Genomic DNA, 72,089 nt, shown 5'->3' with positions numbered 1-72,089 from the left:
CCTCCTCCTGCTGCCTTGATATTATTCCAACAGGATTTTAAAAATATGTTTTTCATTGCATGGCCTCAGATCTACTTCATATAGTAAACAAGTCTCTTCACTCAGGTATTTTTCCACAGGCCCTGAAAACTGCAGTCATTAAACCGCTCTTAAAAAAGAATAATCTAGATGCCTCAGTAATGAACAATTACAGGCCCATATCAAACCTGCCATTTCTAGGTAAAATCATTGAAAAAGTTGTTTTTCAACAGTTGAGTAACTTCTTGCATTTAAATAACTGTTTTGATGTGTTCCAGTCAGGCTTTCGTCCAAACCACAGCACTGAGACTGCTCTTGTAAAGGTCTTCAATGACATCCACTTAAACACAGACAGTGGAAGAACTTCAGTGTTAGTATTATTAGATCTCAGTGCTGCGTTTGACACTGTTGACCACAACATATTACTAGACCGACTAGAAAACTGGGTGGGACTTTCGGAAACAGTTCTAAATTGGTTTGAATCCTACTTAAAGGACAGAAACAACTTTGTTTCTATAGGTAAATACAAATCTGAGTTGACAAATGTGACATGTGGGGTACCTCAAGGCTCCATCTTGGGGCCTCTTCTGTTTAACATCTACATGCTACCACTGGCTCAGATAATGAAAAACAACAAAATAAGTTACCATAGCTATGCGGATGACACACAAATTTACATAACCATTTCACCAGGAGACTATACTCCAATTAAAACACTGAGTAAGTGCATTGAACAAATCAATGACTGGATGTGACAAAACTTTCTCCAATTAAACAAAGATAAAACTGAGGTAATGGTTTTTGGAGCCAAGGCAGAACGTATAAAAGTTAGCGCTGAGCTTCAGTCTGCAATGTTCAAAACAACAGATAGAGCCAGAAATCTAGGTGAAGTCATGGACTCTGACCTGAGTTTCAACAGTCACATTAAAACAATGACTAAATCAGCCTATTATCACCTAAAGAATATTTCTAGGATTACAAGACTAATGTCACAGCAGGATTTGGAAAAACTTGTCCATGCTTTTATCTTCAGCAGACTCGACTACTGTAATGGTGTCTGGAGGAGCCATTTTATGGGTGTTGTTGGTGTCTCAGTTTACCTTATTTATATGTATAGTGCAATATTATTTTTAACACTTGGTGGCGGTGTTTAGCTGCACCGGGTGTATAAAGGGGTCACAGGTGACAGGAAATGACGAGGACACAGAAGGAAGAGAGCATACCGATTCCACCAGCCCGGCAGATGCTCACCACAACCATTAAACTATATAATTAAAACCTTGGTATGTAAAACGCTAAATAAACATCATTATAAACTGCACCAAAAGACCGGAAAGTCATCTGTTTGTGTCTGCGTCTGGATCACTCTCCAGCCCTCCTGTGAAGTAATGGTAAAGGATATAGGACATTGGAAGAATAAAATTGCCATTACAGTGTCTTTACAGGTCTCACTAAAAGATCTATTAGAAAGCTTCAGCTGATTCAGAACGCTGCTGCTCGAGTCCTCACAAACACTAAGAAAGTGGATCACATCACTCCTGTTTAGTCTTTACACTGGCTTCCTGTGTGTCAAAGAATAGATTGCAAAATACTGCTGCTGGTTTACAAAGTTTTGAATGGTTTAGGCCCAAAATACATTTCTGACCTACTGCTAAATTATGAACCATCCAGAACTCTCAGGTCTTCAGGGACTGGTCAGCTTTCTGTCTCCAGAGTCAGAACTTGATTGATTGATTGATTGATTGATTGAAAAGTTTATTAACAGCTTGTATATTGGGTACAGTACAGTACAGCTCAAAACATACAATTGTTAAGGGGATGCAGACCAGAGAAAGACTTTCGTCTTGTTTACATCAGGGTCCCCCATTTCCAATTCATCATATCATTTAAGACATATAAGACATATTTGACATACAGATGGCTTATTTACAATTTACATACAGGTGGTTTTTTACATACAGATGGCTTATTTACAATTTTCATTTTAGATTTCGTTCTAATACATCCTAACCGGACATTTAAGACATACCAAGTCTACAGATATACAGTTAGTAACAGAGTCTAAAATGCGAGTATATACATAGATGGGGGGGGGGAAGCTGTCCATTGTACGACAGGTTGAGATTTGTACCATTACCGGGGCCAGTTTTGCAATGCTTTCCCCCGAAGGTGCTCTTTAAGAGAGGTTTTGAAGGTAAGTATAGTTTTACTTTCCTTTACAGTTGTGGGAAGAGCGTTCCACCTTGATGTGGCATAATTGCGAAACGTGTATTCCCCTTTTTTTGTGCCAAATCTGGGTTTTACATGATTTGTGGAGCTCCCTCTGGTGTTATGATCATGGTATTCCTTGACCTTTGGGAAGAATTTTGACATGTACATGGGTACCATAGAGGTGTAGTGGATCTTGTAGACCAGGCCCATTGCAAGTAGCTGTACTCTGTCGTCTACTCTAAGCCATCCTAGGTTGTCAAAGTGGGCAGAGGTGAGGTGGGTTCTAGATGAAAGGTCAAGCAGTAGTCTGACCAGTTTATTTTGCGATGTTTGAAGTTTTATTTTTAGCGCCTTGGAGGTGCTATGGTACCATGACGTGCAAGCATAGTCATAGTACCCTTGAATGAGTGCTCCTGCCAGAGTTTTCAGGGTGTTTTTGTTTACCAGAGAGGAGATCCGGTATAGGAATCTAGTTCTTTGATTGACTTTTTTTATTACATTGGATGCCATTTTGTCACAGGAGAGGTTTGCCTCAAGAATAGATCCTAGGTATGTAATTTCCTTCTTACTTGTGACAATAATGTCACCCACTGCAACTGAGAAGTCGTCGGATTTGCTGAGATTATGTTTCGAACCGAAGAGAATGGACTCTGTTTTACCCAGGTGTAATGATAATTTATTATCGGCGAGCCAGGTGCAGATTCTGCCGAGCTCGGAGCTGAGGGTTTTTTCAACCTGCAATCTGCTCCTGTCAGAGACCAGCAGGGTCTAAACATGGTAAATCAGCGTTCAGTTATTATGCTCCAAATATCTGGAACAAACTCCCAGAAACCTGCAGGTCCGCTGCAACTCTTACTACTTTTAAATCCAGGCTGAAGACTTTTCTTTTTGTCGCTGCTTTTAATTGAAACTGAGCGGTTGTGTTTTGTTTTTGGTTAATAAACATTTGGGGCTAGTAACCCCAGGGTATCAGTGTCTGGGGACTTTGTCCTGGCTGGTTTTCTCTGTGTATGCTGCTCGGGACGTATGTGCCATACAAGTGTACACAGCTCATGTTCGGAGAAACCTTAAAGAAAGGACAGAGGGTGCTCATACTCATACTGATATTCTGAACAAACTGTGCTGTTGTATTTGCTGTAAAGTGTCTTTACTGTAGGGTATTTTTATTATATGTACAGCACTTTGGCAACAGAAGATGTTTTTCTTTAAATTGAAGTTAAATGCATCAATCTGGTGCACTTTGAGGGCAAAATTAAGAGATTTATGGATACAGCTCTCAACACTCATATGAAACAGAACTGTTATAATAATGATGAGAAACTATGAAATAAGAAATGAATCAAATTAATATGTAATTATCATATCATATATTATATAGTGTATTGTATTATTAAGTAATATCATGCATTAACCCCATTATAGCAGATGCCACATTGAATGGATGAACACATTTAAGCATCAATAATTACAACAGAGTATTTCTAAATACAAGTTGTAATCTAATCCTCTTATTTTACACAATTGACAGACAGTGTTATTTGTACGTCAATAGTCATATATTGTCATAACCTTTTTGTGTGAAATAATTAATATTATTATTATTTCCGCCCACTGTTTGGCGAGCTGCATGAGAAACTGACGGGCTGTCAGGAGAGAGAGAGAGGAAAATAGAGGATCCGTTTCTCCCGTGTTATTATCCAAAGTTAATGTAAACTTTTGAATAATGTACTTATTATTATAGTGATGAACATTAAAAACAAAGCACGTTGGCTGATTTTGGACCCCCTCACTATTTGTTTTCACTACTTTAATTAAATGTTTGATAAGTGCATGCAGATCACAGTACAGTATGCTCGTTCAGTAAAACACGTACATAGATAAATTATTTTGTATTCCAAATATCAGGAAGTAAAGTCCCCTGGTTTGTGACAAGATGTGAAGTCAACAGATAGTCACTCAGAGGGGGGCACTATTTCTTTTCAAATGCATATAGGCAATGCCATTCATTTACATGTAGGCAACACTGCCCTTCCAGTCAAGAATTTGAATTTGAATGGGATGGGGAGACGTGTGTGATTAAAAATGAGTGGCCAAACTAGGACTTAGTTTTTCAAAAGAGAAAATGCAGATATTACACTCAGAAAAAAAATGGTAGACATATCAGTACTCTTAGTGCCAAGTTGTCTCAGACAATCTGCATTTCCTAATGTGGGACAGTTCTGTGCAAAATGTGGGACACTGAAAAGTCTATGTTAAAAAGCCTCAGTCACCTTAATTCATGTAATGAAAACATCTCAGGTCAGTAACACTGAAAGCTAAATGTGCAATACCATGTTCAGCTATGTTACTATTTATAATGTTATTGTTGTTACAACAGAAGATGTTTTTCTTTATATTGAAGTTAAATGCATCAATCTGTTGCGGCTTTCACACCAGCGCTTTTCCCTTTCTAGCTCCTAGCTAGAGCTTTTCTGGTTCAGCTCCGGTTTCCCTTTTCAGCTCCCGCTCTGTTCACACCGCCCAGCTGCCGCTGCTGCGTCATGACGTCACCGTTTACATCGCTGATTTTCTCCCCAACGGAGCTCACAACAACAACAACGGGGGGGGGGACTGCGTCGGGTCGATGATCGTGTTGCTTTTAATCATACGAAGCCAGATTAAATTAAATAACGACTTCTCCAACCTTATACTTTTCTCCAGAGTGCCGTGGTTCATTGTTTATTAATGTGTTTCAGCGGCATTTACCGACCGCTGCAGTGCTGGCTGCTCTTCCACGGGAGTTTATTCTCCCGTTAGCTCCGGCTTAGCTCACACGGCTCTAAAGTATTCACTGTCTGACTGTCACACAAGCAGCTGATACATATCCCCAGTTCCCCTTAAGTGAATGTGTGTCAGTCTGAATTGACGCTGTTTGGCATCACAACGCTGTTATGAAAGTTTCTCAGGTATAACATGGGTGATGTTAGCATAGCAACCGAAGCTAAACTGACTACTTGCTAAGCCGTTTTCTACAGGCACATTTTACCGGCATATTTTTCATTATGATTCTACTTGTGATAGTCGGACATGACCACCTGTGCAGCCCATGTATTGATTCCATCCGATAGCTGCTATAATAACAAACAAAACGTCTGCCTGCTCTCCACAATGATCAATAACAGCGAACGGATGGTCAAAGTAAGGTACAAATAAACAGAATCACACGAAGCCTGGTTAGTGTTGCCTGACTTTATAAAGTGTGTTTTTTTTTTATAAGTGTGTGGTTGCCTTCTAGTCACTTTGCTCAGCGCTACTGCTTGTAGGCAGGCATGACGAGACTCTTCAGTCGACCCATGTTCAGGGGAGGTGGGTTTAGTTTCCTGCACGCCTCGACGTAAGAGAGACGTAAGCGACGCCGCGTCATAGCTCCGAAGCTCTTGCCTCTAGGCCGACAATTTTTTGGAGCTGGAAGTGAACCGCATTCCGGAGCTATGACGTGGCGCCGCTGCGGTGTGAACAGGAAAAACCGGCGCTTTTCCAGCTCCAGCTCCGAGCAGGAGCTGGAGCTGGAAAAGCGCCGGTGTGAAAGGGGCATGTGACACTTTTATTTTGTAAGATAGCAAGGGGGGGCATATTGTGATAACCAGGCCTGTCATAAAATGCACCCCACCCAAAAAGATGTTTGTATTAATCCCACCCTCAAGCATTTTTTAGGGTATAGTTGTAGGACTAGTACCAATGAATGGAGCAAGTTTCATGAATGTGACACTTTTATTATGTAAGATAGCAAGGGGTGCATAACGTGGCAAAAATATGCTGACAAAGACTATGTAAACATATATTTTGATTATTATATGACAAATATGTAGAATTAAACAATACATTTTAAAGCATGTGTATACAGACAGGACGTAACAATAATAACAAAAAAAAAAGATTAAAAAAAAAAAAAACTGAAAAGGAAGTGACGAATGAATTTCGACAGCACTACCATCAAATACGGAGCGAAAAGTTTAACCACAAGAATCAAGACTATATGAGCTACCACTAAACAACTCACAGTCTGAAAATTACCATTAATAAAAACCCTGAACGTTTACTTTTCGTTTTAAACATCGTTTTAAGGTGTAAACGTGTCATTTAGGAACTGCGACAGCATAAATATGCGAACACAAACCTACAGACTGCTGGAGAAGAGATATCATAGGGGGGGGGTTGGGACACACACATTCCGATGGCCAATTAGTTTTAAACAAAGAGTATACTCAACATAGGCCTACAGTAGGCAGGGGGTGGGGGCTGGTGAACGGTATGTAAACACTGTGACATTTTGACTTTATTTGATCATTTCAGTTAAAAACTAACGTTCATATTTCTCTTTTTGAGTAGAGCAATATGAATATGTTAGTGGCTGACCCAGCCCCATGGTCTGTCACAGTAGTGCGGGAAAGAGAAGTGCACTGTTTTGCCTGGCTGGACCTGTAATTTACAGGAAAGGAGTGCGTGCTACTAAAGAGCATATACTGTATATATAAAGAGACGCGCTACCATGGAAACCAAACAATGGTGTAGCTGTATTGAAGTCTGAGTGGAAACAGTAGCAGTTGGAGCGTTATGTTTGAATGAAACAGCCAGATCGTGACTCACACAAAAAAAGTGTTACTTCACTAACTGTAAGCTTGTCACTCAGGTGCCGTTTACACAAGGACAAAACGGCTTGTATCTTACGTATAGCCCTATTATTTACACGATATTCAATCGAGACATGCCAAGCATGTGACGTCATATGACGCGTCGCATCTGCGCACAGGGAGCAGGGAGGGAGACCCCGAGATCCGTATTCCCCGTATTTTTTAAATAAAGAGATTTTCAATCACGGGCGCGCATCAAACGTGTGACGTAATGTGGTATTAAAAGTATTAAAAGAGGTGAAAATCACTACAAGTCTGGGCATGTTGCGAGCTGTACATACACACACATTTCATAGTCTTATATTTCAACAGTTTTACGACAAAGTGTGACTTTTTTGACATGGAAATTATTATTTAAGATTGACAAACAGCATATGTGTAATTCGTGACACAATTCAAACGGGATCGAAAGATAATCTTTCTTTCTCCATTGACTTCAATGCATACTTTTTCCGAAATAAGATCCCATGGAGGAACCCGGAAGTTTGACGGACATTACCCACAATCCTCTGTAGCAACCATAGACTGTATAAAATAATATTAAATAAATATTAAAAATATTAAATAATACATTATTCCGAGTGTGCTTGCTTTTCTCTTTGAAAGTCATCACATAACGGCATTGTAATACACGTTTACAAGTGTATGAACTCTGTCTAAAGCCCCCCTTTCTCTTCACACATCATCTTTTATAGTCTCTTCCCTCCTCCCTCTCTGCATCAGGTGCTTTCCTCTTTTCTATCTTTGAGGGAGAAGGAGGTCACATATGTTCAACTGTTACTTAATGAACAACTCATTTTTCACGAAAAGCAGAACACATTGTCAATGTCATGTTTAGAATCAAGTTTTTTTCTTTAAACATTTAATTTCAAATATGCAAACTTTTTACTTTAATTTTGTTGTAGCAAAACACCTAGGTGGTGGCTGAAAGCCCCCCCCTCCGCTACGCGCCGTTCGTTAGATGAGTCTGATTCTATTTAATAAAGAAAGGAATTGAAAACACCGGAATTAAAGGTTATAACAATAATCTGATTTTACTGGTAAGAAACAAAACACGTATACAAGTTTTACAGAGTACTCCGGACTTCAGGTTCTACTGCTGTGCGATACAGGTATCGGGACCAGCCAGTCAGCAACAGGAAGCATTTTACATGCAAAAACAACAGTATTCATATTCATATTTTGGGGCGGAGATGTGTTGACTTCTTCCTTCCCATTTTACTCCGAAGCGAATCAGAGAGTCCGTGGGGAGGAGCTGTGTGAGCTGCTCACTCCCCCAGGTGTTTTTACTGGTTGGATTCACTTCTGGTCGGGTCCAATACAGCGAATCAGAGTTCTGAGAAAAAGTATGTTGTCTTCTGACCACAGCGTGAGATTCGGAAGTTTACAAGGGCAGAGTCAATCTTATCTCTGCACCTATAATCACTCCCTTACTTTCCCATGGAATATTTCACATAAACTATTCTTTCTGAGACAATTAAACATTGTGCACAGATATAATGATGCCCAGAAAGAACCTTGAAAAGAATATGTGTGTGTGTGCTGGTGGGAGAAGGTGTATGTGTGTGTAACAGGATCTCTGGGTCAGTGAGTTGTAAGTGAGAATACAATATCTATATATGTGATTACTTAAAACAGTTCAAACAATACATGTTCACTAAAATACAATTCAAAATAATACATGTTTACTTCAATACAGTTTAGAACCATATCTGTTTACTTCAATCCCTCTTTTGATCTCACCTCACAAGATCAACATATAGCATTTGAAACATAACCACTGTCATTCTTTTCTACTGTGTCTGTCCCAACATTTATATAAATCCATCAGAAGCTGGGATTTAGAGCACTTTAAACCTTTAGGAACAGTCCACCACAACAACTTCTTATGACAGTGGAGGGAGACTAAAATATGTTTAAAAAAGTTCGTCCTTGTCGGCTGAGTCATCGTACTCTTCCCCCTCCGACGCATAAGCCAACAAGGGCATTTGGTACGAAGGGGAAGGGGCAGCTTTTCCCTCAATGGTGGAACTGATGAGTCTAACACACAATGAGCGGATACAAGGCACACAACAACAACATGTCACTAAAATGGCAATAAAAGTAGCCACAGAAATTAGAAGAGACATTATTAAACTTTTCCATTTACCAAACATGTTTGTCATCCATTCCTCCATAGGATTGTTGATCCCTGATTGTTCATGCATGGTTTTGGATAGGGTACGTAGACCCTCTAAGGCTTTAGTCACGGAACCGTCAGGCGCCGTGTTGTTGGGAATAAATGTGCAGCACATATCACCGAACATTGCGCAAACACCCCCTTTCTCCGCCAGAAGCATATCCAACGCCATTCTATTTTGTACAGCCATAAGGGAGGTAGGCTCTAACTGTTCAGCTAGGCCTTCTACTGCGTCCGTAGTGAGGTTCGCCAAACGTAGGACATTGTAATGTACAAAGTTAATCCTGTCTACATTTTTGTTAGGGGTAATGGGAAGAAAAGCTGAAATGATAGGAATATTTTCGAACCCTGCCGCGATCTGGTCAGCTAATTTGTACTCATTAGGGACCCCCCGAGGGATTCCTATGGAGTCAATGTAAGTAGGGGAGTTACTGGAAAGGTCAAAGTTGACCTCTGCGTCCCTTTTGTTTAAAACGTGTCTTCGCCGTCGGTTAGCTAACTGACCGTTCGAGACGTGTTTCGCATCGAGGGGAATTAACCTGTCACCTAGTAATGTCAAAGGGGCATGGAGGCGGGTCATTGCACAAAGTCCTATTGATGCTTCCGGAATTCTGGTATACAACCGCCGGCCGCCACAATAATAGTAAAGCCCACCCCTGGCCCACTGACCTACCATATTACCTGCTAGAGTGCTGTTGCACCAGTCAGAGGAAACATTACCCAGATTAAATTTAGGGGAGGCACTGGTTAATTCGAAACAAGTGTATCCCCCTCTGCCTTCTCTTGGTGTAAAGGGTCCTGTTTTTGTGCCATTATCAATCGGTGGGAAAAGGCTGGCTAAGGTTGTACAGTTTGATGGGCTAGCCATTTGGGTAAGTTTTAACATGCAGTTGTAACCCCAGGTATCTGAAGGGAAGAGAGGAGCGGGGTCAGTTATCAAGTGGGGACGAGCGGTCGCACAAGCTAAACAATTACCTACCATTTGTTCGTGAGCAGTCCCAGCAACCCATTTTAACCATAGATTATCATCAGTAAAACCCGTGGCCTTTTGAATTATGTCTAGTGGTTCAATTTCACCAACTTCGCTAGTACATTTATCTCCGCAGATGATTTTGGACATATATTGTATCACGGCGTTAGTTGGGCGAGTTACTGCTGGTTTCGGAGTGACAACTATTTTAAACAGACCTTGGGGTGACTTTCTTCCTGCGTGTGCTGCCAAAATATATAGACCTGCATCGCCGATCTCAACCCCTCTTAGGATAATTAAGACAGGGTTGCATCTTCCTATAGCACAGAGAGAGATAGGGTTCTTTCTAATGACTTTCATTCTACGTTTTAGTGACGCAACAATCCTTGCTGATTTGAATTTAGGCGTATATCCCCAGTCTTTCAGACCAGAGTTAACTAGTACATAAGACCAGGATTCGCATTTACATCCTCGGGTGTGAGTATTGCATACTGTTGGGGTGAGGCAGACATATTTAGCGAAACCTGAGTATGATCTGTCATAGTTGGAACATGGGGCGATTGCGCACAGATCTATGTCCACTATTCCGTCGCTACCTTCTTGGAGAGTGAAGGTTCTTTTTGGGGACATAAGGCTCGCTACTCTAGTCCCTCTTTTGGTCCTTACTATCTCTTCCTCTGGGGCGAGAGTTGGAGAAAGAACATCATTAGTTTTACAGACAATGAAAATTATCGTTACCATAATGGTAAGTAGGAGGCCCAGGCCCGCTACCATTCTCCAGTGCCCGTACATAATTATGCTGTTAGCTCCCATTCTTCTGGTATCTTTAAACCGTATATTACCAATGGTCAATGCGATCGTACCTTGGTTCCCCAGAATACAAAACGTGCCCCCTGAGGGAGATTGAGACCCAGATATGCCAAAACCCTCTTTTGAGTACGAGGAGTATTTAAATAGACATCTACCCTCGTCCAGATGTTGAGTAATGATAAAAGGGCCTATTTGGAAAGTAAAACAGGAGTTACTCCCAACTTGGTTAGTGATTGATTTTAAGCGATAGGTTTTTAATGGTAAATGTGGGTCCCCACATATGTCAGTAGTCTGCCCCAAAAGAACCCTTCAATATTTCCTGGAACCTTTAACACATAGTTCTGTAGAATAAAAATAAACAAATCCCTTAAACAAATGGGCAAAAAATACAAATCCCTTAAACAAATGGGCAAAAAATACAAATCCCTTAAATTATGGGATATAAAAGTCCCCAAAACAATGGGCAAAAATATACCAATCCCTTAAACAAATGGGATATAAAAGTAAAGTTGAAAGTTCCTCAAAAAATGGATTATTAAACAAAGTTCCTTAAAAAATGGATTGTTAAAACAAAGTTCCACACCGGCTATATCAACCTGTTTCAGCGGGAAGTGGAGTTCCCTGTGCCGTCTTGGTTTGCCGTGTCTTTGTCCCCCCAGCCCGCTGACGGCGGCTTCTGGGCTGCCTGCTAGAGAGATGTCTTCTGGATTCTCCTCCTCCGGCCCGCTGATGGCGGCTTCCGGGTCGATGCTGGAGAGATGTCCCGATCCTCCTCCTCCGGCCTGCTGATGGCGGCTTCCGGGTCGATGCTGGAGAGATGTCTTCCCGATCCTCCTCCTCCGGTCCGCTGATGGCGCCTTCTGGGTCGACTGCTGGAGAGATGTCCTCCCGATCCTCCTCCTCCGGTCCGTTGATGACGCCTTCTGGGTCGACTGCCTTGACGAGGGCCAGATCTGTCCTGATGTCGTCTAGGGTCCTCGCAGGTGTTTTTCCCGACCGCACACTGGCTCCAGTGGTACCAGTTGTCTCCCTTTCCTTCTAGGCGGACGGCATGGGAGGTCCTTTGGGTCACTCGGTAGGGGCCGGAAAACCTGGGGTTGAGTCACTTAGGCCTGATGACTTTCAGCCAGACGAACTCTGCTGTGTTGGCCTCGTGTTTCTCGGGTCCCCCTTTGGTGTCAGCAACCTGTGTGGAGAAGTCTCATACCAAGCCCTTAAGTTGCTGGAAATATGGTTTTGAACTCATCTCTTCTACTTCTTTAGTGTTTATTGGCGGTTGGCAAACCAACTTGTAGGTGCATTACCGCCACCAACTAGACTGGAGTGTGGACAAGAGACTATGCAGAAAACAATAAACAAAAGAAATAAAACAAAACCGAACAAAAAAGAAACAAACAAACAAAAAAAAGAAAACAAAAAAAACTAGATTATTTTAAATGTATCAATTTCTCTTAAAAACGTAATAATCTCACATACATATTGCCTGATCTACATCCCCCCTTTTTCTGAAATAGAATGCCGTTAACGGTGTTCTCATTTTCAGAAATATCGAGCCTTATATATCAGTTATTTAAATATCAGTTATATATTATTATTACTTATATATCAGTCATTAAATGTCAGCCTTCTTCCGGTCCCCCAGTTTGATCCCACTAACGATCAATCTCTCTGTCTGCCCCCACTGTTCTAGTAGACTCCCTGGTACTGGGACACCTATTTGTTCTTCTCGTTCAAATTCTAAAAATAATATAATATACAATATGTCCAGCAGATGGAGCCAAACCTTAATTTATCATTAGTCTCTGTTTGTTTTGTGCCACACCCTATTGGCCACCAGATGGTAGCACCTGACCAGTTGCTCGCGGAAGCTTCCGGAAATTGGAACGCTTATATCATTTTTTCAAAATCTCCTTCCATGATTGACCTCGTTTATATTATCTGACTATGTTGATATGTGTTCGTTTGTATTTATTTAAATATACTGGACAATTTTTGTCAAATATTGTTACACACCCTGTTCGCCACCAGAGGGCAGCAGCTGACCACGAATGAGCTGCTCCTCTCTGTCTGTGCTCTGCAGACTTGCCTACACAACTCTCTTCTTGGCTTTTCTCTCAATTATTACACAGATTTGACTTAAAAAATCACACAGAGTTTATTCCCTTATACAGACTTTGTACTATCTGAATTCTATCTCCGTGTACTACTTCTTTTCTAAGTATGTACTGTGTACAGAGTGGTGGTCTTAAATTATGTTTGCAGTTTAACACACATTTTATCCCCATACAGTCAGGCAGATTTGTATTGTGCGATGTATATTTCAACAGATAGCGTGACTTCCTGAAGCAAGCTTCTACAACCCCCTTACGGCGATTGCGGCTTCAGGCAAGGAGTCGGAACCCAGTCAACAAAATCTCTTTATCGTCACGTTTAATGAGCCTGATTAACCCCACAGCAAGAGTTGTAATGAGATTCGGTCGTTCCAAATAGTTAGTTGGAGGTCGCGTCTCTCTCCTCTTGTATCACCCACAATATAACAATTCTAGCAATTTTATACATTTAAAGCACTACCAAGGCAACCGTATTAATCAATCTTTACTTGACTTACGGGGATTTTAACCCATCTGTTTTTTACGCCCTCGCAGTCTTCAATTAAAGCACTAACAAGCCAACCGTATTAATCAATCTTTACTTGACCTACGGGGATTTTAACCCATCTGTTTTTTACGTACTTGCAGTCTTTCTTTTTAGTGAGTTAAGGCACGGGACTTAGCTACCCGCCTCTTACAAACACTTTGTGCCTTAGGTACAGGAATGCTCTACCTGACTCTAAGCACTTTCCCAACTAGAATATGTATTGTATTTCCTACCGTGACTAAGAACACTGAGAACGCCGCTGACAACTCTAAACATTTTTTAGTATAATCAATCACAGATTTTTGATAGTCAAAACAGGTGTCTGCTCACATTTTGTATATGGCGCCTTGATTTAGTTGTCAACGGTATCTCGAGTGCGAGTGAGAGGTGCCTGTCATCTTCCCTTTACAAGCTTCAAAAATGTATTGTATGTATAAAAGTTTCATATTCTGAAAGCCAAGACTTTGTTTATTTAAAATCTAACTAAACACCCAAACCCCGAAAACATTATTTTTTTACGCAAATCCTTTGATATTGTAAACGTGGTGTTGTGCGTCTCTTTCCTGCAATATCGGATGTTGAAAGAGCTGGAGCTGCAGTTCATGTTCGCTGATGCAGCTGTTGTGTTCTATGATTGTATGCTACAGATTTGAATATATGGTCAAGGACCAAAAGAAAGAAAGAAGTTGTCCGCCGTGCTCTTTGAGAAACATACACAACGCAGACAGACACCGGTCACACGTGCGACAAAAGTATCAGATAGGCTTCAATTTACTTTTGATTGTCTATGATTAACTATAACAAATATCTGCGTTTTAACACTACATTTATATATGTACTTATTTTTACGGTTTGCATATGAGGTGGTCCGCGAAAATCCTTGATAATAAATAGTGGTCCGCATAAACAAAAAGTTTGAGAACCACTACTCCAGTGGTCTTCTATCCATAGCGGATACATTTCAGGTGGTTTTTAAAGAAGTGGAGCTGCAGCTTTGAGATTGTATCACTCTTTGCAGGTTGTCTGAACCTCATGTAGCCCTTCTGTTTAGGTCTTTTCTGATGTCCAATGGCCACATGGCCACATGTTGCCACCATCAAGGAGCCCAGGCCATCCATGAAGAACTCTAGAAGAAACGACAGACATTTGCCATTTAAAAAAGGCCAACTACAATCATGTAGAGCAAAAACTGAAAGAGTTTAGAACCACCTCCACTTTGACTACAAACCATCTAGACCTACCTGAGTGTGCTACCCTCTTGAGCTTAGGGTCGAATCTCACCCTCTGTACGGCATCTGTATGAGCCAGGAAGAAGTTGACCACCCCACTGACCAATGAGCATTGTGGGTAACCAAGAAGAGAGTGGAACTTCCCTCTGGACTTCCTGTACATGCAGCCACCTTCCATTTCGTCTCCTTCCTCATAGATGAGAGAGGAATAAAACTGGTCTTTTCCTACTTCACCGCCGAGCTGAAAGAAACAGAGAGACAAGAGAACTGCTTATAAACTGACTACCAGTTCATTGTGTACCTGCATTGTAAAGACGAAATAGTTGTTGGCAATTGGGCACCATCTCCAAAACTGGCCCTGGAACCTCTTTGATGGAAAAGGGGTATGAAAGTCTCACATGCTTCACAGCTCGTAGACACAACAAGTATTTAACACAAGCAGAGCCCTTTAGAAACGAGCCATTTGAGTCTTACCACGTCCAGTTCTGGGACCGCCTCAATCACCTTCACCATCTCTTCGATTTTCGTCCACTTGGTAAACAGGAAGTCATCGTCTACCCACAGGAAGTACTTGGTGGTGACCTGGGAAACTGCCAGATTCCTGCCAGCAAACCAGCCCTGATGGAGGAAACATAATTGGAATCTTTTTCAATGGTTTTGCTAGGTGAGAAGCACAATGCAATGGGTTGAAAGCTAATGGTTAATGTCGCGTCTCTTTGTTTTGTATTATGCTGGTTCTGCCTGTAGTGGAAACTCCACAATTAATCACATTCTGGTAAAAAATGAACAAACATAGAAGAAATGGTGACAGGCAACAAAGTAATTTACATTAGAGCCTACCAAATGGAAACAAAAGGTACATAAGACATGTTAACAATAACAGGTAACATCCGTATGATCATTTGCTTGACGAGGGTCCCAGTGGCACCCTTCTGTCTGTGGAATACAGAAGGAAACCAGATAGGTGTATTAAAAGGTGCACAAGCCTCTGATCACAACCATACAGACTAGTTGCTGCCCATAGAGTCCTGTTGTGAACCCGGACATGTTGAGTACCCCAACGTGCTATGTCAGAAATGTATAGTCACACCATTGCACAAATCTCTCTATTTCAGAGTGGTAATGTCATTATTTCACCAGCCTCCTGAGGGTTCCCGCCGCTGTCCTCAAGAGAGGTCCCACCGTATCGAGGCCTCCCTCCAGACTGTCCTCAAGAGAGGTCCCACCGTAACGAGGCGTCCCTCCAGACTGTCTTCAAGAGAGGTCCCACCATATCGAGGCCGCCCTCCAGACTGTCTTCAAGAAAGGGTCCCACCGCCTTCAAGGCGACCCTCAAGACTGTCCTCAAGAGAGGTCCCACCACCTTCGAGGCCTTCCTCCAGATTGTCCTCAAGAGAGGTTCCAACACATTCAATGCCGCCCCCTCCAGACTGTCCTCAAGAAAGGGTCCCACCGCCTTCAAGGCCACCCTCAAGACTGCCCTCGAGAGAGGTCCCACCACCTTCAAGGCCTTCCTCCAGATTGTCCTCAAGAGAGGTCCCACCGCCTTCGAGTCCGCCCTCCAGACTGTCCTCAAGAAAGGGTCCCGCTGCCTTCAAGGCCTCCCTCAAGACTGTCCTCTAGAGAGGTCCCACCGCATTTGATGCCGTCCTCCAGACTGTCCTCAAGAGAGGTCCCACCCCTTTCGATGCCGCCCTCCAGACTGTCTTCAAGAAAGGGTCCCACAGCCTTCAAGGCCGCCCTCCAGACTGTCCTCAAGAGAGGATCCTGCTGCCTTCGAGAACTCCCTCCAGACTGTCCTCAAGAGAGGTCCCAAAGCCTTCGAGGCTTCCCTCCAGACTGTCTTCAAGAAAGGTCCCGCTGCCTTCGAGGCTTCCCTCCAGACTGGCTTCAAGAGAGGTCCCAAAGCCTTCGAGGCCTCCGTCCAGACTGTCCTCAAGAAAGGTCTCGAGACCTTTGCTACCTTCCTGCCCGGCCCCCAGAGATTCCCCGCCCCCAGAGTTCCTCTCCCTTTTGCCCAACATTTCCTGCCAGTTCAGGTGTGGCCTGGTAAGTGAAGGCTAAGCCCCGCCTCCCACAAAACCAAATAGGCAGGAGGATATTGAACACTAACATTACAGTGTGTGGTTACCTTTCCTGGAGGCATGATGTAATGTTGGATGTGATCTCCAGTAATGTTCTCTGTTACAAAGCTGTCATCTGCGATGATGACTTCTATGTCTTTTTAAAACTGCCGGATGCTTTTCAACAACACCTTGAGTTGTGGGTAGCGCAGGAACGTCTTAGTGGTGATGGTGACTTGAGAGTTGATATCTGACATATAGAGAAGAAGAGTTATTTAAAGAAAAGACACATGAAGACATCATGAGATCCACTCTCCATGCTGTTAGCTCATGGCTGTTCTGTTTACGTTTTCAGACCTGAACCGATCTGTTCAATTTGTATCTTGAATTAGGAATGGATTAATTCAATGCTAACTGATTTGACTGATTTGACATACTTACACAACATTAACAGGATTGGTGAAGTAGTCCGGAATATACTGGACAGCATTTTAGCTTTTATATGAGATCACTGATTGATGGCTGAATGTATATCCCACAAAGAAGAGAAGCAGCTCCTTCCTGCCATGAATAAATGAGTGTGTTATCCCCACGCTGAGTGAACTCCTACCTGTTCCCATGTCGTACAGGACTGGAGGTTGAGGCTGTTTGATGGTAATGGGAAACACAGCTTCATGGTCCTCAAACTGGAAGGATGCTGAGTACAGAAGAGGAAAGCTAAGCTGTGTCTCTTTGATAAAACATTAGGTAATAAAAGCAATTACAAAAATAGTGGGCACACTAACACATTTCACAGACTCTAGATTAAACACACACAGAAACACACATTTACAAACAAACTTGTAAAACACATTGACAACTTTGCAATTATATTTGATTACATTTGCTCTAGTAGGGTTAGGGTGAGGGTTATCTTGTCCATCTCCTTGCTACAAAGACAGATTTTTTATATAAAGAGAAGTCTTTATGTCATACCGAGGTCTCCGGTGTGTATGTGATAAACAGTGCTGGTATAGGACACATTAGCCAGCAGCTCATTGAGGGTCTCCAGGCTGCTGGACTCCACCATCAGTCAGCTCTCACCATTACCTGTCATGGGGAGAACATATTATATGAGTTTATCTCCTCAACCTCAAAATGTGTATACTTTTTCATTTGTTTAACCAGTCACATTTAGTTAGAGCTCACCTTGGACCTTTGCTTGTGCAGCTGGAATAGTTGTACTCAGGACTCCTTTGGACACTTTCAAGGACACCTAGAGTCGACACAGCTCAGTAAATCTTCATCGTTTATTTTGCAAGATAAAAAAAACACATTGTTATCTAATCCAAAGATTAGGCAGCCCAGGAAAAGACGTCAAGGTGGAGAAATAGTTTAGTCTAGTTGCCAGAATAGTGTACCCCAAAGTGTTATGATAGAAATGTAGAGTAGGGTCCCCAGCACATAGAAGCTGCTGGATGCTAACCTGCTTATGTTTGCACAATTAGCACAAGTTGCGTTAATTCAAATGAAAGGCATTATAGCCTATGTAAACAATAGTTGAAAAATGACTTAGCTGATTTGGACAACTTTGGAGTGGTGTTGGGGGTAATTGGAGATACTGAATGCATTCCTGACATTTTCAGGATAAGAAATGGCAGTTTTAACCAGAAAGTGGCCATATTTGTACTTTCGGTTGACTGATTTTGACTACCATGAGCAGTGTTGAGATGATTGGATAAAGAGAGCACAAGATGAATATTATTATTGTTTTTCAAATAAATAAGCAATCTGTCCAATCCAAATGATCCAGAGTCCCCTAAATGTCCCAAAGTAAGCCACATTTAATCTAAAAAAGCCCACAGAGAGTTCATACAGTATAGCCATTTTTGAGACTGAAAATGTCAGAAATGGACTCCCCAACAACCCACAAAACCAAGCCATTTGTTTTAATATTGTCCACATAGTGTATAATTGTAATTAATGCTCATTAACCCAACATCATTGCCCAACATATGCAAGTTAGCAACCTGCAGAGGTAAAGCTGGGATGCACAGATAGCCCACACCTTTTTGCAGGAAAAAATGGTATTGGAATCGGAGGAAATCACAAAGTAAAGGCTAAAGTTAAGAAGGGGACCCAGGTTTCTCTGAAGGAGATCAGCTGTATCTGTGAGATCACACCAACCGTGTAGTTGCTTCTTTGTTCTGCATGCACTGCTAGACCTGAAATCAAAAGGAAGTGTGCTTTCATACTCTTCATTTACACAAGTACACTCATTCACCTCTGGCTTCGTTGACTCTGTACTAAACCTAGGTAATGCAAATATATCAGGTTGTGATCAAACCAAACATCACAATCCAGCTTCCTGTCTAACTAGTTCTCGAGCCATACAGCATTAGTTTTTAATTGTATTTTAAACACAGCCTTCTGTTGTGTCACAATGAGAGTAATGAAAGGACATACTGTACGGTGTAGCATACCTGGGATGAAGGTGGGGGTCATAGGTCGTACTTTGAAACCCTGGATAGGGTACTGCAGGGGAGAGTTAGACGGAGCATACAGCCGTGTGGATAACACAGACTCAGTCCTGTTGGGGAGATAGGATGTGATCCATAAAGAAATGAAAGTAGATTTAGTACCTTGGCAATTAAGTTATGCTGTAAAAAAAAAGAAAAATCACGTTTTTTTAGCACTTATTGTAAGTCGCTTTGGATAAAAGCGTCAGTTAATGATATGTAATGTAATGTAAATTATATACAGCGGGAGATTTGGATAAAACTGCAAATGCTGTGGAAATCTTAGAGGTTTTAATGTTTTTCCTAGAGAAACTTTTGATAAACATATAATGGACAGACAGGAGTTACAATGACGTAATGACATGTTCCTGTAATGATGTCATGATGTTATAATAAGCAGTGCAGAGGCAAACTTTGCCCAATTTAACCTCTTAAGCACGGCGGTCCCCCCATTGGACCCCTCCCACCGTTTTTTTTTCGCGATAATGTCTCAGGGCTTCTTAACATTTATGAAACTATTAATGTGTAGCACCAGATTAACGGGAAGAATCTCAGCTAACTGAAGATATGAACCATTTTTACCAAAACAAAACACAAGTCTCATAAGAAGCGTCTAAATGACCTCTGAGCGAAAAAACGCACTGCGGCACACAATTCAAGATAAAGATAGCCTTATTACTTATCGTAGCTGCACATACAATATATCCGATTAAAGCTGAGACTCCACTGATTATTTAGGTATAGTATCATCACTGAGCGATCCGAACTTGCGACAGGGGAAGCAAACACAGACATCACAACACGTACCTTTACGGAGCTTTTACGGCAGATCGTCACCGTAGCTGTCAATTAGGTCAAAAGACGTGTTCAATGGCATTAAAACGAAGAAAAAAAAAATGCTACAACTGTTGATCCATAGGTTGATAATGTACCTGTGCCTTTGAAGAAATTATTTATAATCCATAATTCCATTTTTTATGTAAAAATCGGAGCGGAAAAGTTAGCTGCTAATGGTAGCCACCAGAGTGTATGCAGCTTCCGTATTTGGTAACGCGTCACTCTCACTCCTTATTTGTTAACGTTTTGGTGTGTATATAACTTTCCCTCGATTCCATTGGCTCTAGCGGTTATAAAGAGATTTCATTCATCAAAATCGAGCAAGGGGGGCCAGAGATAGGTAAAATCCACCCAAATGACCCCAGAAGTGGGTTTTTGGCTAAATCTCTCTAAAAAGGTCAAATTTCACTTGTTTTGCATCAATCTTGATACAGGGTACTTATTATATGTTGTACTTTGGATTCCTAAAGCTTTTAGTCTACTAACCCATCATCCAAGGGTAGTTTGCACTATAAGTAAAAAAGAATCTTTGGACGGACACTATAATTTACAGTTTTTTACTATGTCAAATCTGAATTTTCTTTAAAATAAAAACATCTATATTGATTCTGACTTTTCTACATCCAACTCACAGGTTTATCATTACTTTGAGAATAAAGATTATTAATTTAACCCTTTTAGAAGGGAAGATATGGTCATTTGTTCTGGGAATGTCATTTTCGAGCCTGAGACCTGAAAAACAGGCTCAGGGCTTAAGAGGTTAAAGATGTAGTGAGAACTTTTTTCAGCACAAACCAGAGGATAATTATCAGGAAACACATGAAAAGTTGACAAAGGGACAGGGACTGTAAAATGTTAAATGCAGGACTTCACCTTGAGTAAATAGAATAACCAAAAAGAGGCCAATGGAAAGCAGCCCATCCCTACATTCATTGAGCGTTTCACACAAACAAATGTGTTACTTCACAGTTTTACGACACATTTTTTTTTTTTTACTTTCAAAATTATCTTTTAAATTGACAAACATCATATATGTAATTCGTGGCACAATTCAAACGGGATCGAAAGATAATCTTTCTCTCTCCATTGACTTCAATACATAATTTTTCCGAAATAATGTCCCATGGAGGTCCACCGGAAGGGGAGGGACTTCGCCACTCTATATAAAACAGGAAGTTACGTTTAGACATGTATACAATTGCAATGAAAGTAATAAAAACAATGCCATCTCCTTTTCAGGTTCAAAGAACACAAATTGGGTTATTTACATAAACTATTCATATTGCAAATACATACTTTTAACCAGGAAGGGAGGCGGACATGGATGTGACCCATGTGATTTGCAATGTCGCAATATACTGTGTCGCAATATTTAGCATATCGTAGAATCGCAATACTATCGTATCGTGGCTTAAGTATCGCGATAGTATCGTATCGTGGGGAGCCTGGTGATTCCCACCCTTAGGATTTAGCATAACCAACAACGAGGCCAATGGAAAGCAGCCGCTCCCTACCTGGCTTTGTGTTGTTGGAACTCCTTCTCTCTGCGTTTTATCAGCTCCACCGCCTGATTCTTAGGCACCAAGTTTTTGAGAAGCATTGAACCGTTGGCACAGGTGCATGGACCAGGGGAGGGAAGATGACTCGGTGGAAGAGGGGGTGGCAACCTGTGAAAGTGGGGGTTACATGGAAGTCCTGAAGTGAACATTCATTTGACTTCTTTGTCATATTAACAGTAAAGAACCCCAATGACCAACCACACGGCATCCTCCATTTCTGAGAAGTGAGGCTAATTCAGAAGCGCTTTAAACTGTTTTTCAGGTGGAGACCCCACAAAAACAAGTCCGATTGTATAGAAGTCTATGAAAAAATAACCCTTGTTTCATCGGGATTTATTAGATAAGATCAGATGTACTTTATTAATCCCAAATGTTTTCGTTGCAGCAGCATAAAACTAAAAAATGCATTGCACATAAGTACAAATAAAAGAGTAGAAATAAACAATATACAGATGACCGTGAAGATAACAAATCTATAAACTGTCTGACAAATGAAAACACCATTGAAGGGAATGCACCGTTAACATTTTCCTGATGAGTTAATGTTCTTGATCTCTAGTTTTAATTATTGTTCATTACAGCATGATGTCCATTGAGTAGATCATGGTCCCACTTAGAGTAAAATATACTAATATTAATATAAATATAAATATATAATATACATGTATAAATAAAAACATTTTTTTAATTCAATTTAATTTGTATTTTATTCTTTAAATGATTGTACAAAGTATATTATTATTAGCAGGCTCCAAGGACCTGTCAGCTCCGGACAGCGCAACATGCATATATGAAGCGCTACGTCATGAACGCAAGAAATCATACCCTCGTGGGGGCGCGCTCATGTGATTGGCTTAGAATGAAGCAGACATCTGATTGGCTATAGATAGAAAAAATTACAAGTACGAATCGGGTGACCGTCAGGGGAGTCTCAAAAAACCCACACACGAATCATGGTCCCACTTAGAGTAAAATATACTAATATTAATATAAATATATAATATACATGTATAAATAAAAATACATTTTTAATTCAATTTTATTTGTATTTTATTCTTTAAATTATTGTACAAAGTATATTACCATTGTATCCATTATTTGTACACACACACACACACACACACACACACACACACACACACACACACACACACACACACAAACACACACGGTAACTTTACCTCTTTGTTTTTGAAGGACGGTCTCTGTTAGGAACAATATGGCTCGAGAACTCAACAGAAAATGTGTAGTAATATATAAAAACGCAGGTCACGAACACGAGAGCAGCAAGAAGTGGTGCTCGTATAAAAACAGCCATCTGTAGAGAGACAAAAAGACAGACCATAGTCCAGTGTTCCTCTCCAGAAAAACTACCATTTTAAACACATTTGTTTGACATGTATTACTTTCAGAATGATGATAATCCATGTGATTACAAAGGTAACAGTTTCACCAAATAAAAGTGTTGTAATAGTATTTACCTGATACTCCAGGTGTGTGTGTGTTAGCGCGCTGCAGTGACACTCTGAGATATAATAAACCTGTCATTGAGTACATATTGAAGACTATAAAATCTATTCTAAAGGACAGCATGTGATTGGACGCTGCCGGACGGCACGCCCCCTCACTGCGTACCAGTCACTGATTGGACGCTGGATGTAATGCATGTTTACATCAGTGCAGTTTAACAGTGGAATGAAGACACAAAACTGAATAAACTCAAGTGAATCCCTCAGAAGTTTTATACTGTTTTTTTAAGCGTCCATTTCTCACATTCACAAACATTACGTTTATTTTCTTCACATCAGCTCACATTTAAAATATGTCTTCGTCTTCCTCTGTCCTGGTTTCACCTTTTTATTAAGAGTTTATGATTAAACCAGGACAAAGATGAACAATGCCCTGGCCGAGTTAATCTTGAATTCCTCACTTCTTCCTGTAATATGAACACGGTCTGAACACTATGGGCTCAGAACAGTCTCATAATACACACATGCACACAGAAGGATTCAAACTTGTATTTCAGGATCCACACTTGTGTTTTTCAATGCACACACAAATGTGTTCCGTTTCATATTCATGTAAATAAGATCCAAATACAGAAAAAAGTTTTACTCATGTATTTTTGATCCACACATATTTGTCTTCCGTTTAAATCCTCTGCACCTGCAAACACAAACCGCTTTCTGTGCATGGATCGCTATGCATTCATGTGTGGGTTTTTTGAGACTCCCCTGATGGTCACCGGATTCATACTTGTAATTTTTTCTATCTATAGCCAATCAGATGTCTCCTCCATTCTAAGCCAATCACATGAGCGCGCCCCCACGAGGGTATGATTTCTTGCATTCATGACGCCCTCCTTCATATACGCATTTTACGCTGTCCGGAACTGACAGGTCCATGGAGCCTGCAGGCGCTAATCTCAGGACCGAAGGACCATAGTATAGTCGTCTTTATTTTTACAGTATTATTATTCAAAGATAAATAAGGGAGTGTGTGTTAGATGAGAAGGCAGAGAGGCTTCAGCTCCCATTATTAAATCAAAGAGGTTTAATGTTTTCTATTATATTATTTCACTATAGCTATGTGGACGGTATCAAGGTCCAATGTTGACAAATTAATCAATAGCGGGTGTAACTAAAATACAAGATGTTTTTATTTATATATTATTATTAATAATAATAATAATAATAATAATATAAAATATTTTATTTGCGTGCATTACCTGTTCGGAAAGTGGCGCTGTACTGAGAGTGGCGATTTTATTTTGTAATTATATAATTATATAATACTTGTAATAATGGTGCGTTCACACCGGACGCGATGCGAATAATCGCTCGAGTTTCACGCCGGCTGTCAGCTGTGTTTACTCGCCTCATTCATCTGAGTCAGCTTTTCGAGCCGTATCTGGCCGTGCAACACTTATACTGTATGCCGAAGCAGTGGGGGACTGGCCATCGGTACCGGCAGGGGTGGACTGGCCATCTGAAGTTGCTTTGACAGGCGACAGAGGTCCACCGTTTCCCCGCAGCGAGGCTCCCCCCGTTGACAGTTCACTGTCTAGCACCCACGGAAAGTGGCGCTGTACCTTAATAATATAACAGTTTGTATTTGCGTGCATTTCCTGTTCGGAAAGTGGCAATGTACTGAGAGTGGAGGTGTCCTGAGATTAGCGCCTGCAGGCAGGCTCCATGGACCTGTCAACTCCAGACAGCGCAAAATGCGTACATGAAGCGCTACGTCATGAACGCAAGAAATCTACCCTCGTGGGGGCGCACTCATGTGATTGGCTTAGAATTGAGGACACATCTGATTGGCTATAGATAGAAAATATTATAAGTATGAATCGGGTGACCGTCAGGGGAGTCATGAATATGAAACGGAACACATTTGTGCGTGCATTGAAAAACACAAGTGTGAATCCTTTTGCGGATCATGAAATACAAGTGTGAATCCTTCTGTGTGCATGTGTGCACACTGTTCTGAGCCCATAGAACACGGCTTGTTGCAACTTTATCCTCCTAAGGTCTTCAACGCTCAAACTTACCTACCCTACCTTTAAGTGGCGATGGAGATTATTTGTTGACCCTGCTTTAAAGGATATTTTGCCTTTACAAATAGTGCGCTTTATCACTGCCTGGGTTTTGGTTGAAGTGCATCCAAATGCTGCTGCGTTTTTCCATCCGAAAAACACGTCGTCTACCTGTCCTGTACCACTTGTTATGACTTCTCTCTCTCGCGTATTCCATTAAGACCCACCCCATCTCACTCCTCATGCTGAAACCTACCAATCAGAGTAGGAGCGGGTCTTCACAGAATACGTTTGGGGAACAAAATCAAGCTTTTTAAAAGGCGAGTGGATTTTGGCAGGCAGTGAGTGCGGACCAACGATTGAACGATAATAATAATGGCTCTCACCAAGTACGACTCGGTTCCCCTTGTTCGTACCAAAGAGCCGTTCATAAGAATCGGCTCGTTCGTGACCGACACATCACTAAGTGATTTTTTCATATTTTATGACATACAATACTCACATTTATAAAAATAGTATACTCTGACTTATTTCATATTTTTCAAAGTACTATGCTCTGACTTAAGACGTACTATATTACATTACATTTTGACATAACAATTGATTTGGCTTACGCTTTTATTCAAAGCGACTTTTTAATATATACAGTATACCCTACATTTTTCATATTTTCGCACCACGAAAACCGCAAAACGGACGAAAACTTTCCACAACATTTAACGGGTCTTCAGTGTTCGGGGATGAAGGATAGACAGCAGAAAGCGACTTGTTTCATATTTTCAACATACTGTACAATTTATTTTTTCATATTTTATGACATACTATACTATGACTTTTTTCACATTCTTTGACATACTATAATTTGACCTTTTTAATATTATTAATCATACTACAATATGACTCTTTTCATATTATTATTTGTTATTTGTTTCATTTTATATACCCTTAATCGTCCCACAGAGGGGACATTTTACATTCTGCATTTGACCCATCCTAGTGTTAGGAGCAGTAGGCTGCCATTATGTACATACTATATTTAGACTATTTTCATATTTTTTGACATACTATACTTGGACTTTAAAAAAATAAATGTATCTCGTATACTATAACCTTGTTCATATTTTATCCCCATGAAAGGCACGAAAAAACGTTTGTTTAACAAAAAAAACAGTGTTAAAACAGTTTTATTTTATGGCACTGTTGGCCTTCCATATTGAACGGCAGGCGCACTTCGCCGGTCCTTCTCCCCGGTAAACCGACACCTGTCCGCCACATTTCCCTCCAGTTTTCGGGCATGAAGGACAGCCACAGGCAGCAGGAAGCGGCTCCGGAGCGACAGGACCCCTCGGGGGGAGGATTTGAGGTTTCCATCCAGCAGCTGAACGACCTGCTGACGGACAGCAGCGGATTCTACAGCTGGCCCACTAGACACTTCCATGAGGTTTACCCGAGGATCTACGTGGGAAATGCGTGAGTGCACGTTGTTTTGATCTTACATCTGCACATAGAGAGGTTATAAACTGTCATCAGGTCGCTTTCCAATTCCTATTCCCATTCCATTTCCAATAATAGTTCCAGCAGTCACGAAGCAAAAATGATCCCCATAAATTCTGGACAACAGTTGTTGGCTTCGAGTGCAAAAAGACAATACAATATTAATAATTTGCTAATTATCCAAATGCTTTCTACATTCTATTCTATGTAATTGGATGAAATTATGTGTCTGATTAGGGTTGTTATAATATACTAAACCACATATGAAAACAGATTAACATTCAGGATGCTAAGGGATCACTGTTGGGTTAATTGAAGGCACATTTTAAGTGACAAGGATACAAGACAAGAATTATCTAGTAAAATAAATGCTATGATTCATAAAAAATCCCTGCTGACTGATAATTAGATACTGTTTGATTTCTTAAAGGGAGGCAGTTTTATTTAAATTAAATAAGAAGCAGCCGATTCTGAATCACTTTTGGCTTCGAATGCAAATAAAACAACACATTCTCATTTTAAAAACCGCGAATTATCCTATAATATATCATTTAAATCACAAAATGATTTGATATTTGGCATGACAATAGACAAACTGGGTTCGAATAAGGTTATTGTATTATTTTATATCACAAGTAATATCTTAATCTGCAGTAAGTGATCAGTACCAACAATACCATGTGTTTTAGAAGAATAGAATCACCTAGCAAATGAATGCCATGATCTATAGTCATTAAAATCCCTGCTGTGTTATAATTACTGTTTGAGGCATTTTTATGTAGGTTAAACATAAATGTGTATATGTTTAATTTTCCCATTTGAGGCCACAGGCGTCAGAGAAACATCAGAAAGAAACTTGGTTAATATTTGATGAGGCTGACGAATGTTATGGAAGAAACGTAGACAGGATGGAGGATCCCTTTCTGTCTGTACTCTGCATTTAAATTAAAGTCTGCATTATATGTCTTTGTAAACACATTGCTACCAGTTTGGGAACATTTACGAAAAATACTTTATTACACGGCTTACTCAATTCTGACTGGTCAATGTTAATACTCGCTAACACACTGTTGCTAAGTAGAACAGACCGAACATGTGCCAACATATTCATCTGCAGAAAGAAGTCGGTGAATTAAACAACAGCTGTGCACAACAAACAACACGCTTTTTAAAAATATCTTTACTCTTCAACGACCATGAATAAATATACATTGACTTTGACTTTGACATACAATTAACTAAAAACATGACATAGATTCTATCACACTGACAATTACACAGTCAAATATAATTCCCAGCCATCAATTAGTGCAACTATAATATTCAAACTTATTTTACCTAAAAAATAAATGTATGTTAAGACTGGTGGTTTCCATTTGTTGCATCATGGGAGAAAATATGAAAGTCTTTGCAAGTTTGAAGCTCAGCTGGAAGATATGGCAATGTTTGATGGCCGTAAAGCATAGACTGTGCATATATAGACTATATATATAAAGTTATAGCACAGATCTTAAGGCTATTGAGAGTTCAGTACAGTAAATGCATGCTCTAAATGTTAGATGATCTAAAACAGAACATCTTAGAGGTCCTTCTCCCCATGCACAATGCATCCCAGCAGTGAATTTGTCCAGAGAAACCCTCTCTAGTGCCTCCTTTAATCCTCCTTCCTTCCTACAGGAGTGATAATCGCCAGGACAGAATCGTTAAACATTCAACACTGTGCCTGTTTTATTAGAACAACGCTCTAAATGCACCAAGAACTCTCAGTGGAGATATGTGTCTGCAGCTTCTCTGTGTTCATGTCCTGGTTCTGTATCGTCTGGAAGTCTGGCAGACAGTTTTTTTTTTTTTGTGGAGGCGTGACGTTGCAATCAGTTTGAGAACCAGTGTGCAGCGACTCTATTTTTAGCGTTCTACATTTCAAAAAGGCACGAGGTGCCAAGTAGTTGGCTACAGCATCTCAGAGACAGCTCAGAGACGTCTACATGTCCATGTCACTTTAAGGGGTTCAGACGGGGCTTGTTTTTAGGTAGATTTGGCTTCTTCATGATCATTGATAATGCTTTTGTTCAAAATGTACCATACACCATATTTAAGCAGTATGAGGGAAATAAAACGTTTTTTGAACATTAAAGCATGGAGACATGTCACAGTCGAGACACTAAACTGATATACACCTGAACATCAGCAGGAGAGGACTCTTTAAAGTAGAGACACTACATACTGAGTAGTAGTACAAATCCTGTTTCAATCACATTAGTATGCATAAAAAGTGACAGGTCACATCCCCCACTACTTATGCTAATGAGTCCCTTTGATATGCTAATGAGCCCCTTTGTTCGAGGTGTTATCGTGTGTAGGTGTGATATCACAGATAGGTGTGATATCCTTTGATGTGAGGGGGGTGAGGTGTTGTAACATGTAGGTGTGATATTCCCCATTGTAGTATATCCTTTGTTGTGTAATCTAATTAGCCTTTGATGTCTGACCCTTTGATGTCTATCCTTTGATGTGAGGGGTGAGGTGTTGTAACATGTAGGTGTGATATTCCCCCTTGTAGTAGATCCTTTGTTGTCTAATCTAATTAGCCTTTGATGTCTGCCCCTTTGTTGTCTAATCTAATTAGCCCTTTGATGTCTATCCTTTGATGTGAGGGGTGAGGTGTTGTGACATGTAGGTGTGATATTCCCCCTTGTAGTAGATCCTTTGTTGTCTAATCTAATTAGCCTTTGATGTCTGCCCCTTTGTTGTCTAATCTAATTAGCCCTTTGATATCTATCATTTTATGTGAGGGGTGAGGTGTTGTGACATGTAGGTGTGATATTCCCCCTTGTAGTAGATCCTTTGTTGTCTAATCTAATTAGCATTTGATGTCTGCCCTTTGTTGTCTAATCTAATTACCCTTTGATGTCTGTCCTTTGATGTAAGGGGGGTGAGGTGTTGTAACATGTAGGTGTGATATTCCCCATTGTAGTAGATCCTTTGTTGTCTAATCTAATTAGCCTTTGATGTCTGCCCCTTTGTTGTCCAATCTAATTACCCTTTGATGTCTATCCTTTGATGTGAGGGGTGAGGTGTTGTGACATGTAGGTGTGATATTCCCCCTTGTAGTAGATCCTTTGTTGTCTAATCTAATTAGCCTTTGATGTATGTCCTTTGATCAGTGTTTGTAACTAGTATTAAGACAGTCTCTTTGAAGTTTTGTGAGACTGTCTCGCACCCCGTCCTCCTCCCACCCCGTCCCCCTCTCACCTCTTCTGTCACCCCCCTTCCTTTTGCTGTGATGTCAGAAGATAGAGGTGGGGGTGGAGTTAGGTAAAAAAGAAATCCGTGCAAACTAGATAAAAAGCCAGTCATTTCCACTCACCAAGTCACCTAAACTTTCAAAAACGAAAATGGCAAAGAGACGCATCGATATGGGTTTAATCAGCGAGACGCCTGTGACAACTTACCGCCATCCGCCGGGAGCTCCAGTCAAGAAACGGATGCAGTATCTGTGCCGGGTTCAGACCCTCCGTCTGAGGCTCTTCATGAAAAATGAAGTCTGGATGTGTGAGACTGTCTCCCCTCCCTTAGTTTTTGTTACTAAGATACTTTTTAGATACACTTTTGAAGTGAGCAATACTTTACAACTGGTAGAAAGTTAAGTACTTTGTATGGAATTGGGTTTTCTTTTAGAGCTGTTTTCAGTGAGACAATGCAGTTTCTGATCATTTTAAGTTTTCAAGTTTCAAGGCTTTATGGCATATGCCCATTAGCTACAGTGTAGATATGTCAATGAAAAACATAGGTCACAGGCTCCTCCAACAGTGCAACAAATATATATATATCTATATATATATAGATATATATATATATATATATATATACATATAGAGCACATAAAACAGATAAAATACTGCAATAGAGTGTTTTGATATGACAGATTTGTGCGTAATTCTCTCACAAAGGAACTGTAAGATACACGTTTATGTATGGAAAACTTTATAACTTGGTAAAATATTCATTCATTTGTAATGAATTACTTGACTAACATTACTTTTTTTAAATATATGTTTTTAGATGCTTTACTTTTGATTTCTTTCATGTTATTTTAACACAACATTACTTTTTTCATATTTTTCAACATACTGTGATGTTTGTTTTTTCTCTCCTTTTTCCATTATATTTTTGAATATACAGTGATTTTTATCAAAATACAACATGCAACTATTACATTATACAATATTACGACTTTTTGCGATATTTTCAACACAATATACTTTTTTGTAGGGCTTCAGGATATTTGGCATGTCATGCATAAAACCGGTGTCATCTTTCCTGAAACTGACGTGCTGTCCGTTTTACAAACAAGTTATCTTTCTGCTTCTTCACCCTCTGAATTTTCCTCCCCCGTCCCTCTTCCTTCAGCCATCACAACAACAATCAAGTCAGATCTTTGAAATTAAACACCTCTTCCCAAAGCGTGACTTCCCTATTGAGGGAGTGGGGCAGTAGGGCCTAACCCGATTGGCCAAATATACTAACATGCAGAACGTATGGTATGTTTGAAAAAAGACTAACCATCTATCCAGTTCAAGCTGTCTTTAAGATGTGACATTGCGCTCTGACTTTTTCCCCGTAAAATCGTGACAAACTATTACTTATTCTTAAATTTGACCTCTTGCTGCTTGGTTGAAAAATGATAGATGAAAAATAACTTTTTAAAAAGAGTCAAACAGCGAGGGACATTATACGGGTGAAAGAAACTCTAATTTCTACAGATGACTCCCCCCCCCCCCCACTCAACGCAATAAGTCCCACCCCAATCAGCAAATCATCCAAAACTAAGGACCCCACTAAGACGACCGTTGAAAACTAGCCATGGATATGAGAAAAACCAAGTCTGATGTAGCCTACCCTTATTATCACCAGGATAACGGATATGGGCTTAATGACTGGATGTTACAAAGTAAGGGAGAGGATGTTCCCAAAGAAGAGCTTTCCTCTATATCATATCCATGTAAGGTCTTTAGGACAAAAGAGGACTATGATAAAATGACATATGAAGAATATCTTTCTTTAAAAGATGGTATTATAGATAACCTTTATAGAAACAATATATCTCATACAACTCGCCAAGATCGCAAACGACAATTAGCAGAAAAGAAAAGCAAAAGTAAAGAAAACCGAAGAAAAAGGAAAAGAAAAATGAAAAGGAGAAGAAAAATGAAAAGCAAACGCAGAATGCGAATGAAAAGAAAAGGGACAATAGGACGGAAAAAGACAAAAATAAGTAAGGTGAAAAGAAAAAGGAACAAAGTGAAAACATTTCAACTAACTATAGAGGATGCTGATAGTGTTGCAGAGCCCTTACCGGATCATAATAATCTTATAGATCATCTACCGCTAACCGACTGCTGCGAATGTGTTGAACAAATACCAAAAGCAATGGCAGAGCTTTGCTTCAATATAATGAGAGAAAAAGCACGATACTGTGGAATTGCCCAAATTGGTGACAGTGCCAGAACATGTATTAAAAGACTGTTGGAGGATCTCTATTCTAGTATCGGTTGTCATTACAGCGAAGGATATGCCAAAACGTGTGATGACATAGACAAAGCTTTTGAAGACAATTATATGGTACCCGTCCTTACAGCTAAACAAATCCTATGCCAGGTATTCAACAGACCACAAGAAGCACAAGAAGCCCCAGAAAGGATTACATTCAGAGCTAATAATGGTGAAACCGAAGAAGAAGCAAAGCAGATTATAATCGTTGCGGGTGAAAGGATAGAGAATTTGCAAGTGATGTTAATGCACTTATCTGATATAAAAAATGCATTAATTTACTTCCAAGAGACCCCTAAACATCTACTTGGGCAATGTGAATTGAACGATAAACCGATCACTGTAAATGAAACGCGGAGAGAAGCAGCAGTGCAAATCGTTAAGTCTATTACCTTGTATGCACTACGACATTAACTTGGTCAAATGTAATATGTCTTTCTGAAAATGTGGCGAATGGTGTGTTTTTCAATTAAGCAACCATAACAAATGAAAATGTGTTTTATTTTTGCTTTCATATATAGTAATAGTATTAACTCCTTTGACTAGACTGTACTAAAATAAGACGTTTCACTGTTAAATAAAAATGGAAGTAGAAAATCGAGATAATGATGAGGTTCGTTATGTATCCAGTAACTATGAACAGCAGTTGAAAATGTTATTTAACCCTTTAACTCTAATAGACAAATCTAAAATAGCCTCTAGCTTATCTATAAGTTTGTGATTTTAACACTTATTCACTGACACAAGGCAGATTTTGGCTTTTTTCTCTTGCCAAGATACCTTTAGACACACTTTGAGGTATGCAAAACCTTAAAACTAGAAAATGAAGTACATTGTCTGATTAGACTTTTTCTTAAAGACTGTTTCTCTAAAAGGCAAGTTTTGTGATTTTTAACACTTATTTACTGACACAAGGCAGATTTTGACTTTTTTTTCTCTTTTCTTGTGTTACTTTGTTACTGTGTAAGTACTTTGTAAGGAATGGGGGTTTCTTTAATACCCCGTTTTTTATTTTTAAAAACACTTGTACAGTTAAATAATGTAGGTTTTCTCTGATATTTTAGTTATTTTCAGCTACCAAGATACTTTTTTGATACACTTTTATGTAGGAACATTTGGCAACTGGTAGAATGTCAATTATTTTGTAACAAAATGTATTTTCTTAAAGACTGTAACTCTAAAAGGGAAGTTTTATTTTTTTCTCCCGTTGTCTTTCACTTACTTTTTGGATACAGTTTTATGTATGACAACTTTACAACTGGTAGAAAGTTAAGTACTTTTTCTGAACAGATTTTCTTTAAGACTGTGACTCTTAAAGGTAAGACAATCCAGTTTTATGGAAGTAACTTAAATTATTTTTAGTTTTTTCTCCTACAAAGATACTTATAGTTACACTTTAATGGATGCAAAACTTTATAACTTGGTAAAATATTCATTATTTTGTAATGAATTGAGTTTTCTTTTTTGTTTTTGTTTTTCAACATACTATTGTACACAATGACTTTTCCATATATATATTTTTTTTCAGACAAACTATACTTTTGACTTTTTCCGTAAAATCGTGACAAACTATTACTTATTCTTAAATTTGACCTCTTGCTGCTTGGTTGGAAATGATAGATGAAAAAGCTACAAAGCTTAAAGAACTTTTCTAAAAACTCTCAATTCTACAGATGACTCCCCCCACTCAACGCAATAAGTCCACCCCCAACTCAGCAAATCATCTAAAACGAAGGACCCCACTAAGACGACCGTTGAAAACTAGCCAGGGATCTGAGAAAAACCAAGTCTCCCCCCGCGAGTTGCAGCCAAGTCTCCCCCCGCGAGTTGCAGCCAGGAACAAACTCCTGGACTACTATCGTCACCACCATTGTGGACACCCAAATCTTGCAGTACTACAGCTGCTGATGTTACTCCTGGGGCCAAGACGTCTCTGTTTTTGAACATAGTGAAATCGGAGTTGGTTGATATTCTGGAGAGGGTGCTGCATCGGTACAGAGAAGAAATCTGCAATGGATGCCGAGTCAGTCACCCCGGCCAGAGGCAACACGATTGTCTGAATGACATTCCAGAATATTTCTTCAGAAACAATTACAACGCGTTAATGAAAAGACTTTGGCTCGCCGACTTCATTACAGTGATTGACCAGAGTCTTAATGATAAAAAACATTTACACGGCTGAATGGAGGATCCAAGGCGCTTTGGAGGCTTTTCTGCACAATCTCAAAACTGCAGACGCCTCAAGGAGAGACTTGAAAAGATCCATGTCGAGCTGGATGGATAGGAAGAAGACTAATAACCAGCGGTTGATTGAAGCCAGGGATTTTTTTCGATACTTTGACTTTTCTTTAAAGTAAAATAAAAATGGGTAACTACTATGGAAAACAATCTGTATATATCTATCAGAATGCAGTCAATACCTGTTTAATAAGTGTGTTGTTGATGACGATTGAAAACAGAATGAGTAGTGATCCCCGTGTAAACAGAACGGCTGAAGTTTGTAAACTAGAAGACATTTTGGATATCGTTCATTCTGGCAGTACTATTCCGGGTCATTGGGAAACGATTGTAAACGAAACATTTAAAGTGGTACTGGAATCTTCATTTTCCGAAACATTCTGTAACATTACCGAAGAAATGAAACAAACACCAAAAGTGTATCATGTGCTCGCATTGTATGCTCTGTTTGTAGATGTAATGCATCTTTGTGTCAAAAACAGCATACACATGAATATTTTGGCCGAAGTGCAAAAACTCCATTATAATATTTCCCTTCATCTGGGGGATTCTGTGCTGGAGAAGATCCTGGGGATGTTGCAATCAGTATAAATGTATTATTGATTCCTATGGGGTGAAAACAATAAATTGTAAATATGAAATTCTGCAAATAAAAAAAGGGTTTTTTACATTTTAAAAAACTGTTGTCTTCAAATCATAGTATAGTATTTCCTACATATCATTTAAAAAAAGAGTCACAGTGTAGAATGTCCGAACATTTATTTTAAAAGTACTAGTAAAGTATGTTAAAAGTATCTTGAAAAAAGTCCAAGTATAGTATGTAGTTAAGAATTATATTATATAGTTTGTCTGCAATGTCAGTATAGGATCTCTAAAAAAAAATTTAAAAAATGAGAGAAAGTCATAGTATAGTTTGACAAAAAGATCTTGAAAAAGTCATGACATTGTGTGTTGAAATGGTTTTGAATAAACACATCAGTATTTAAAAAAGTAAAATTGTATCAAGTGCATCAGACAACTCAAATTACTCCATTTGAACCATATTATAAATAAGTAAAGAAGGGTCATAGTATATAGCAGGGCTGTTTAATAGTTTTCTGTGTTTCTGTGTGTCGGTGTGTCAGTGTTTCAGTGTTTCAATGTTTTGTGCTTCTGTGTTTTTGTGTGTCAGTGTTTTCAGTGTTTCAGTATTTCAGTGTTTTGTGTTTCAGTGTTTCAGTGTTTTGTGCTTCTGTGTTTTTGTATGTCAGTGTTTCAGTGTTTCAGTATTTCAGTGTTTTGTGTTTCAGTGTTTCAGTGTTTCAGTGTTTTGTGCTTCTGTGTTTTTGTGTGTCAGTGTTTCAGTGTTTCAGTATTTCAGTGTTTTGTGTTTCAGTGTTTTGTGTTTCAGTGTTTTGTGTTTCAGTGTTTTTTAGAGATCCTATACTGACATTGCAGACAAACTATATAATATAATTCTTAACTACATACTATACTTGGACTTTTTTCAAGATACTTTTAACATACTATACTAGTACTTTTAAAATAAATGTTCGGACATTCTACACTGTGACTCTTTTTTTAAATGATATGTAGGAAATACTATACTATGATTTGAAGACAACAGTTTTTTAAACTGTAAAAAACCCTTTTTTTATTTGCAGAATTTCATATTTACAATTTATTGTTTTCACCCCATAGGAATCAATAATACATTTATACTGATTGCAACATCCCCAGGATCTTCTCCAGCACAGAATCCCCCAGATGAAGGGAAATATTATAATGGAGTTTTTGCACTTCGGCCAAAATATTCATGTGTATGCTGTTTTTGACACAAAGATGCATTACATCTACAAACAGAGCATACAATGCGAGCACATGATACACTTTTGGTGTTTGTTTCATTTCTTCGGTAATGTTACAGAATGTTTCGGAAAATGAAGATTCCAGTACCACTTTAAATGTTTCGTTTACAATCGTTTCCCAATGACCCGGAATAGTACTGCCAGAATGAACGATATCCAAAATGTCTTCTAGTTTACAAACTTCAGCCGTTCTGTTTACACGGGGATCACTACTCATTCTGTTTTCAATCGTCATCAACAACACACTTATTAAACAGGTATTGACTGCATTCTGATAGATATATACAGATTGTTTTCCATAGTAGTTACCCATTTTTATTTTACTTTAAAGAAAAGTCAAAGTATCGAAAAAAATCCCTGGCTTCAATCAACCGCTGGTTATTAGTCTTCTTCCTATCCATCCAGCTCGACATGGATCTTTTCAAGTCTCTCCTTGGGGCGTCTGCAGTTTTGAGATTGTGCAGAAAAGCCTCCGAAGCGCCTTGGATCCTCCATTCAGCCGTGTAAATGTTTTTTATCATTAAGACTCTGGTCAATCACTGTAATGAAGTCGGCGAGCCAAATTCTTTTCATTAACGCGTTGTAATTGTTTCTGAAGAAATATTCTGGAATGTCATTCAGACAATCGTGTTGCCTCTGGCCGGGGTGACTGACTCGGCATCCATTGCAGATTTCTTCTCTGTACCGATGCAGCACCCTCTCCAGAATATCAACCAACTCCGATTTCACTATGTTCAAAAACAGAGACGTCTTGGCCCCAGGAGTAACATCAGCAGCTGTAGTACTGCAAGATTTGGGTGTCCACAATGGTGGTGACGATAGTAGTCCAGGAGTTTGTTCCTGGCTGCAACTCGCGGGGGGAGACTTGGTTTTTCTCAGATCCCTGGCTAGTTTTCAACGGTCGTCTTAGTGGGGTCCTTCGTTTTAGATGATTTGCTGAGTGGGGGGTGGACTTATTGCGTTGAGTGGGGGGAGTCATCTGTAGAATTGAGAGTTTTTAGAAAAGTTCTTTAAGCTTTGTAACTTTTTCATCTATCATTTCCAACCAAGCAGCAAGAGGTCAAATTTAAGAATAAGTAATAGTTTGTCACGATTTTACGGAAAAAGTCAAAAGTATAGTTTGTCTGAAAAAAAATATATATATGGAAAAGTCATTGTGTACAATAGTATGTTGAAAAACAAAAACAAAAAAGAAAACTCAATTCATTACAAAATAATGAATATTTTACCAAGTTATAAAGTTTTGCATCCATTAAAGTGTAACTATAAGTATCTTTGTAGGAGAAAAAACTAAAAATAATTTAAGTTACTTCCATAAAACTGGATTGTCTTACCTTTAAGAGTCACAGTCTTAAAGAAAATCTGTTCAGAAAAAGTACTTAACTTTCTACCAGTTGTAAAGTTGTCATACATAAAACTGTATCCAAAAAGTAAGTGAAAGACAACGGGAGAAAAAAATAAAACTTCCCTTTTAGAGTTACAGTCTTTAAGAAAATACATTTTGTTACAAAATAATTGACATTCTACCAGTTGCCAAATGTTCCTACATAAAAGTGTATCAAAAAAGTATCTTGGTAGCTGAAAATAACTAAAATATCAGAGAAAACCTACATTATTTAACTGTACAAGTGTTTTTAAAAAATAAAAAACGGGGTATTAAAGAAACCCCCATTCCTTACAAAGTACTTCATATTATACCCTTTTGTTAAGTGTTGCATACATCAAAGTGTATCTAAAAGTATCTTGGTAACACAAGAAAAGAGAAAAAAAAGTCAAAATCTGCCTTGTGTCAGTAAATAAGTGTTAAAAATCACAAAACTTGCCTTTTAGAGAAACAGTCTTTAAGAAAAAGTCTAATCAGACAATGTACTTCATTTTCTAGTTTTAAGGTTTTGCATACCTCAAAGTGTGTCTAAAAGTATCTTGGCAAGAGAAAAAAGCCAAAATCTGCCTTGTGTCAGTGAATAAGTGTTAAAATCACAAACTTATAGATAAGCTAGAGGCTATTTTAGATTTGTCTATTAGAGTTAAAGGGTTAAATAACATTTTCAACTGCTGTTCATAGTTACTGGATACATAACGAACCTCATCATTATCTCGATTTTCTACTTCCATTTTTATTTAACAGTGAAACGTCTTATTTTAGTACAGTCTAGTCAAAGGAGTTAATACTATTACTATATATGGAAGCAAAAATAAAACACATTTTCATTTGTTATGGTTGCTTAATTGAAAAACACACCATTCGCCACATTTTCAGAAAGACATATTACATTTGACCAAGTTAATGTCGTAGTGCATACAAGGTAATAGACTTAACGATTTGCACTGCTGCTTCTCTCCGCGTTTCATTTACAGTGATCAGTTTATCGTTCAATTCACATTGCCCAAGTAAATGTTTAGGGGTCTCTTGGAAGTAAATTAATGCATTTTTTATATCAGATTATATATATTATATCAGCATTAACATCACTTGCAAATTCTCTATCCTTTCACCCGCAACGATTATAATCTGCTTTGCTTCTTCTTCGGTTTCACCATTATTAGCTCTGAATGTAATCCTTTCTGGGGCTTCTTGTGCTTCTTGTGGTCTGTTGAATACCTGGCATAGGATTTGTTTAGCTGTAAGGACGGGTACCATATAATTGTCTTCAAAAGCTTTGTCTATGTCATCACACGTTTTGGCATATCCTTCGCTGTAATGACAACCGATACTAGAATAGAGATCCTCCAACAGTCTTTTAATACATGTTCTGGCACTGTCACCAATTTGGGCAATTCCACAGTATCGTGCTTTTTCTCTCATTATATTGAAGCAAAGCTCTGCCATTGCTTTTGGTATTTGTTCAACACATTCGCAGCAGTCGGTTAGCGGTAGATGATCTATAAGATTATTATGATCCGGTAATGGCTCTACAACACTATCAGCATCCTCTATAGTTAGTTGAAATGTCTTCACTTTGTTCCTTTTTCTTTTCACCTTCCTTCTTTTTGTCTTTTTCCGTCCTATTGTCCCTTTTCTTTTCATTCGCATTCTGCGTTTGCTTTTCATTTTTCTTCTCCTTTTCATTTTTCTTTTTCTTTTTCTTCGGTTTTCTTTACTTTTGCTTTTCTTTTCTGCTAATTGTCGTTTGCGATCTTGGCGAGTTGTATGAGATATATTGTTTCTATAAAGGTTATCTATAATACCATCTTTTAAAGAAAGATATTTTTCATATGTCATTTTATCATAGTCCTCTTTTGTCCTAAAGACCTTACATGGATATGATATAGAGGAAAGCTCTTCTTCGGGAACATCCTCTCCCTTACTTTGTAACATCCAGTCATTAAGCCCATATCCGTTATCCTGGTGATAATAAGGGTAGGCTACAGCAGACTTGGTTTTTCTCATATCCATGGCTAGTTTTCAACGGTCGTCTTAGTGGGGTCCTTAGTTTTGGATGATTTGCTGATTGGGGTGGGACTTATTGCGTTGAGTGGGGGGGGGGGGGGAGTCATCTGTAGAAATGAGAGTTTCTTTCACCCGTATAATGTCCCTCGCTGTTTGACTCTTTTTAAAAAGTTATTTTTCATCTATCATTTTTCAACCAAGCAGCAAGAGGTCAAATTTAAGAATAAGTAATAGTTTGTCACGATTTTACGGGGAAAAAGTCAGAGCGCAATGTCACATCTTAAAGACAGCTTGAACTGGATAGATGGTTCGTCTTTTTTCAAACATACCATACGTTCTGCATGTTAGTATATTTGGCCAATCGGGTTAGGCCCTACTGCCCCACTCCCTCAATAGGGAAGTCACGCTTTAGGAAGAGGTGTTTAATTTCAAAGATCTGACTTGATTGTTGTTGTGATGGCTGAAGGAAGAGGGACGGGGGAGGAAAATTCAGAGGGTGAAGAAGCAGAAAGATAACTTTTTTGTAAAACGGACAGCACGTCAGTTTCAGGAAAGATGACACCGGTTTTATGCATGACATGCCAAATATCCTGAAGCCCTACAAAAAAGTATATTGTGTTGAAAATATCGCAAAAAGTCGTAATATTGTATAATGTAATAGTTGCATGTTGTATTTTGATAAAAATCACTGTATATTCAAAAATATAATGGAAAAAGGAGAGAAAAAACAAATATCACAGTATGTTGAAAGATATGAAAAAAGTAATGTTGTGTTAAAATAACATGAAAGAAATCAAAAGTAAAGCATCTAAAAACATATATTTAAAAAAAGTAATGTTAGTCAAGTAATTCATTACAAATGAATGAATATTTTACCAAGTTATAAAGTTTTCCATACATAAACGTGTATCTTACAGTTCCTTTGTGAGAGAATTACGCACAAATCTGTCATATCAAAACACTCTATTGCAGTATTTTATCTGTTTTATGTGCTCTATATGTATATATATATATATATATATATATATATATATATATATATATATATATATATATATTTGTTGCACAGTTGGAGGAGCCTGTGACCTATGTTTTTCATTGACATATCTACACTGTAGCTAATGGGCATATGCCATAAAGCCTTGAAACTTGAAAACTTAATGATCAGAAACTGCATTGTCTCACTGAAAACAGCTCTAAAAGAAAACCCAATTCCATACAAAGTACTTAACTTTCTACCAGTTGTAAAGTATTGCTCACTTCAAAAGTGTAGCTTAAAAGTATCTTAGTAACAAAAACAAAAGCAAAAAGCATTAATGTTAACAACGCCTCAAAGGGCGGACTCCTGAGTTCCGTAATGTCCCCCTAACACGGCACTTGGACTATTTACATCATCTAGGGAAGCATACCAGTAAATCTTCCTTATAGTTAATAAAGTAATTAAACGATAAAAAGACAAGATCAAGGGGTCATTAAGATCTTTAAATTATTATTTTCCTCTCAAAGAGACTTTGTTGTAGTTAGTCAAATAATTAAACATTAGTTCACAAGCCCTACAACTTAAGAGAACATCCATAGTTAACACAAATCATATTAAAACTAATCTAATTTAGAGAGGACAATAAAAGTTTTAGGTGACTTGGTGAGTGAAAATTAATGGCTGATAGCCAAATCAGGAGGAGACCGGCTGGGGGAGTGGAGGGGTGGGGTGGAAGGGGAGGGAGGGGAGACAGTCTCACACATCCAGACTCCATTTTTCATGAAGAGCCTCAGACGGAGGGTCTGAACCCGGCACAGATACTGCATCCGTTTCTTGACTGGAGCTCCCGACGGATGGCGGTAAGTTGTCACAGGCGTCTCGCTGATTAAACCCATATCGATGCGTCTCTTTGCCATTTTCGTTTTTGAAAGTTTAGGTGACTTGGTGAGTGGAAATGACTGGCTTTTTATCTAGTTTGCACGGATTTCTTTTTAACCTAACTCCACCCCACCTCTATCTTCTGACATCACAGCAAAAGGAAGGGGGGTGACAGAAGAGGTGAGAGGGGGACGGGGTGGGAGGAGGACGGGGTGCGAGACAGTCTCACACAACTTCAAAGAGACTGTCTTAATACTAGTTACAAACACTGATCAAAGGACATACATCAAAGGCTAATTAGATTAGACAACAAAGGATCTACTACAAGGGGGAATATCACACCTACATGTTACAACACCTCACCCCCCTTACATCAAAGGACAGACATCAAAGGGTAATTAGATTAGACAACAAAGGGCAGACATCAAAGGCTAATTAGATTAGACAACAAAGGATCTACTACAAGGGGGAATATCACACCTACATGTCACAACACCTCACCCCTCACATCAAAGGATAGACAACAAAGGATCTACTACAAGGGGGAATATCACACCTACATGTCACAACACCTCACCCCTCACATCAAAGGATAGACATCAAAGGGCTAATTAGATTAGACAACAAAGGGGCAGACATCAAAGGCTAATTAGATTAGACAACAAAGGATCTACTACAAGGGGGAATATCACACCTACATGTTACAACACCTCACCCCTCACATCAAAGGATAGACATCAAAGGGTCAGACATCAAAGGCTAATTAGATTACACAACAAAGGATCTACTACAATGGGGAATATCACACCTACATGTTACAACACCTCACCCCCTCACATCAAAGGATATCACACCTATCTGTGATATCACACCTACACGCGATAACACCTCGAACAAAAGGGCTCATTAGCATATCAAAGGGGCTCATTAGCATAATTAGTGGGGGGTGTGACCTGTCACTTTTTATGCATACTAATGTGATTGAAACAGGATTTGTACTACTACTACTACTATACTGATATACACCTGAACATCAGCAGGAGAGGACTCTTTAAAGTAGAGACACTACATACTGATATACACCTGAACATCAGCAGGAGAGGACTCTTTAAAGCAGAGACACTACATACTGATATACACCTGAACATCAGCAGGAGAGGACTCTTTAAAGTAGAGACACTACATACTGATATACACCTGAACATCAGCAGGAGAGGACTCTTTAAAGTAGAGACACTACATACTGATATACACCTGAACATCAGCAGGAGAGGACTCTTTAAAGTAGAGACACTACATACTGATATACACCTGAACATCAGCAGGAGAGGACTCTTTAAAGTAGAGACACTACATACTGATATACACCTGAACATCAGCAGGAGAGGACTCTTTAAAGTAGAGACACTACATACTGATATACACCTGAACATCAGCAGGAGAGGACTCTTTAAAGTAGAGACACTACATACTGATATACACCTGAACATCAGCAGGAGAGGACTCTTTAAAGTAGAGACACTACATACTGATATACACCTGAACATCAGCATGAGAGGACTCTTTAAAGTAGAGACTCTACATACTGATATACACCTGAACATCAGCAGGAGAGGACTCTTTAAAGTAGAGACACTACATAGTGATATACACCTGCACATCAGCAGGAGAGGACTCTTTAAAGTAGAGGCACTACATACTGATATACACCTGAACATCAGCAGGAGAGGACTCTTTAAAGTAGAGACACTACATACTGATATACACCTGAACATCAGCAGGAGAGGACTCTTTAAAGTAGAGACACTACATACTGATATACACCTGAACATCAGCAGGAGAGGACTCTTTAAAGTAGATTATACATACTGATATACACCTGAACATCAGCAGGAGAGGACTCTTTAAAGTAGAGACTCTACATACTCATATACACCTGAACATCAGCAGGAGAGAACTCTTTAAAGTAGAGACACTACATACTGATATACACCTGAACATCAGCAGGAGAGGACTCTTTAAAGTAGAGACACTACATACTGATATACACCTGCACATCAGCAGGAGAGGACTCTTTAAAGTAGAGACACTACATACTGATATACACCTGAACATCAGTAGGAGAGGACTCTTTAAAGTAGAGACACTACATACTGATATACACCTGAACATCAGCAGGAGAGGACTCTTTAAAGTAGAGACACTACATACTGATATACACCTGAACATCAGCAGGAGAGGACTCTTTAAAGTAGAGAAACTACATACTGATATACACCTGAACATCAGCAGGAGAGGACTCTTTAAAGTAGAGACACTACATACTGATATACACCTGAACATCAGCAGGATAGGACTCTTTAAAGTAGAGACACTACATACTGATATACACCTGAACCTCAGCAGGAGAGGACTCTTTAAAGTAGAGACACTACATACTGATATACACCTGGAAATGAGTAGAATGTCCTCTTTAATGTGTAAAATAAATGTTTGTGTGTATTTGTTTAATTATCATTTGACGCAGGTTTGTGGCGATGAACGTGATGTGTCTGAAGCGTCAGGGCATCACTCACATCCTGAACGCCGCTGAAGGAAACTCCTTCATGCACGTCAACACCAACGCTGAGTTCTACGCCGGCACGAACATCACGTACCACGGCGTAGCAGCCAGCGACACCGACCACTTCGACATCAGCGTTTACTTTGAGGAGGGGGCGGAGTTCATCGAGAAAGCGCTGGCGTACAAAAATGGAAAAGGTGAGCGGATGTCAAAGACTGAATAAAACAGAGGAATGTTAATGAACTTATGCTGTATCCTAAGCATTGGTGAACGAAAGGATGTAGGGAAGGAGGGAAGGAGGGAAAGAGCAAGGGATTAAAGGTCAAAAAGATGTAGGGTGTCAGGGATGAATAGATTAAGAGAGGAATGGATGTAGGGATGAAGGGATGGAGAGATTTTGAGAGGGAGGGGTGAAAGGTTGAATGGACATATGGAGGTAGGAAGGGTCAAAGAGATGTAGGAAGGGAGTGATGAAGGGATGTAGGGAGGTAGGGATGAAGGGAAGTTGGGATGTAGTCAGGAAAGGAGGGAGACATGAAGCATGAAGGAATGAAGGGAAGGAGGGATGAAGGGATGCAGGTTGTGGTGAATGGATGAAGGGATGAGAGTTGAAATGGTTGCATTGAGTAGAAAGGAATCGTGGGTTGAAATCGGAGACAATCTAGTCCCTATGTGTTGACCGGGTATTTCATATTGATTTGTTTAAAGACCCCCTCCTCTCTTCTCCTGCAGGCAAAGTGTACGTCCACTGCAGGGAGGGCTACAGCCGCTCGCCCACTCTAGTCATCGCCTTCCTGATGCTGCGCCAGGGCATGAGCGTGCACACGGCGCTGGCCACGGTGCGACACAAACGAGAGATCGGACCCAACGACGGCTTCCTGAGGCAGCTCTGCCGACTCAACCAGAGGCTGGGAGCGGACGGAAAGATCTGGAACAAATGAGATAGACTGTCTGTAAGAGAAGAGAAAGTATGCTTTGTTTCACGTGAGCAGAGAGGGCAGAAGTACTCACATCCTTTACTCAAGTAGAAGTACACATACTCGTGTTTAAAAATACTCTGGTGAAAGTAGAAGTACTGACTAAACTTCTTTACTCAAGTCAAAGTAAAGAAGACTTTGAAATGTACTTCAGTAAAAAGTACCCATAACTAGCAGCTGTTTTAAAGAGTACCTGACCTCCCTTTATATTAATAGAACAATAATGTCATTGTTAGCTAATGAATGTTTCCATGCTGAACAACGGCAACATGACAACGTTTTCATTGGTCCCTCTTCTTTAGAGAAGACCAGGAAATGATGGATACACGGATCGTGTTCAAATCAATAGGCACGCAATGACTCTAAATAATAATGATCACGCCACCAAACACACATTCAAACTAAAGGAACCAGCCTGTTTGGGAAATGTGAGAAGTAGAAAGTACAGGTATTTGTGTTCAACATGTAAGAAGTAGAAAGTACAGGTATTTGGGTTCAACATGTAAGAAGTAGAAAGTACAGGTATTTGGGTTCAACATGTAAGAAGTAGAAAGTACAGGTATTTGGGTTCAACATGTAAGAAGTAGAAAGTACAGGTATTTGGGTTCAACATGTAAGAAGTAGAAAGTACAGGTATTTGTGTTCAACATGTAAGAAGTAGAAAGTACAGGTATTTGTGTTCAAAATGTAAGAAGTAGAAAGTACAGGTATTTGAGTTCAAAATGTAAGAAGTAGAAAGTACAGGTATTTGTGTTCAAAATGTAAGAAGTCAAAGTAAAAAGGTGTCTGAAAAATAAGTAGTGGAGTAAAGTACTGATACCAGAAATATGTAATTAAGTACAGTAACGAAGTATTTGTACTCCACTACTTCCCACCTCTGGATGTGAGAGTATCGAGGAAAGAGATTCCCTCTTAGGCTGGCAGAGTGTATGTATAGTACAAAAATAATACACACAATAATACTTTTAACACGGGATATTCCATGTGGATGTGATACATGTCATAAACCAAGGTGCACTGTATTTACTAAGTGTGTAATATTCTGAGTATTAGATTTATCGTCAGATCTACGTCAACATGAATAATCAGTGAGGATATTTAACTTTAATTGAATGTACTTTGGTGTGTCTTCATGCTGCTCATTATTCCAGAGAACAATAGAGTGGTGTGAAATGACAGGGGGAAGTCCCATTGAACCAGAGATATGCTGCCTTCAGGGTCCAAAACAGAAATAGGACATCCCAGCACCACTTTATCAGAAGAATCAGAATCAGAAACAGGTTTATTACCAGCTAGGTTGACACGTACGAGGAATTTGACTTGGTGTTTTGGTGCATACATTTAAAATAAATAAAAAACACAGATAGAAAACCATACATGTACTTGAGTAAAAGTAGAAGTACTCAGATCTTGTACTTGAGTAAAAGTAGAAGTACTCAGATCTTTGTGGACTTAATCCATGACAAACTGGAGTTGAGACCGCCTACTTTCATCTACGTAACATTGCAAAGATCAGGCATATCTTGCCTCAAAGCGATGCAGAGAAACTAGTCCATGCATTTGTTACTTCAAGGCTGGATTATTGTAACTCTTTATTATCAGGGTGTACCAAGAAGTCAGTTAAGTCGCTTCAGCTGATTCAAAATGCTGCAGCTTGTGTACTAACCAGAGTTAGGAAAAGGGACCACATTACTCCTGTTCTGGCTGCCTTACACTGGCTCCCTAGAGAACACAGGATAGCATTTAAAATGATTCTTCTCGCCTACAAAGCCCTTAATGGGCAGGCACCATCTTACCTTAAAGAACTCATTATACCCTACTGTCCTACTAGGGCATTGCGTTCCTAGAATGCAGGGTTGTTGGTTGTTCCTAGAGTCTCTAAAAGTACAATGGGAGCCAGAGCCTTTTCTTATCAAGCTCCACTTTTGTGGAATCAGCTTCCAGTTTGTGTTCGGGCGGCAGACAGCCTATCCGTTTTTAAGAGTGCGCTTAAGACCTTCCTTTTTGACAAAGCTTATAGTTAGGGCTGATTAGATTCAGCCCCTAGTTTAGCTGCTATAGGCTTAGACTGTCGGGGGACACCTTACTTCTTCCTTCTCTCTGTCTGTACCTGTGTACTCTCATGTTCCCAATAACCCAGCTTCCCCAACATTTATTTTTGGTGTCTATCTACGCTGGGATCCGGAGTCGTGGCTGATCCTGAGTCCTGAGTCCTGATCTGAGTCCTGAATTTGGAGTCGTGGCTGATCCTGAGTCCTGAGTCCTGATCTGAGTCCTGAATTTCGAGTCATGGCTGAACCTGTCTCTGTGGTCCTGCCTGACTCTCATCATACTACTTCCCTGATGGCTCCCACAGGATTGTTGACATCCTCGTGGATTCATCTTCTTATTATAGACACATGCATTTCCAAACATTTGGTCTACCTATGCTGTAAATGTATTATCTCTTTGATTTACACACGGCATCTATTGCACGTCTGTCCGTCCTGGGAGAGGGATCCCTCCGCTGTTGCTCTCCCTGAGGTTTCTCCCATGTTCCTTTAAAGTGTGGGGTTTCTCTGGAAGTGTTTCCTTGTACGATGTGAGGGTCTAAGGACAGAGGGTCTAAGGACAGAGGGTCTAAGGACAGAGGGTGTTTTATTGTCATACTGATATTCTGAACAAACTGTGAAGTCCACTGAGACTAATGTAACATTTGTGATATTGGGCTATATAAATACACATTGATTGATTGATTGATCTTGTACTTGAGTAAAAGTAGAAGTACTCAGATCTTGTACTTGAGTAAAAGTAGAAGTACTCAGATCTTGTACTTGAGTAAAAGTAGAAGTACTCAGATCTTGTACTTGAGTACAAGTAGAAGTACTCAGATCTTGTACTTGAGTAAAAGTAGAAGTACTCAGATCTTGTACTTGAGTAAAAGTAGAAGTACTCAGATCTTGTACTTGAGTAAAAGTAGAAGTACTCAGGTCTTGTACTTGAGTAAAAGTAGAAGTACTCAGATCTTGTACTTGAGTCAAAGTAGAAGTACTCAGATCTTGTTCTTGAGTAAAAGTAGAAGTACTCAGATCTTGTACTTGAGTAAAAGTAGAAGTACTCAGATCTTGTACTTGAGTAAAAGTAGAAGTACTCAGATCTTGTACTTGAGTAAAAGTAGAAGTACCAGAGTGTAGGAATACTCTGTTACAGTAAAAGTCCTACATTCAAAATGTTCCTCAAGTAAAAGTAGAAAAGTATTCTCATCAAAATATAGTGAAAGTAGCGACAGTAAAAGTAGTCATTGTGCAGATTGGTCCATTTCAGAATAATATATATGATATGTTTTATAATGATTGATCATGAAAGTGTTCTCAAAGCTGGTAAAGGTGCAGCTAGTTTGAATGACTTTGTATACTGCAGGGTAGCTTGTGGATTTACTCCAGGTGTAACTAAAGTCTGATTTAACACTTGATTATATTTCACATCATTCATCCACATCTGTGAAGTAACTAAAGGTATTAAATACATGTAGTGGAGTAAAAGTACACCATTTACCTCTGAACTGTAGTATAGGAGAAGTACTGTTTGTCCTCTAGAGGGAGCAGTAGGACTAATATTGCTATCATTCAGTACAACTGTGTACAGAAATGTGTGTGTGTGTGTGTGTGTGTGTGTGTGTGTGTGTGTGTGTGTGTGTGTGTGTGTGTCCTGTCCTGACACCATGGTTGACGCAAGGTCGTGTCTGTTGTGGGGGGAGGGTAACGCTCTTACATAACATCAGTCTCCATGAATGAATCCAGGCTGGGGGTGGGGCAGCCGTGTGTGTGTGTGTGTGTGTGTGTGTGTGTGTGTGTGTGTGTGTGTGTGTGTGTGTGTGTGTGTGTGTGTGTGTGTGTGTGTGTGTGTGTGTGTGTGTGTGTGTGTGTGTGTGTGTGTGTGTGTGTGTGGGAGTCAGGTGGATGTGTGTATTGAAGTAAGACTGCACAGTGTAGATGCTCTTTCTCTGAAACAAAGATGTGCAGAACAGGATACACAAAATAAATCCACTCTACTTGCATTCGCTGCAACTGTGTAGTCATAATGGCTAAGACTAATAGGTTTGCATATTCCCTGAATCAGAATAAAATTACTTTATTTTTCCATAATAAAAAGTTTAATATAATTATTGATTTAAACATAAGAAGTTAAAGCAATAAAAACATTACAAATAATTTTAAAGACATAAGACGTTAGAAGTGAAATCGGGTACAATATACAGGGTGCGTACGGGTGCTGGAAATCCTTGAAAATGCTTGAAATTGTACGAGGTGTTTTCAAGGTTTGAAAAGTGCTTGAATTTTGGGAATGGTGCTTGAATTTGGGATAAAGTGCTTGAAATTGTAAATGCTTTTCTTCGCTTTTTAGATTAAAAGAAAATAAAGAAGTCGGAGCGTGCTTAATTGCTTCGCTTTTCCGGCCGTCCCGCGCAATGCGCGTGACCGGCAAGTGTTTTTGTTACGTGTGTGACCTGGGTATTCTGATGAGAGTGATAGATGACAGTATGCCAGGAGGTTGCCGTTTCAACGAGCGTTGGCTAGCAGAAGACAAATACAAGCCATGGCTAAGACGAGGGTCAAGCCCAAGAGTAGCCTCCTGCAAAGTGTGCAACAATAACGATGCAAGAGTCTGCGCTGACGCCACACACCACACGAAAGGTACGCCAGAGTAGAGCATTTTAGATTAGGCTATCGTTGCATGTAAAATACATGACACTTTTCTCTGTGCGCGGCAAAACAAGCTCGCCAAAATGGCTTCACTAGTCTGGCAGTATTTTAAGTGTCCGAAAATGACAATAAAATAGCGGTATGCAACGTGTGTGTGAAGCAGAAATCCTGCAGCTCCACCCGCTGTGACGGACCGGTGAGCGGAGCAGAACACACATTAAGAGTTAGACCTAACACACTAAGCTATTTGATCTACCTCTGCAACAAGCTAAACTAGTTATAAATATATTTATTCTTCACTGTCGGGTCACTCATTACTGGATCAGTGAGCTGCAGGAGATACTGACGGGCTGTCAGGAGAGAGAGAGAGGGGGAGAGAGGAAAAGAGAGCGGTATCGGCCGATACTGATTCCGGCGATCGGCCCCAAAATTGGCGATCGGAGCATCCCTAATAATTGTATATGATATGTTTTATAATGATTGATCATGAGAGTGTTCTCAAAGCTGGTAAAGGTGCAGCTAGTTTGAATGACTTTGTATACTACAGAGTAGCTTGTGAATTTACTCCAGGTGGAACTAAAGTCTGATTTAACACTTGATTATATTTCACATCATTCATCCACATCTGTAAAGTAACTAAAGGGATTAAATACATGTAGTGGAGTCAAAGTACACCATTTACCTCTGACTTGTCTTTACTGCCAACCTAAAAGTACCTCAAAAATAGTAATCAATAATATATTGAAAAGTTATTTGGCTGATTGTTTTATATTGGCTCAGCCAGGTTATATGGGATGCCCAGTCTACGTACAGATGGGTCACTCATTTTGAAATATTAAACTTAGTTTTCTTTTCTAACATTTTTAATTTTTCATCCTCATGTAGAATGCTATTATGAAACACACATTTTGTTGTTTATAGCATAAAGAACATCTGATTTAATGTGAGGTAGGGAAATAATCATTTGAGTATAAGTATGTGTATATAAATATGTAATTTACAACAGCTGTAAGATGCTTGAAAAGCTTGAAAATGCACCTTGAAGATGCTTGAAAAGTGCTTGAATTTGACTTTGGAAAAGGTGTAAGAACCCTGAATATATAACAACAATACATATGATAACATGTGTATACTGTGTTAGCATTAATAAAGATACTAATGCTATTTACATAATGTCAATATTATTACCTAATGAAAATCAGTACCATGCTAACAACGTCAATGCTAACTTGTTGACGATTTGCTGGTAATGTTGGCTGTTCACCATCTTCGTTTAGCATGCTAACATTAACTAATTAGCTTATAAACAGCTAATGCTAATGTTGGGCTACAAAGGAACTACAGCACGGTCACATGACTTCACGTCACCACCGCTAAGCTAAAGGTGGCTAATGTTGGGCTATAAAGGAACTACAGCACGGTCACATGACTTCACGTCACCACCGCTAAGCTAAAGGAGGCTAATGTTGGGCTATAAAGGAACTACAGCACGGTCACATGACTTCACGTCACCACCGCTAAGCTAAAGGCGGCTAATGTTGGGCTATAAAGGAACTACAGCACGGTCACATGACTTCACGTCACCACCGCTAAGCTAAAGGAGGCTAATGTTGGGCTATAAAGGAACTACAGCACGGTCACATGACTTCACGTCACCACCGCTAAGCTAAAGGAGGCTAATGTTGGGCTATAAAGGAACTACAGCACGGTCACATGACTTCACGTCACCACCGCTAAGCTAAAGGAGGCTAATGTTGGGCTATAAAGGAACTACAGCACGGTCACATGACTTCACGTCACCACCGCTAAGCTAAAGGAGGCTAATGTTGGGCTATAAAGGAACTACAGCACGGTCACATGACTTCACGTCACCACCGCTAAGCTAAAGGCGGCTAATGTTGGGCTATAAAGGAACTACAGCACGGTCACATGACTTCACGTCACCACCGCTAAGCTAAAGGAGGCTAATGTTGGGCTATAAAGGAACTACAGCACGGTCACATGACTTCACGTCACCACCGCTAAGCTAAAGGAGGCTAATGTTGGGCTATAAAGGAACTACAGCACGGTCACATGACTTCACGTCACCACCACCGCTAAGCTAAAGGAGGCTAATGTTGGGCTATAAAGGAACTACAGCACGGTCACATGACTTCACGTCACCACCGCTAAGCTAAAGGAGGCTAATGTTGGGCTATAAAGGAACTACAGCACGGTCACATGACTTCACGTCACCACCGCTAAGCTAAAGGCGGCTAATGTTGGGCTATAAAGGAACTACAGCACGGTCACATGACTTCACGTCACCACCGCTAAGCTAAAGGAGGCTAATGTTGGGCTATAAAGGAACTACAGCACGGTCACATGACTTCACGTCACCACCGCTAAGCTAAAGGAGGCTAATGTTGGGCTATAAAGGAACTACAGCACGGTCACATGACTTCACGTCACCACCGCTAAGCTAAAGGAGGCTAATGTTGGGCTATAAAGGAACTACAGCACGGTCACATGACTTCACGTCACCACCGCTAAGCTAAAGGAGGCTAATGTTGGGCTATAAAGGAACTACAGCACGGTCACATGACTTCACGTCACCACCGCTAAGCTAAAGGTGGCTAATGTTGAGCGTGATGACGTTTATTCGTCTAATTTAGACACTTGTTTGCAACCTCAGTTTTTAAATCCACCAGTGGGGTTTTTGTCCCAGCAATAATCTTAAAATAATCATCTCAGACGTGTTATGTAATGAAATCATGTGCACTTCCTCATGTGTTTATGGATGAGATGCAGGCACGTGTGTGAAACAGGTGCTATTCTTTGCAGAAGGATGCAAATGATAAGGAACGTCAGCGAATCTGAACATCCTCAAAAACACTGCTCTATTTTTAGAGCCTCGCTGGAAGCACTTTCCCTTTTGATGAGTGGAAAAATCTGTAATGGATGTCACTGTCTGTCAATCTGTGTAGAACTCTTTGCCTCTATGTCAAACACACACACACACACACACACACACACACACACACACACACACACACACACACACACACACACACACACACACACACACACACACACACACACAGTGTACCAGCTTTGCCCTTCTGTGTTTTTTGGGAGGAAAGCAGGGGGGGGGGTGGTGGTTGGTGATTGGTGGAGAGCAAAGCTGCTCGTGGTTACATCATTACCTCCACAACAACTAAAACTCAGCTCCGACATTGACTTGTTTTCCTCAGGGTGTCAGAGTTTGTAATAATTCAGTGGTCTTTTTCTAAATGTAGCAAAAGCACACCATAGATAACTCATTTATACTGGTTTAAAGAGTCCTCTCCTGATGATGTTCAGGATCATATCAGTATGTAGTGTTCAGGTTCAGGTTATTTATTTGTACCCGTAGGTAGATTCTGTTTGCAGAGAAAAAGACAAGGGTTCCATCCTGACACTAAAAACAAACACAAACAACAGACACATCTCTAATAAAAGGACTAGTAAAAGTACAAGTATACCCTGTTCAACCAAATCTCAAAATATTTTAAAAACATTTTAAGAAGGAAAACACTAGTCTCTACTTTAAAGAGTCCTCTCCTGCTGATGTTCAGGTGTATATCAGTATGTAGTGTCTCTACTTTAAAGAGTCCTCTCCTGCTGGTGTTCAGGTGTATATCAGTATGTAGTGTCTCTACTTTAAAGAGTCCTCTCCTGCTGATGTTCAGGTGTATATCAGTATGTAGTGTCTCTACTTTAAAGAGTCCTCTCCTGCTGATGTTCAGGTGTATATCAGTATGTAGTGCCTCTACTTTAAAGAGTCCTCTCCTGCTGATGTTCAGGTGTATATCAGTATGTAGTGCCTCTACTTTAAAGAGTCCTCTCCTGCTGGTGTTCAGGTGTATATCAGTATGTAGTGTCTCTACTTTAAAGAGTCCTCTCCTGCTGGTGTTCAGGTGTATATCAGTATGTAGAGCAGGGGTGGGCATTTTACGGCCCGTGGGCCACATCCGGCCCGTTGGCCGGCCTTGGCCGGCCCGTGTGAGGTTGATCATAAATTATAACATAATGAAAAAAAACAGCAACCTTTTCAAAATAAAAGCAACACAGCTGTATTGCTTGCATGGCGTAAATACTTTTCTAACTGTGTTGCTTTTATTTTGAAAAGGGCGCTGCTGTTTTTTTAATTTATTTACGTAAACGTGCATGCCGTGAACAGCTACAAGTGATGCTGGCCGGCTAGTCCTCGAAATGTCCGCTAAGGGCAAAAAAAGAAAGATCGATACTGAATGCCACATTTTCAACAAGACATGGACCGCTAAGTATTTATTTACAGAAGTGAAAGGTAAAGCTGTGTGTTTAGTTTGTGGTGCGCAGGTCGCTGTGTTCAAGGAGTACAATTTGAGTTGCCACTATGCTACCAAACACGCAGATAAATACAAGAACCTGTCTGAGGAAGAGCGGGCAAAGGGGTCGGATGCTTTGCTAGCTAAGCTGCAAAGCCAACAACACATTTTCACAAAACATTCCACATCCAGAGATGCAGCTGTCAAGACGAGTTATGTCTTAAAAGTAAACCGTTTTCGGACGGAGAGTTCATTAAGGAGTGTTTGTTGGACACTAATATGCCCGGAGAAAAAGGAGGCATTTGAGAAAGTGCCGCTCTCGCGACGCACTGTTACGAGGAGGATTGAGGACATCGCGGGAAATCTGGAGCTTCAGCTGCAGAACAGAGCGGTCAACTTTGACTTTTTTTCCTTGGCTTTGGATGAGAGCTGCGATGTACGTGACACTGCCCAGCTACTCATCTTCCTACGTGGGATAACTACAGACTTCAAAATCACGGAGGAGCTGGCAGCCATGCAGTCAATGAAAGGTACAACAACAGGGAGTGATTTGTTCACGGAGGTAAATGCATGTGTGGAAAAGTTGGGACTGAAATGGGACAAGCTGACAGGCGTGACAACGGATGGTTGTCCAAATCTGACAGGGAAAAATGTTGGACTATTGAAGAGAATGCAGGATAAAGTGACAGAAGTTAACCCTTAGCAGAAATTGGTATTTTTGCATTGTATTATACATCAGGAAGTGTTGTGTAAGTCAGTGTTAAAAATTAACCATGTTGTTGATGTTGTAACTAAAATAGTTAACTTCATCAGGGCAAGAGCATTGAATCACAGACAGTTTGTTGCACTTTTGGAGGAAAGTGAGACTGAACATCGTGACATACCCTACCATGCAGCTGTCAGGTGGCTCAGCCTGGGCAAAGTGCTGAAAAGAGTATGGGACCTGAGAGAAGAGATTCAAGACTTCTGTGTGAAGAAAGGAAACGACATCCCACAGCTTTCAGATGCAGACTGGATGGCAGACCTTGGTTTTGCTGTAGATGTGACTGCACTAATGAGTGAACTAAATGTCTGCAAGGCAAGGGCCTTTTTGTGCATGACATGTACAGTGCAGTGAAGGCTTTCATGAGAAAGCTGCAGCTTCTCTCAAGCCAAATGGAGGACAACATTCTCACGCACTTGCCAACACTGAAGGAAGTCACACCATCAGCTGATCACCTCCAGAGGTACTCATCCATGTTAGAAGCACTGCATGGTGAGTTTTCAAGGCGATTTAAAGACTTCAAAACAGTTGAGAATAAAATGAACATGATCTTTTCCCCATTTACATGCCATGTGGATGATGCACCCAGTGATGTTCAGCTTGAACTCATTGACCTGCAGTCTGACACACTTCTGTCAGAGCACTTTAGGTCAGTCTCACTGCCTGAGTTTGACTCTTCCCTGAAAGAGGAGAACTTTCCACACATCAGGAGACGTGCTCAGAAGATGATGGTCCTCTTTGGATCTACCTACATATGTGAACAGACATTCTCAGTGATGAAGTTCAACAAATCCAGATACAGATCCTCTATCACTGATGATCACCTCTCAGCTGTCCTTCGCATATCCACCTCAGACATTGAACCAGATTTCCGTGCACTTGTTCAAGCCCAAGACAGACTGGATTTTTCTCACTGAACAAGTAAAATTAACTGAAAAACAAAAATCAAAAGCACTCATTTCTTTTTGTATAAAGCTGATTCATTTCTTATCTTTAACATACTGTAAAACACCTTTTCAGTATTGGTATATTGAGCAGAATTAAGTTCAACTTATTTTTGATTCGGCCCCCCAACACAGCTCGAGTTTCTGAAGTGGCCCCTTGTAAAAAATAATTGCCCACCCCTGATGTAGAGTCTCTACTTTAAAGAGTCCTCTCCTGCTGATGTTCAGGTGTATATCAGTATGTAGTGTCTCTACTTTAAAGAGTCCTCTCCTGCTGATGTTCAGGTGTATATCAGTATGTAGTGTCTCTACTTTAAAGAGTCCTCTCCTGCTGATGTTCAGGTGTATATCAGTATGTAGTGTCTCTACTTTAAAGAGTGCTCTGCTGCTGATGTTCAGGTGTATATCAGTATGTAGTGTCTCTACTTTAAAGAGTCCTCTCCTGCTGATGTTCAGGTGTATATCAGTATGTAGTCTCTACTTTAAAGAGTCCTCTCCTGCTGATGTTCAGGTGTATATCAGTATGTAGTGTCTCTACTTTAAAGAGTCCTTTCCATGTCGGTCGTTGAGTTTGTTGAGTGTCCATCGATCAACACTGAAACAGCATAATAAAAACTTTAAAAAGGAATACTTTTTTGCTGCCGAACAAAGACAAAGAGCCAGATTTGATATCAAATAATTGTATAATGTTTTAAAATGAATGTCACATAGCCACAAACACAAACAGCTTTGAGCCATTGAGATTCTCTGATTGTGCCATGAATGATTTGTCACAGGAAACAAGACAAACACCGACCGTGCCCATTACAAACCCACGACCAGCATTATAAAATACCCCGTGCTTCCACCTCATTCAGCTTTACATTCAACACTGTGCTGTGCCATAACAAACAATGGCTGCTGCTTTGCAATTCTCTCAGATAATTAGGGTTGTGCTGCTGCATAAAGTCACTGTGAAGAAGAGCAAAGACAAGAGAGGACATGTTCATCACGGGGAAAAACTGTTTGGGAACTAAACCTAAATCTTGTACAAGGCACAATCTATGTCTGTGTCGTTGCATATTTGCACTTCAGATTTGAAGAACATTACATCTGTCTTCAAAGCTCTTTTTGTTGAGGGGAGAGAAAACCTTTTTTTGATTTTCTTTTGCAATAGAGTGATACAGGAATGAAGTATTTTTGAAGTTAGCATTGCAAGAGCGCCCTATGGACTAAAAGCAATTGGATTTTCCCATTGGATTTTTTAAACATTGTAGAAAATACCACTTTTAGGCTATAGTGAGAAGAAAATAGCTAAAGTTAGGCTATAAAGGAACTACATTGCTAAGCTAAAGGCGGCTAATGTTGGCGGGATAACATTTCGTCGTCTCATTTAGACATTTGTTTGCATCGCCGTTTTTTAATCCTCCAGTAAGGTATTTAAGTTAAAATCTGTAATCGTTAAAAACACATTCAAACAACCATTGACTTCCGGAAAGGGTGCTAAAATGGGGAAGCATCACATTAGCCAAAGGGCTATAGTGACCACATTTATAATGACTCAAATAAAGTCTCTAAAAGTCTAAAAATATTTGCATTAATACATTAAAAAAATGCACAAAATTCGAAATGGCCAACTTTCTTTTGCCAAAGTTAAATAGCTTTTCACTGACGTATTTTATGTCATAGAACAAAGCGTTTATCTTCAACTTGTGTTACCAGAGACCTTTTTTCAGGCTAACAACCAAAATCACAATCAGAAAACCATTGACCTCCAGACCAGGGGACAGTGCTAAAATGCTAACCCATCCCCCGGTTTCAGGACTCATTCCTGCACCGCTCTATTGTTTAAAACTGTCACCTAAAAATGGCCAAACTACTCGATGCACCCTAAGTCTTGTGAAGCGTCCTCTCTTGGTTTGTCAGGGCAGAACAGGCAGAGATGGAATAAATATCTGCCAGCTTTTAGATAAGTACGCAACGCATGGCTTCATATATCATGCTATCAATTTCTTATAGACATAAGTGCAGTAATTTTCAAACATTTTTTTCTACAACATATCATTTAAGCATTTCTTTTCCCACAGATTCACCTCCTCCTATAACACATTTTCATTTCCAATCATCCTGACAAATATACTCAAGCCCCACATTTTAGTCAAACTAATCTGGGGCCACGTTTTTATCTTCCCAAGACCACTGTTGGGTACTCTTCCTTATTTTGCCCACCACTGTTGATTCTTTGCTTGAGACTGATCGCTCTCCCTCCTTTAATCTGGCACAAAGCAGTACAATGAGGTATGAATAGTTGTATAAATCTCTTTTTTTGGTTTGTATTTTGTGATTTTTTTACGTTACTTAACTCTTTTTTATCTCCAAGCAATATTCTTATCACGACATTGAGATTAATACACGGCAGATTTGTACATTGCAAGATGAGCCCTGGTCTTAGGTCAGATTTGTGAGCAATCTAAAGGCTAAATCAGGACGTATGTTATTATTTTTTTGTTGTTTTTGTGTTTTCTTTACACAGATCAGTAGAGTGAGAGCAAATGGTGATACAGCCCAAGCAACGGTGGAAAGCAGGATTCAGGTTCATTCACTCTCAGTTCAACTAATTATAATTATAGATTTGGCAAAAATGTCATTTACAACAAACTTACAAAACATTTTCCCCAAAATAATAAACTATTAATGATAGTGGAAGTACAAAAATACTGTATGCATCCATAACAAGCGGGAAGGGACTGTATGAAAGTGATTTGTGGTGGTCAGAAACGAGGAAGCTGGTCCAAGTTTTCTTTCACATTTGAAATTGGTAATGCTTTTGAGATCTTTGGGGTAAGGTACAATAACTATTTTGATGCTTTCTTAGTTTTTATTTAAAGTAAAGCACACGGTTCAACTCCCCTCTAAATGTCAATAATGTGTCTAACCCTAACCCTAACAAAGGTATTCATTGTCAAAGTATTTAGTTATTACAAAATATGATGTTGTGTAACGTCTGCAGGACATGGAACATAACCTATACCAAGTTTTTCATACAGTCCCCAAGAAAATGTATTAATTGTAAAAAAGCATTAAGTGAAATTGTTTTGTTCTGTCAGGTTTGCAATAGTTGGCCCATTGATTCACTGATATGAGAGTAATAACAGGCAGGTATTAGAGCAGTGTGCATGCTATAAGGGTTTGGGAATCAATATTTAGACATATATGTGACTAGCATTAGTCTAAGAGAGTGAACAAATTGAGCTTTAGATGTATAAAACCTTCAACAAGATACACTTTTGGAGAAATCTTGTTTGTAGAAATGCTAATTGCTTGTACGTACGAGTACACATCCTAATTTAGCTACAGCTAATCATAATCCAAAAGCAATGCACCCTGAATCTGATTTTACATTAAGTGTAATTTGTTCTGTTTACATATTACACATTTTTAAGGAATATTAGCAGCTAGTTAGCAAGTTAGCCGTTAGCTGCGGCTCCTTCTAATAGCTGATTTGAGCTAGATTGAAGACAAGTGTTGTGTGATTACCTACAGCTAATCATTGTCCCAAATAAATTCACCTTCAGACTGCTTGGCTTTAAGTGTGTTAATTGTATTCTGTTTAGCTATAACACGTTTATAAGGAATATTAGCGGCTAGTTAGCGAGTTAGCTGTTAGCTGCTGATCATCTAATAGCTAATATGAGCTAGATTTAAGAAAAATCTTGTATCTTGGAGATCTTTAATGACATTTGAGCCTTTAAGATCATATTATGGTTTAAAAAATTGAAGTATTTACGATATATGTTTACAGTGTCCAGGCTAGCATATGTAGCCGTGGTGGAAGCTAACAAAAAAAGGCGGGAAAACCTAAATGTTAGCTAAAAAACTTGAAAATGTGTTTTTTTGAAAACTCAACAGTATGGGTCCAAATCATAATGCCTTGTTATGTTATTATAAAGGTTATACTTTGAATAATGCAAGTCATCTATGAGAACATAGCATATTTTAAAGTGCTACCGTACACAAAGCTAGCTCTGATGCTAAAACTCTCATCAGATATAGTAATGAACCAATGGGCCTACTCCTCTAAATGAATTTCATAATGTTATTATCGATGTTTAACACATTTCATCACAGATTATAAAAACAGAATAAGGCAACTAACACTTTTTAAAATGCTAAATCCGATCACATGTCCCAGAAATTGAATAGCAGGCTGTTTTTCATGCAGACATATTTTCAGCTGAACTGAAGGTGATGTGAACCCTGGCCCTAAGGTGACATTTGAGCACTAGATACTGCACCAACGATGGTCTGAAAGTGCATATACAGCCATTTTATCACAGTAAAGCATCAACACAGATAGACAGACATTCACTTACCAAGAAAATGAGATGCAAATTGATAACGACATTAAAAGAATAATCATTTTTCTCTTTCCAAAACAAAGTCACTTCATCTCTTGCTTCAGAGGTTTTCAATTCCTCACACCACAGGTCATTTATAAACATACCATATCAAAGAATAAAAAGGACATTTCAGTAGCACTCTTTCACACGATGGAGGTTTTACCCCGCTTGCTTTCAACCTTAGATTTAAGCGCAACAACGAACACTTGGTGCACAACGAAAGCAACATCAACAACATGAGTGTGGATCTTCACACAGTGTCTTTAATCGTACAATTTCAGTATTTTACATTCCACATGTGGACATATTCCTGCAGGGATTGTCGACCATCTCCACAAAAAGAGTGCTAGAATGAGCTGGGGTAGGTTTCTGTGAGGAAAGGGAAGTAGTTGCATACTAAGAGGACAGAGTGAAATAAATATTGGATTGTAAATTGGGGTGTTGGAAGGACGGGAGAAGATGTGAGGAAAGGATGCTGACTTACAGATGTTTCCCTGGGTAAGTAATAAGTTATTTGTTGTAAGAAGTTGCATGATCTGCTTCTGAGTGTTGTAGTTTGTGCTTCGCTGCAGCAGCACAGCTTAGCATCAAGTTCACATTTGTAGCTTATTGTAAACGTAACATAAACCTTGACTTTGATCGGAGAGACAGTTAAAAGAGAGACACTTCTGAGCCGAAAATACTTTTTGCTTATATTTTGCTGAAGGTGAAGGCGACAGACGAAGCCTCGAAATCACTGCTTTTGCAAAACAGTGTATGTAGGACTGTTGAATCTATGTAGAAATAATTCCTGCAGGACTACCATAAATTGGATTTCTAGGTTAGAAGGTTAGAGTCAAACTTGAAAAAAGAAATTGAAGTCTTTAAAAAAAATTGAATTATAAAAAAGTCTAAAATTGGCATAAAGTCAAAAGAATCCCAAAAAAAGTCATACAAAAAAAAAGGTTTTATAAATCTTTAAAAGACAGAACTGTAAAAGTAATTTAGAAATCTGAAAAAATTTCGGATTTAAAAATAGTCACAATTTCGAAAAAAAAGTCAAACAATCTGAAAAGTAAAAAGTATATATATATATAAAAAAGAAAATCGAAATTAAAAGCTAAATGTCGAAATTCTAATAATAAGAGTCATGAATCTTAGACAGTCATACGTTTCATGCTGTTTATTGTGAATGCAATTGTTAGAATGAGAAGCTTTTTCATTACTTTTCGTGCATTTCGAGTCATGCACTCATTAGCCTAGCATTAGCATGTCCAGGTAAAAATGAAGATCGAGGGTGTTGGAGGACGGTGACTTACTTCTTTCTCTCTGCTATGCTGGTGCAACTGATCATGGCGGAAGGCAGTGTGCTCTGTGGTGCTGGTGTGTGTTGGGGGGGAAGGGAGGATTACTCCAGTGATCATTTGGCTGAGAGAAAGAGAAAGAGATAGAGAGGGCTGCCAGCTCAAATCCTAAATCTAAGATGAGTGTACTCCCGTGCGAGGAGGAGAAAGAGATGTGTTTCTGCTTAAGGTACTTCTTGTTTTGTGCTGTATGACGTGACTTTAGAGGTATGCAAGAGGTGGGTAAACTTCCAAGGTTAGTTGGTGATGACGACAAGGCAAACTAGCATCATATGACTGCAATGATGCATAAATATTATTTATATATTCTTCTATGAACCCTCTGCTACAACAACGGATGCATGATTTGAGCTGGCAGCGTTAACTCAACCAATGATAGCACATATAATAACTGTAACATGTATATATATCTATAAATATATGCTTCTGTATACTGTATATTTGTATTAGCGACCTCTGTGAGGCACATGTAGAGTTACAGAGCCAGCGGTTCCCCGTCGGAGTTTCTTCACAGTGATAGTGAGCACAGACAGCCTGGAGATGGCTGCTGAGATGCTGATCATCCTATTGCTGTGTGTGTGTGTGTGTGTGTGTGTGTGTGTGTGCGTGTGTGTGTGTGTGTGTGTGTGTGTGTGTGTGTGTGTGTGTGTGTGTGTGTGTGTGTGTGTATAATCAGTGCTTACGGTTCTATTTTAATACCCTGCAATGTAGATTAGTAACACTGATGGCGCATCCTGAAGCCGTGTCACAGATCCTGCTGCTGTCAACAGGTCATCCAGAGATATATGGTGTGTTTCCATGTGTGTGTTTCAGAGGGCGTGTCCTTTTTCTGTAGTGGACCCTGAAGGCAGCATTTTCCTGGTTCCCTCCAGAAAAAAACAATATGATTTTTCCATTGGATTTTGAATTATTGCAGATATTAGTGGCTTTGTGGCTACTTACACATCACCGCCGCTAAGCTAAAGGCGGCTAACGTGATGACGTTTTGAAGTCTCATTTAGACATTTATTAGCAACCGCCTTTTTTAAGCTAAGCTAAAGGCTAAGCTAAAGGCTAAGCTAAAGGCTAAACTAAAGGCTAAGCTGAAGGCTAAGCTAAAGGTGGCTAATGTTGGGCGTGATGACGTTTAGTCGTCTCATTTAGCGATTGTCAGCAACGGCCATTTTTAAGATAAGCTAAAGGCTAAACTAAAGGCTAAGCTAAAGGAGGCTAACGTTGGGCGTGATGATGTTTAATTGTCTCATTTAGACACTTGTTGGCAACCTCTGTTTTTAAATCCACCATTTTGGTATTAACTGACGTATTTCACCAGTTATTGGACCAAATACACATCCAGAAAACCATTGACTTCCGGACGAGGGAACAGGAAAATGCTGACTCATTCCAGGGTTTAGGACTCATTCCTGCAGAACTCTATTGTTAAGACAGGTGGGAGCAGGAGGGATTGGGGGGGGGGGGGGGATAAAGGGAAGGGTACTAAGGGATACAGACATTGTGGTTTTAGTGCAACAGAAAAAAACCTGATAGTTATTTTTTATAGTGGATGGCATTTTGGGATATGGTTGGTGGAGCTTGTTTTTCAGCAGTGTTGATCTCATGGTTTCCGGGATAGGAAGGTCGCTCAGAGTCCATTTCTGCTGCGACGGCGAGACAAGGGTCCGTTTCTGAGTGGCGTTTTTTTGTTTTTATTGGAGACATAATGCCATTCCCCTCCCCCTCCTCGGCCATATCCACAGGCGAATACTGCTGACTCACTTTATCTCCCAGTCACCACCCACAATTGTCCGTTTGGTCTGACCCAATCGGGCCAAAATGGCTTCCACTGGAGTCCCAGCTTGACAGTTTCCTTTTTAATCGGCACACTGTGATTCCAGAAATTCAACCCCCCCCCCCCCCGCCTCGTTGTCATTGCAGATTCCTACAAAAAAAACTAAAAGAAGTTGGTCCCTCGTGTTGGGTGATAAAATGAAAATTGGGAGAAAGTGTTGATCCACGTCCCGCTGTACACTGACCGAGAACGGGTCCACATTGGCCATCTATGCACTGAGTGTGTGTGTGTGTGTGTGTGTGTTTGTGTGTGTTTGTGTGTGTGTGTGTGTGTGTGTGTGTGTGTGTGAGTGTGTGTGTGTTTGTGTGTGTTTGTGTGTGTGTGTGTGTGTGTGTGTGTGTGTGAGTGTGTGTTTGTGTGTGTGTCACAGACAGAGGGGCAGCTCCACGGAGATGACAGGTGAGGTAGAATCTGTTGATACAGGTGAAGGGGGGGAGGGGCTTGCAGAGTTTAGTGACATCACCATCACTATCTGCCAGCGATGGACCAATCAGAAGACAAAACTAACAAATGAGGTAATCCATACAAATAAAAACAACTGGGTGTAATATTCATGAGTGTGAGGTAATGAAGGAGGTATGAGGCGGAGAGGTATTGTGTTAATATATATATTCATATATTTTATAAGTACTCTATTATTTGTTAGTGTTATTAAGTAGCATGATGCAGATGTAGTCATGCATTTAAAATGTTCTTTAAATAAAGTAACCTAGCTATATTTTTAAGTACAGTAAGTGATACCGTACAATAAAAGCAGTGGAAACACTTCATATTTAGCCTTTAGCTACAATGCACTTTATTCTGAAAAGGCTGAAAATGTATAATTACATTTTAGCATATTGATTTAATCTAAAAAAATGATATAACACTTAAAATGCTGAAGTTTACCAATATTTCTGCAGTTTTATGACATAAGGATGCACACTGCAGCTTTCTTAATGCATCTCAATGTGTCATGCAGTCATGAAAGCATAAATAATTAGCGCTGTCCATTTTTAATCGAGTATTTTGATGCTAATGGGATTTTGTTGACTGATGAATACAATTGAGTATCTCCACTAAGAATCATGTAAAAGCATAAAATAATGACTAATTGGTTAAATAACTCTGCTGCCACCAAAAGGACCAACCAGTGGACCTACACTGTAGATAAAGGCTTCATACCAGTGTTCCCACTGTAGTGTCTCCTAACACCAGCATTAACTGAAGACTCAGTAATGTGGAAATACATCTGACTACATAATGAGGTAAGAGTGTTGGATGTGTTTCAGACGGAGGTCAGTATGTGGGGGGGAGGTAGGTTGACAAACACTCAGACTGAAGGGGGATTAGATGGATGACGCCATTAAGGAGAGTTGATGGTCAGGTCCCAGAGATAAAACACTTTGCTGTGGTTGAGGTGGGAGACGGGGGGTTGCATTATCGAGAGTGCAGCTGCTAGTCCATACAGGTGCAACAGGAGATAACTGAGGAGGCTGGAGTTTGCATATATTTGTCCTGGCAGTTTGTTAGGAGTCTTAGGATAGAGTGGTACAGGGATGACCTATTTCCCCTGAAGGCAGCATCTCCTGTGGTCCAATGGGATTACTCCATGTGAATTTGGGATTATAGCAGAAAGAAATCTCTGATGCTTACGGCTAATATGATGACGTTTTGAAGTCTCATTTAGACATTTGTTAGCAACCACAGTTTTTAAGCTAAGCTAAATGCTAAGCTAAAGGCGGCTAATGTTGGGCGTGACGACGTTTAGTCGTCTCATTTAGACACTTGTTAGCAACCTCCGTTTTTAAATCCACCAGAGGGGTATTTACTGACGTATTATATGTCGTAGAATAAAAATCTCTTCAGCTTGTGTTAACTACAGACCTTATATCAGGATAAGAACCAATAACACATTCAGGGAACCATTGACCTCCAAGTAAAGGGAACAAGAAGTGCGAAAATGCCGATTCATTCCAGGGATTATAGGACTCATTCCTGCACCACTCTATATCTACATCTATTAATTGTGTGTGTGTACCTGTCAGTGTGTATTTCGCTCAAGTGAAGTCGATGCGATTTTGCTGGTGGCAGGTGCTGGGTTTTGTGAGAAGAAAAGGACAAAAAACGAAGTTCACAGGGTACGTTCCCACTGAATAAAAAAAAAATGTCAATTCCAGTTTTTGTCCTACTTCTTTTGTTCTTTCACCACAGCTAACCCCCCCTTAAATGTATTTCCTTCCATGTTTAGGGTTCTTTTTAAAGGGGGTGTTGTGGTGGAAACGTTCCTAAAGTCACACTTCCTGGTCCTCGAAGACCTCCAGGAAGAGAGGGGGGAAGAGTTCGTTGGGACACTCCACCTTCATGTGCAGGAAGCGGCTGGCGTGGCACGCTCCGATCATCCGAAGGTCCGTCACCTTCATCAGAAGCTTGGGCCAGAAGTGGGGAATGTTGTGCTTCCTGAAGTTGATGTAGTGTTCGAAGGCCAGCAGGTACGCCTCCTGACACTGCTCGATCTTCTCTATGTTGGTGAGTCCTGAGCGGTCTGCGGGGGGAGGGAGGGTACATTACATTTGCCTTAAAACGAGTTAGGATGAGTGCGTTCAAACACGCTTAGAATTCTGACTTTTTCATGGAAATTCTGAAATTTTTCTGAAAATCTTAAAATTCTGACTTTTTTCAGAAAATCACGAAATGTTGACTTTTATCAGAAAAGATCAGAATTCTAGCTATTTTCTGAAAATCTGAAAAGCGAGTTAGGATGAGTGGGTTCAAAACACGCTTTGAATTCTGGGTTTTTCGAAAAATTCTGATATTTTTGAAATTCAGATTTTTTTCCGAAAATCTCAGAATTCAGACTTTTTTCTGAAAATCTTAAAATGCTGACATTTTTCCTCAAAATCTTAAAATTCTGACTTTTTTCCTCAAAATTCTGATTTTTTCCTCAAAATTCTGATTTTTTTCTCAACATTCTGACTTTTCAGATTTCTTTTTTCTTTTCGTCCTTTTCGTTTCATACCTACATATTGACATCTCTACACTAAATGCAGAACATAATAACTCATTATAATGATATACAGTGTATAACCTAATTTCTTCCTGACCTGAGCTCATGAGCAGCACGGCCTGCATCAGCGCCACCTCCGAGTCGTCCAGGTTGAACTGAGCCAGGCTTTTGCCCAAATCAAAGATGGCGTCCGACACCACGCCCAGCCCTCCGTTCTTCAGCTGCTCTCGCTTCACCGCCATCTCTCCGTTCAGTGTCAGCGTCTCGCTCTCCGGGTCGTAGCGCACGGCGGCGCGCAGAGACATGATCTCCATGCAGCCGCCCTTCAGGAGGATGATCTGGTCTTCACAGGACAGCTGAAACACATAGTTATTATTACATTTAATAACAATCTTTATATTCAGAGACATGATCTCCATGCAGCCGCCCTTCAGGGGGATGATCTGGTCTTCACAGGACAGCTGAAACACATAGTTATTATTACATTTAATAACAATCTTTATATTCAGAGACATGATCTCCATGCAGCCGCCCTTCAGCAGGATGATCCTCACAGGACAGCTGAAACACATCATCAGAAAATAACACATCAACATCTCCTCCGGTCGGCATATTTCATTTTAAAGAAGTTTGTCGTAAAAGTAAGCAGACTTTTGCCTCTTTCTGTTTTTTAAATGGATGATCTTATTTTTGAAAAGTAAGGAAAGTTTTCGGATAAGATAAGATATACGCTATTGAACCCAAATTGGGCCATTTTTGTTGTTGCAGCAGCATGTGAAACAAAGTATTGCACCTAAGTCACTTTTCAAAAAATAAGCAATTTTTTTTAAATAAGTTGGTTTTACAATAATTAAGTATTTTAAATTTGTTTCGTTATTTTAGAAAAATGTAATGATTTCTGTCATTTTCTTTTTCAAAAACTACTTCATTTCTTTTTTTTGTCATACATTTTAAAAGTAAGGTGAGTTTTTCGAATATTGAATCAATAAAAAATATATGTTTTCACAAAATAAGACATTTCAAAAGGTAATTAAAAGAAATTAAGGCTTTTTTTCAAATAATTGAGTCATTTTTAAGATATTGGCAAAGTTGTTTTAAAAATAATTAAAATAACAAATTGGTCATTTTTCTTTCAATTAACGTGATATGTCAGTCTGACTGACTGTCTGAGTTTCGTCCGCCCCCAAAGTGGCCAAACTAAAATTAATATTTTCACGTTGTTTTCTTTCTGCTCTGAGGTTTCCAACAAACGAGCGTTGGAGGATTTTCAAAATAAATGCAGATGTCGTCCTGCTTGTGTTGCTGGATGTAAAAACAGACAGCTGTTTGCTAAGCAGCTATCCATATCACCGTTATCAGGGATATATACTGTACATGTGTTTGTTTGTGTTTCCAGATGGCCGTGTTGCCTTTACAGTGGTTTAGCTTTTATCCCAAAAAGATTTCTGCAATTCTTGTGAACGCTAGCTGAAAATAACAGTGTAAAATACAGCTAAATATCATGGAGTTTAACTGATATTGGAGGATTTTTGATGACTTTAGTTCATTTTACTGGGCTCAATATGCAAACCAGTAAAAAGCCTTCAGCAAATTGCAAAACTGAAGAAGAATCTGCCTTTTAAATGAACAGTGAGCTGTGGTCTGATAGCATGTCTTCACTTCCCACAAACACTGATTACCTTCGAGCGCTTCCTTACAGGAAAAAAGGTTATTTTCTATTTCCTAACGAATCCCCCGTTACACGTAACCGGGAAGCCCCTAGAATATACATGACAGCAATCAGTAAAGTGGAACCACAGACCACACACACACACACACACACACACACACACACACACACACACACACACACACACACACACACACACACAGCGGTGAGTCATGGAGAGACAGGCAGGGTTTCATTACTTAGTGTAATATGAGCTGACAGACAGGAAGAGGAAGTTTCCAATCAACAGCTCGTTAGCACACGGCGCTCAGGAGACACGTCTGAAGTTAACGAGACGCTCAACTGTCAGCACACAAACAGAAGCTGGGTCCAAATCACTGACAGACTTCCCCACTTAAGTGTCTGTCTTAAATGAGGACACACAATGTTAACGCCTTCAGAAATGACCCCAGATGAACCATAGGATGTTATTACTTATTGATACTGACACTGGTTCTTCACTAACTATAATGAATCTGCCACTTACTTTAGATTCAAGTTTCAAGATTCATGTCTCTATCATCATGTGCTCAGCAGCTACAGTGTAGATATGTTACATAATTACATCACATGTCACTTGTTAGACGCTTTTATCCAAAGCGACTTACATACTCAATACTGTGGACAATCCCCACAGGAGCAATTTGGGGTGAAGTGTCTCAGGGACACAACGACATGCTGACTGCAGTGGGGTTTGAACCTGTGACCCCCTGATCCGAACATCAACGCACAACCCACTGCACCACACACCTCCTCCAACAGAGCAGCATGAATATATATAGGACATAAAACTAATAAAACCGATAAAATAGTGCAAGAGAATGTTTTCAGATGAAGAAGTAAATACAAATAAAATAGAAATAGTGCCAGAAGAGTCTATATAATGGAATATGATATATAGATAAATAAGTTACAAGAATCTTTAATTTGATATTTACTGCATAACAAGAACCTTTACTGGTTGTATTCTGATGCCGATACTAAGCGTTTAAATGCAGGATTTTTACTCGTCACAGAATATTTCTACAACGTAATATTGCTTGTTTTACTTAATTATAATACTGAGTTCCTCCTCGTACATGTGGAGGAAACTCTTCAGAGAAACTGATCAATGATTCATAGACAAAGTTTGTCTTTTGTTATATTTAATAAAGTGATAAAGAAAGTCAATAAAAAGTGAAATGGATCTGAAATGCAGGAACAGAGCAGCTTCATCCTCAGAGGAGAAAGAAGTTCTGCTCACAGTCTCTCTGTGTATTCATGAGAGGAAACAGCTGCTCCTACATCCCATCATTAAACCATTACAATGTATATCCTTAACATATGTCTCTGTTAAACACGTACAAGTCAACAAATACAAGTTAACAGAGTAAAAGGCAATCAGAGTATAAGACTATATGTTTGAAATGATGATATGATAGTTTGACACGACAGTACGTACCTCTGAGAACATTGGTAGTTTCTTGGCGAAGTCCACCACGCGTGTGATGGCGGGGGTCATGATCTTCGTGAACTCGCTGAAGGCTTCCAGGTCCACCTTGTCTCCGTCTGAAGTGGGAATCATCGGACCCTGACCGATATCATCCGACTGGAAACAAGACAGCATACACGGTTAACGGAGACATTCAGCTAGAGAGGAACTTGAACATGAATCCTTCTCAAGTTAATTTCCTTTCCAACAAATCAGGAGTTCATTTATTTGACCAAAAGGAGCAAAGAGAGCCTGTGGAAGTTAGAGAACTTGAACATATGAAAACCACACACACCGCTGCAAATATATCTAAGAACGTTTACATATCACCCAACGTCTTCGGGATCGACCGGTTTGGGATATGGACAATTATTATCTTTGTTTTATCCAATTGTTATGATACTCACACACTCTCATTTATTTAGACAGTGTGTAGTGTCTCTACTTTAAAGAGTCCTCTCCTGCTGATGTTCAGGTGTATATCAGTTTGTAGTGTCTCTACTTTAAAGAGTCCTCTCTGATGTTCAGGTGTATATCAGTATGTAGTGTCTCTACTTTAAAGAGTCCTCTCCTGCTGATGTTCAGGTGTATATCAGTATGTAGTGTCTCTACTTTAAAGAGTCCTCTCCTGCTGATGTTCAGGTGTATATCAGTATGTAGTGTCGCTACTTTAAAGAGTCCTCTCCTGCTGATGTTCAGGTGTATATCAGTATGTAGTGTCTCTACTTTAAAGAGTCCTCTCCTGCTGATGTTCAGGTGTATATCAGTATGTAGTGTCTCTACTTTAAAGAGTCCTCTCCTGCTGATGTTCAGGTGTATATCAGTATGTAGTGTCTCTACTTTAAAGAGTCCTCTCCTGCTGATGTTCAGGTGTATATCAGTATGTAGTGTCTCTACTTTAAAGAGTCCTCTCCTGCTGATGTTCAGGTGTATATCAGTATGTAGTGTCTCTACTTTAAAGAGTCCTCTCCTGCTGATGTTCAGGTGTATATCAGTATGTAGTGTCTCTACTTTAAAGAGTCCTCTCCTGCTGATGTTCAGGTGTATATCAGTATGTAGTGTCTCTACTTTAAAGAGTCCTCTCCTGCTGATGTTCAGGTGTATATCAGTATCTAGTGTCGCTACTTTAAAGAGTCCTCTCCTGCTGATGTTCAGGTGTATATCAGTAAGTAGTGTCTCTACTTTAAAGAGTCCTCTCCTGCTGATGTTCAGGTGTATATCAGTATGTAGTGTCTCTACTTTAAAGAGTCCTCTCCTGCTGATGTTCAGGTGTATATCAGTATGTAGTGTCTCTACTTTAAAGAGTCCTCTCCTGCTGATGTTCAGGTGTATATCAGTATGTAGTGTCTCTACTTTAAAGAGTCCTCTCCTGCTGATGTTCAGGTGTATATCAGTATGTAGTGTCTCTACTTTAAAGAGTCCTCTCCTGCTGATGTTCAGGTGTATATCAGTATGTAGTGTCTCTACTTTAAAGAGTCCTCTCCTGCTGATGTTCAGGTGTATATCAGTATTTATGACATGGCTTAGTTGAATACTCGATTCTGATTGGTCAATTCAGAACACGTGACACGTTGTTAATCCAGAACAGACAGACCGCTGTCAAGGACTTATTGACCGTTGTTAAGGACGCTCACATCTGCACAAACAAGTCTGTTCGATTGAACTGTATACAGTTTGGCCGAAAAGCAAAGTGCATGCAGTTTGCTTTTCTAACTGACAAGACAAGAGCGACAAGAAAACAGCAGAGAAGTAACGGGGCAGAAACCCTCCTTTTTACGCAGCGGTCCAGACATAGACATCAAACGGCAAAACATATTCAGTTGCCAGTTCCTTTGGCATTAGGGCAGGGACATCTAGATACTTCCCAAGGTTTGACATCATGAATTGTGATACTTTTAAAGCAAGCAACGATGTTTTCAAATCTGTAATCAAAAAGCTCCGCCTTCCTGCCGTTGCTACGTTTTTCAAACGGTAACAACGGACTATTTTCCTTAGTGGATGCATGTCAATTTAAATCAATACATACAACGCTTCGCGTCGGGCTCCTGATCAGCCTGTCGGTGTTCTTTTCCCCATAATGACGGCGTCGCTGCACATTGTCCCTTACGTAGTGTCTCTGCTGGGACATGTCTCCATGCTTTAATGTGCTGCAGCACCTCTTTTCACCCTCTGTCTGAAACCAGAGCCCAGTCTGCTCTGATTGGTTAGCTGGCCGGCTCTGTTGTGATTGGTCAACCGCTTAGAGATGTCCCGCCTCTTAGCCTATCACGTACAATGTGTTGGAGCGCGAGTGTTCCATAGTGATGCCACTTTGTTCCGGGAGTAAACAAAGAGAAGAGAATTTTAGCCTTTGCAGACCATTTACATGCACTAAAAACCCATGGAACACACTACAGGGAAGGGGAAACCCTGAAAAGCATAATAGGTCTTCTTTAAATAAAATAAATACTTAAATCCACCCTCACCCAATGTGTCCTTTCACCTTTTTTGTCTTGGCCTCAAAGTCGGGTTGTGAAAAAATTG

At 39.7% G+C, this 72,089-nt stretch overlaps 2 protein-coding genes and 1 pseudogene across 3 annotated transcripts in view; 1 reads left to right on the top strand and 2 right to left on the bottom strand.

Annotated features, from left to right (window-relative positions):
* Positions 1 to 14,436: 14,436 nt before the first annotated feature.
* On the bottom strand, positions 14,437 to 23,203 carry LOC117487097 (annotated as a pseudogene).
* Positions 23,204 to 26,510: 3,307 nt separating this feature from the next.
* On the top strand, positions 26,511 to 45,289 carry LOC117487096 (dual specificity protein phosphatase 3-like). The gene is made up of 3 exons (XM_034135739.1): positions 26,511 to 26,686; positions 44,122 to 44,354; positions 44,890 to 45,289. The coding sequence occupies exons 1-3, from the start codon at positions 26,511 to 26,513 to the stop codon at positions 45,096 to 45,098; spliced, it is 618 nt and encodes a 205-aa protein (XP_033991630.1). The 3' UTR covers positions 45,099 to 45,289.
* Positions 45,290 to 63,722: 18,433 nt separating this feature from the next.
* Positions 63,723 to 72,089, bottom strand: part of LOC117487094 (thyroid hormone receptor alpha) — a 130,693-nt gene continuing 122,326 nt past the window's right edge. For both annotated transcript variants that reach the window (XM_034135736.1, XM_034135737.1), the window contains 3 exons: positions 69,537 to 69,683; positions 66,485 to 66,743; positions 63,723 to 65,925 (listed from right to left, as the gene is read on the bottom strand). In XM_034135736.1, coding sequence (XP_033991627.1) covers positions 65,675 to 65,925; positions 66,485 to 66,743; positions 69,537 to 69,683 — 657 coding nt within the window. In that variant the 3' untranslated portion in view covers positions 63,723 to 65,674. The remainder of the gene's footprint in view (positions 65,926 to 66,484; positions 66,744 to 69,536; positions 69,684 to 72,089) is intronic.

The sequence above is a fragment of the Trematomus bernacchii genome, unplaced genomic scaffold, assembly GCF_902827165.1.
Source record: "Trematomus bernacchii unplaced genomic scaffold, fTreBer1.1, whole genome shotgun sequence".
NCBI lineage: Eukaryota > Metazoa > Chordata > Actinopteri > Perciformes > Nototheniidae > Trematomus > Trematomus bernacchii.
This window is presented reverse-complemented; position numbering and strand designations above follow the sequence as displayed.

What these genes read in the sequence shown, in the direction of transcription:
- LOC117487096 (XM_034135739.1), top strand. Translation starts at nt 26,511, where the DNA reads ATGAAGGACAGCCACAGGCAGCAGGAAGCGGCTCCGGAGCGACAGGAC. An exon ending in AGGATCTACGTGGGAAATGC is followed by an intron (nt 26,687 to 44,121) that starts GTGAGTGCACGT and finishes CATTTGACGCAG; the next exon opens with GTTTGTGGCGATGAACGTGA. An exon ending in GGCGTACAAAAATGGAAAAG is followed by an intron (nt 44,355 to 44,889) that starts GTGAGCGGATGT and finishes CTTCTCCTGCAG; the next exon opens with GCAAAGTGTACGTCCACTGC.